This window comes from Cottoperca gobio, chromosome 22, assembly GCF_900634415.1.
Source record: "Cottoperca gobio chromosome 22, fCotGob3.1, whole genome shotgun sequence".
NCBI lineage: Eukaryota > Metazoa > Chordata > Actinopteri > Perciformes > Bovichtidae > Cottoperca > Cottoperca gobio.
The window spans coordinates 14,673,092-14,745,180 of NC_041376.1; the positions used below are offsets into that span (position 1 = coordinate 14,673,092).

The window sequence follows — 72,089 nt, forward strand, 5'->3', positions numbered from 1 at the left end:
CAACTCCAAAGTGCAAAGGGTACATGCAATAAAATGCAGAGGATAAAAACAATAGGCTAACACAGAACAGCCACAACAGTTAACAACAAAAACTATTCAGATCATCCCAGTGAGCATATTGGGAATGCATCTTTCACTGATCCTCTCTTGTTTCTTGGTTACATCAGATGGCTGATATATTAGAGTTTTAGAATGAGAGTTTCGTCAATTCAGAAGTCGCTTCTAGTAACGAGCTGAACGAACACATTTAAATGATAACAATGCAGTATGCTACACTCTGCATTTGAACTTGAACAGCGCCCCCATCTCATTTAACCCCGCCCCTTGTGCACCTTCTTGTATCAACTACCTGATCACGTGCCTGACGAGCTATGGTAATGAGCAGCAAGTAGTGTCTTCACTTTTTGATAAGAAGTAAGTCTATTTATGGTTCTATTACATTTTGTTGCATTAATACAATATTCGGTTGGCTGTCATGAGTTTACCGCTTACAGTTGACTTTTTGTCCGCCAAACTATTATTAATGATAACGATATTAGCTTTCTAGCTAACGGCTACATTGTTGAAAGTTTTACTGCTAGCTAACAAGCGTTAATGCCCGCCCAGTAATATTTCCGTTGGTAATCACCTTCAATGTTAATTAAATTTGTTTAGTTAAATGTTTGAAACTGTAGCCATTATCGAGGTAGCGTGATAAAGTGACGTTTGCAAATTTCCAACTTGACTCAGTGCAACTTATTTGTTTTCTATCACCAACGAAGTTAATGCTGCACCAGAGGGAAACTATTTAACTAACTATGAATTGACAAGTTAATATCTGAAAAGTTTAACTAGCTTTATTCCAGGAAATTACAACACGGTGTCCCTACGATTAACGATCGTAAAGAGAAATACACATTGTGTGTAACTGTTAAGTATAATGTAATGCAGCATTCATGTAAATAGCGTTACGTGTAGCACTCAATGCTATCATGTCTAACCTTAGACATTAACGTTTTCATTTTGAGAAGAACATCAGTCGGCATTTCATATTCGTTCATTTAAATCACCCTCACAAATTTGATGTGTTTGGACATTATTTGCTATTTGTTTATCTTTAAATTGAATTCCTGTGGATTTTGAGCAAAGCTATAGCGAGTATGTGTCGAGCTATTACTATCTTGGATGGGATTAACATTGTGTTTAGGGTTTTGGTTAGTCATGCACTTCTTAATACTTCTACTTATGTAGGATTATGGATTTAATGGAAAAAAACTACTTGACATACTCTATTATGAGCTATTAATAAAGTAAAGATATTTAAGTTAATTATAAAAGTAAAATATTACATTGCTTTAGCTCCAATCATTGATTATTAATGGATTTCTTGCAGTTTTCTAAATGATAATCTGAAGGTTGTTAACTGATTATCTGATGTTTTCTTTTTTCTTTTTTCAACAGACATGGATAAAAAGAAGACAAACACAATTTCCAATGGGCTCCATACAGCCAAGCACTTGAAACCTCTGTCTATTTATTCCAGGATGATCACTTGTGAGCAAAATTCCTATCTCCATCTCCAGAAAGAGTCCTTGAATCACTTTCTAAATTTAAAAATTGAGGTAGTAAAAAATAGTCTCAAAAGAAAATTAGAGGATTGCAGTCCCGATGACGGTTATGAGACTCCAGCAAAAAAAGCCTGTATTCCAAAGGATTTGTCCCCAGACCTCGGCTACTTCAGCCCTCCTGCAAGAGAGAGCTCTGGGTCGTCTTTTGCCTTCACTCTGCCCGCATTTTTAAATGAGACACAAGATATTAGCAGTGAAAGTGTGAGCTCTCAGCTACAGTTGGAGAATGTGAAATGTGGATCCTCAACAGAGCCAGGGGTTGATAATGGGACTGTCCCGCACAGTTTGAGGTGTGAGAAGGTGCTCCTCAATGCACCTGCCTTTGACTGTGATGTTGACGACATATTGTCCGTCAATCCTTTGGGGAAACTGGTGAGCTGTGAAAACAAGCCAGTCTTAAACCCAACTGTGGCACACGGACAAGAATTGGAAAGAGGAGATGGACAAGTGGATGAAGGACGAGAGGAGCTTGAGAGCAATGTAAAAGATGAGGTTTATTTCTCCATGGCCTACATTGAGGACCTTAAAATGGGAAAGAACCCCTCTCAGTCAGTATACTCTCAGCTGCCTCAAGATACCTCTATCCCCCTGCTAGGTGAGGTCGAGGTGTCACAGAAGTGCCATCCTGAATGTATATCTGAGCCAGGTTGTCATGAACAAGCTGCTCTGTCACGACGGCACGTTTCCTTCCCAGTCTGTGATTCGGGTCCTATTGTAAGTGGGCCAGTGTTGGCGTCTGATAACTGTCCTGTAGAGACGTTAGAAGATGATGTTGAAGAGGCGTGGAATATTGGTTCCCCCATTTTGGAATCATCCGTGTTTCAAACCACGCTTCTTGAAGAGGAATCTACTCTAGACACTTCTTATGAGACATCATTACCCCTCCAAGTTCAGGTAAGGTACTGATGTCCTGCACACATTGAGTCATGTTTGTTTATTCATCTTATTTTGTATTATGTGCATACTGTGTGTTCACACATACAACTTGTGTACTTCTTCAAGGTGAAATCGGTTGTGGTGGCTCTTAATCAGCTCATGTCCACTAAAACAGCAGCACCTACTCTGGCAAAACAGACCGCCAAGCCCAGCAAGCCGAGCCCAGACAAGAATAGAGGTTCTGTGTCTGCCAAATGTGTCAGCAGTGCCAGGAGTCAAAGGTATGACAGTAGCCTCTGTCACCTCTAGGGAGAGCAGTATGACCATATAACACTGGAGGTTTTGGCCATAGCTTAACGGTATGTAAGGGAAACTTTCTATGATTGATGATCGTCTCACATTTTTAGCTTTTTTTGTCATCAGTTTCAGTATAGTCCCATATTTATTCAGCATGGTTTAGTTTTCGCTATTCTCATAGATTGCTGTCTGACACAGCAGATGTCTTGTATGGCTAAATGTGGTTAAGTAAGCAAGCAAGCGTGTAGAGCTATTTGGCCTTGTGCATGAATATTTTTCTCTTGTTTGTTCTTGCATGCAGAAATAATGGAAACATAAGAAAATCTTATGTGGGAGTCATGAAGTCCATCTGAGTACGTTGACAAATTGCGTTTGATCGTAAATTGGCTGAGTGTGCCAAGCAATTTCAATTAGCATAAAGAAGTGCCCCAATAAACCCATGTAAAGGCAGCTAAGCAACTGACATTTGACGGGTAACGTTAAATTCAGACAAAAGATTAAAATAGAAACTGGAAAGGAAATTCCACCTTTCAGCAAGAAGAAAAAAACACTTCTGCAGAGATGGAAACGTTACTTAATGAAGTTTTGTCAGGAAACTCCTAGCATAAGTTATCCAGTTTTACAGAATGACACTAAATAAAATCCCTAATAATGCCTTGAGTATAGGCCTAGGTCATTTCGAAATCTAACAAGTGATCTGTTTACATGTTGAAAAAGTGAAGTGAGTCACTGTTGGCACGTCTGCGGGCAGGTCGGACCAGCAATCACCCTCCATGTCTTCAGGTGTTGGTGGGTGGGGCGGGGGCACACCATGGTACATTGCAATTCTTTGCAGAACACATCAAGCCATAGTGTTGCCATGATACCAAAATTATGAATTCAATACGATGCATACCATAAGTATGTCGATACGATACACAAACGATAACATGGCAAAAACCTAAAACATCAGTAAAATGAATGGCATAATAGACGACGGGAGGATGTGAAAAGAAGCCATTTAACATCAGGAGTGAAATGTACCAAAGTGTGTTCATTAATTTTAATATCAAACCAGGACTGCAGCTTCTCTTAATTTAGATCAGCTTCACACGTTCACATCTCTCCACCTTCACATGTCACACTGCTGGTCAGAAGATCTTTGCAGAGAACTCATAAATACAGCTCTCATTAAAACACTGTCACTCTTAAAGTACCAAGGCTAGACCTAATCATATTTAATGATGAGTTGAAGTGTAAGCATTTGAAATTATTAAATGAATAATTATAAAACAAAGTCAGTTGCTTTTCCATTATTATTATTATTTCACTGCAAAAAATACAAGTGGGCTTTTGTGCGTAGTGCATACTGGCTTACATGGACTCAAATTGTTCTCATGCACAATTTAAGATCAATTCTGTTCAGTACGAACGTTTCACGCATGAGATCCATTGTGTTTTTCAGGCCGGTGATCTATGACAGGGAGGTGGACTGGCAGCGTGAGAAACGGCTCTATGTTCATTCGGTCACCAGTCACATGAAGGAGCATCCAGGAGCAAATAAAGGTAGACTGCTCATAATGGAATTTGTTATTGCAATGCTAAGCACCATTAATGTGAAAGTGGGACTGGACGATATTACCTGAAGTCTATATCGCACATTTGTGTTTCCTGAAGATGTCATGAGTGAGCTGATGACCCTGATGACCCATGTGGCTGACCAGACACCAGGCACTGATGGCACACAGTGGCAGCATCCCTCTGATCTCACACGCAGGTACATCATTCTCATTGGGGTTTTTCTAGATATGAAGACGGTCCTAAGGCAGACCTGTTTCAGACCATATGAAATATGCGGTTCTGGATCTGTGCTTTTAGGAACTACCAGAGACGGTTTGGAAACGAGACTCCAAAAATGACCCTCCATGAATGGCAGTCCAAGAATGGTACAACACAGAAGCGCTTTGCCAAGGTCCCAAAAATATTTGAAAGGAGTTCATTTCCATAAATTAGGAGTTGTAGAGATTCCTCTTCTAGACTGTTTGTTCTTAATATCTCATAATAATTCAACAGGCTGGACTCAGTCCTATAAAACAAATAATCTAATGTTATACCAGGTACAACTGGGGCCTCATATTAATGTTTGCACTGTTCTTTGTGGTGTGTATTTGTGGTTTGTCACGATGCTTGTTCCTTAAATTAATGCATGTTTTAAGTGGTTTTGATATTTTGGAAATTATGCTAAGAAACAAGCACTCAAGGGTTTCAAGCAACTTAAATAACTTTTTTACTGTATTTGAAACTGTCTGTTTGTTTTTAATGTGTATTTAAGTACGTTTTGTACTTCTGCTGTTTGAAATATTGGACTTTGTGTTGTGAGTTAAAAGGTATTCCCCAGTCATGTTTACTCTGGATGTGATTAGAACAGTTCAGACCTTTCACTGACAAGTTTCTTATCTATTACTGTTGTTTGGGCAAACAATAGCTTCACATCTGTTTCTGCAAGTGATTCTGAAAAGGCTAGCAGAATGGAAAGTTCTACACATTTGGATTACATTTTATTAAATGTACCTGTTACATTGTCCATCCTTTTCCAGGAAGCCAATACAATTACTGGATTACTTCTTTGTATAACATGACGCTCAACACAGCGTTTCATTTGTGATGTGACTTAATGCATCTAATATGGGGGCAGGCAGAAATTGTTTACGGTTTGTGCCGCACATGCCGTCAGCGAGAAGCAATTGTTTATTAAGGTCAGTTCACCCACATCATATAAACATTTTTCAGCCATACCCTTAATTGTAATGGAGTGTCCATTAATGGGGCCCTGACTAATCTGTCCACAGACCTCCGGACACTTTTAATTACTTTTATTATAACTTTGGGGAAAAAATAGTTTTAAATAAAAACTGTTCATACCAAAGTCTGTGAATTATAACAAGCTCATAAACTCTGCTTTTGAGCTCTTTGAAAGTGAGTTTGTGAGCATCACAAACTCAGTTCCTGTGTTACTCCTTTTTGAGGATTCTCGGTGGTTGATATTTCGAAACCTGAGCAATAAACATGCCCACTGTGTTGCATGGTAAAATATATTTAGTGCTTTGTGTGAACTGACCTTTTTAATTGTAGAGCAACAGTGTACTCAGCTGCTGAAAGGCTTCTCTGCATTGTGGTCTCATTAAACTCGGCCCCTAGAGTGAGAGCAGGGCTGTGTTTGTGTGGAGGCAAGACAGTGCTGCTGATGAAGTACTACTAATAAAACCTAGCCTGTTCAACTTCCACTACTGTTGTCATCCCCTGATAATGTTTGGGGAATAATGCTCCGTCTTTGAGAGCTTTTTTTCGTAGTGCAGTGCACAGGTGCAGGCTGACAGATGTGACCCCAGAGAGCCCAAATACATGGAACTTATCAGCATGGGTCCCATTCGTTGAATAATGCAGGCTGTTAAAGTACTCTCGTCCGTACAGATAGCGGGACAGCCTGTCTCTGGCCAGTCATCCAGAAGGCAGAGGTGTGTCGGTTAGGGACTCGTGACGCATGCCGTGCAGACTGCAGGGCACGTGTGCAGCTGCAGCTCCTCACGACACCTTCCAACAATGTTTTGCCCCTCCAGAGTCCTGAGCAGGATCTCAGCAGTGATTGTGTTTATCTTACATGCCCTACAGTTCTTCTGCGGCTGTGATGGGTTTCGTCAAAACAGTGCACTGAGAAATGGATGTCATGCATGTCGGCTCCTAAACCCCACTGCCTCATATCGGCTGCTCAGCCAAGCAGTCAAGCCAACGATCTGCTCTTGTATTGATGCACATACTCTAATGTAGGACTTGAGTGAGATCCAAGTGATTTGTTGTGTTTTGCTATTTATGTGTCATTGATTTTAATGTCATTACAAATTCAGGCACAAGCTGCTGACTCGACAGTAAATGTAGTAGCCTGAAACCATGTTGGGTGAAGTATCTTTATAGGTGGATTAAGGTCTTTCTGTGGCAAAACTCCATTCCTCCCAACTAACAGTAAGATACCAATCGTAGGTCTGTGCTTTTTTTGCTGGAGGAAACTCTTGACAGCTGAAGCCTCAGGTTCACATGTATTATTCACTAAAGCAGGAGCCTGTCTTCCTTGACTCAGAGTTTTCTTTCGTCATCACCCTGACTTTGGCCAGAAAGGTTTAGACTATCTTTTATTTTTTCAATCACTTAATGTCTTTGTTTACCATTGAGATCAAACTCAGACTTTTGTGGAAAATATTAGATATTTGTATTTTATTGAAGCATACACAAGTAAGCATACACCATATTCTTAATTGAAGTTGTGTAACCGTGTGCATAATAGTTAAACCATGCTAGCCCTCTTTAAGCAATGACTCCTGTACACTTCATACAATGAATATAAACATGATAGCACTAATAAAGCAGTTTTTCTCTAAACCGTGCTTCTTTGTGGATCTCATTTCCTATATGTAAAGAACCCATAATGAAATGGTCCAACTTCTCTGTAATATCCCGATGATGCGTTTCAGTTTCCAGGCCTGTTGGTAGTCTAACACATATTGTGTCATTTTGTTTTGAGTCTCTTGACTGCCCTGCTGTCTCGTCGCAAAGTAGTCCAATACTGCTACCAAGCATACAGTATTATACGTGCAGCAGCATGAGAAGACGTCGCACTGAAATAAGGTCCTCAGTGTTAACGAGTGTTTCGCCACCACAGGGCTCAAGTGGAATGTTCAGTACGTACAGTCGTCACCATTTTTAAATAACTTGAGTCCAGTTTGTTTCTTTAGTGGGAACAGTTGGGTCTATATGACTGACGGAGGAAACTCCACGGCACCACCAGGTATGAAATGTGTCGACCCTAATTAGGTACCCAGATGTCTTTAATTCACCTAACGTGTAAGACCTCTGTGTAGTTGTTTAACATTGTGAAACCCACGCCTGTCAAAGTATATTCCACAGCTGTTAACCATCAAACTGCTGGAGTATCACCTCTGTGTGGGAGAGCTCACTCACACTCTGCTTGTATTAAGAAGCTGCAACACTTAGAAGAATCTGTTGCCTTTTTGTAAAAAATACTTTTGTGCCAAGAGTTGGATGAGAATATCGATCTCACTTATGTTTGTACGCTTAATATGAAGCGCTGTTTGCAGAATGTAAGCTCAACTACGCCATATAGCTGCTGGCGGTAGCTTCATATTTATTGTACAGATAAAGGGAAGTGGTATCAATATTCTCATCTTACTCTGCAAGAACGTGAAAAAACATTTCCCAAAAACGGTAAAGTTGGACAACAACCTGACACAAGTGGATGTTTACTAGGATATAATAAGGAACACAGTTTACAGTGGCAACATAATTTGGAGTTGATGATTCTCAGCTGAAGTAAACCTCTCATGTTGCTCGCTGAAGTTTTACTCATTCAAGCAACAGAAGTGCAAAGTACATTTAACAAAGTGCCCACAGGGATTATGTCGTTTGGAAATGTATTGTTGGCACACTTAAGACATGGCCCGAGTTCAAAGAAACCATCCAGGGAGACTATCATCATTATCCCTAACTGTGTGGATGGCTGTCTATCGATCGGAGAGCTACCGCTGCAGTGTTCTCGGGGAGAAATGGATTCAACCTTCAGCCACAGAAGTTTTTTGGTGAAGTGCAGCAGAACACAGTTTTAAGGTTTCACTAAGTTTGTCATTTAACAACAGCTGAACGTCTTAATCAGTCAGAGGCCACATTCTGTCTCCCGTTTCCCACAATGTGAGTTTACTTTAAACCCGCTCCTGCATCTGACATGAGTCAGTGCTCATTGGAGGAGCACAACCTGGAGCTTTTCCACTCGTATTAAGAGTGGAAATAAAAGGAGAGGGAGTGATAAAAGCCATCATTCTACCCACTCGGCTCAACCTTCATTGCTCTCTTAACCACCTTTTCTGCCTCTCTTCAATCACACTCCACGCTGTGGGAGTTGTGACCTGCTGTGTTTGTTCACACACGTATTTGTCTGAGTTTTACAACCAGTGACCAGCGAGATGGAGAGGGAGTCCGTGCAGAACAAGAGAAGCAGCTGTTCAATACAGATTTCCAGCCGCTGAAAGTCTCAACCGTCGTGTTTGGATGATTATTCCAGCACTTTTCATATTTTTCCTCATCACAAAAGGTATTTCTGTCACATAAACGGCACAATGACATAATAGAAATACATAACAGTGGAGGAGTGCAATGAAAAAGACTTAACAGCAGTGTATTCACAAAAGAAATCACCTACATGTTCACCAGGGTGAAGAAACGTCTTTTCTTCAATTAGGATTTATACATTTTCCACATTAGTCATTTCATTAAAGGCTCTCTAAGCTGACGCCACCAAACAAGAATGAAATATAAAACGTATTTACACATTCAATGTCAACCATCACTTCCAGATTTTCAAACTTACCTCAGCTCGGTATACATGTCATCTGTAATGTTTCCTTTTTACTTTGCACATACATTTAAATATTATGTGAAAGCTAATGAATATGTCACAGATGTGAGATACAGGGCCTTTCCTAGTATTAGATAAATCATAAGATACAATTATTTTTAAGGCAGTACTACTGAGTTTGAATCAGCCCTCAAATACATCATTTGCTTTCTTAAAACAAGTTCCCTTACAGTGTACAGTGCACAGTACCGTATGGCAACAGTGGATCCCTAATTAGTCTCATCAACATGGAGTTTCAACACAAGGGTTGACTTTGATTTGTGAAAAAGTCTTGATAGAAGCCCTTCTGTCTTGGGGACATCTGCTCAGGATGTCATAAGGAAGTCTCTGGGTTGAATGTTGGGCCCATGCTCTCCATCAGAAACTTACGTTTTTTCAACAGCGCTGAAGACTTTTCTCTGAAAGTTGAGTTGAGGGATCACCTGCTAACGAGGCTCAGCATTAAATCCCTCATATTCGATGTTCATCCGTCTGAACAATGCATGCTGGGAGCTCGAGTTTTGAACGAACAGGCTACAGAGTTTGAGTCTTTGCTTCCGCTGTTATTGCTGATATCAGGGATCTCTTCAGTGTCTCTACACTTCTCCATAAAGTCAAGTCCATTAATTCGATGAATGCACTCCATTATGACATAATACTTTGAAATTCATCACCCTCACAGAAAGACACGAGGGAATACTAAAGGGCTCATCCTGGACGTGGAATGTAACATTTTAGAAATCTATAATAAAAGCATGAAAGAATGACAAAAGCAAACGTGACCAAGATGATGCGACACCTGGCCTGTTGCACACTTTACCGTGTACATGTGTTCAGATCAGACGTGCCTTTCAATACGAGCGGATGAGTTTGGTCTTTTGTGACGAGGTGATTCAGCTGAGCTGAGTGATCTCTCTAAGGCTGCTCTGGCGTCATCGCAGCACATCTAAGAAATGGCTCCTAAATTGGCCAGGTGGGGTGTGGATTCCCTGAGGGGGGAAAATGAGCTCGCCAGAATGATAACATTTCCCACAGGAGTTTGTGCCTGAGGGAGGATCTAACAACAAAACAGGATACCAGAACAGGACTGCTCTGGTGGCACCTTGTTTAAAGTAAATGAACTACAATAATACACTTGAATGATCTACAGTGTTTTTCTTCAATTCAGAAAGCGTAGAAAACTGAATATTATGAAGTAAATAAGGTGTAGAAGGTGCATCTCATAGCCACTCAGTAATATGAAATGTCGTATTTGTGTTTGCTGATAATGCACTGAACGACGGTGAGAAGTAAGACGTGACGGAGAGAGAGAATGAAAAGGTCTCTGGCTCGGTTCTTAGACTTTGGCCCCTGGGGTTGGTTTATCTGCAGTCTCTCCACCGCCGGAGCCACTTGGCCCCAATCTGCCCCATGGTACAGTAGTTATTGAGCACGGTGCAGCCTCTGAACTCACTCCGCTGCAGACTCTGCTCTCAGACCAGCTCCGGCCAGGCCGTGCCTGACCCCCGGAGTCGAGCAGCGTTGCTTCAGCGGCAGGCGCCGTGCCAAAGGAGAGTAAAGCGCCGCCGAGGGGCCCTGAGTCCCAGCCTCATCCTGACAAGCAGATGGGCTTAAAAGGGGCCCGCTTGTTTGTGAGAACACAAAGTCTTTTGGATAAAGAGACGACATCCTGGCAGTCAAACCTCGATGATGTTGACAGATGGCATCCTATTGTTGTTGTTCTTGTTCTTGGGGAACTGTGGGAGGAAAGAGGAAGATGACAGGTATGAGAATGCTGGAGCGCTCACAGGAATCATACAATAAGCTTCTTCAATGAGCATGACGATGCTTCTGTGCTCGGATGTTTTATTGATGTTTATAGCAAGAGAGCGAAAGGGATAAAGATTTGTTTTGACTTTCTGCGCTGCTGAATGTTGAAAAGCACATGCTGCCATGTTGAAGCAGTGTTTAGCTTAAGCCTGCAGCTGAGCTTCTGATGACACTATGATTGCGTATGAAGCATCGGTGGAAAAAAAGTCGAGAAGTGGCCGGGACCATTCACCTGCCCGGCGCCGCTGTGGGGGAGGCACCCAGGGGGGGGGGGAGGAGGAAGAGGAGGAGGAGGAGGGGGGTGGTGGGTTATACCTTACTGCGCAACAGCCCCCCCGTCGGATGTTCAGGAGTGCTGCACTCGGAGGAGTTTTTGGCTTTGTCCTTGTTGTTGTTGGGCTCGTTGTCTTTGATTATGTCGTACTGGCGACAGAAGAGAGCGATCACACCTGCGGGGAGAGGAGGAGGGATTTCATGATCAGATCTACAACTGCTTTTGTATTTTGAGTGAGATTATGACACAAACACTGTGTGTGTGTGTGTGTGTGTGTGTGTGTGTGTGTGTGTGAGATCCTGGTTGCATAAACAGTTTTGTCCTCACCTGCCCACATGATGAGTACCACCACGATGATGATGAGCTCCCCCGCCCTCAGCTGGGTGCTCTGGCCCACTTCTTCCATCGTCACCTCGTCTGAAGGAGTCAACATATTTAGTTAGTGGAAGCGGATTATGAGCGAAACTCAAGACGCATATATTCATTAAAATGTCCACATTGCCCAAAAGTAAAAGCAACAAGGTCAGTTTGCTGCTGATCTAATTATCAGCATCTTTTAAAATGTAATTTCTTCCTTGATGTTGCCAACCTTTTTATTTTATTTACACACGCATAGAAATGCATAAATTCCAGATAATGACAAAATCAGAAATGTGAGGTCAAACCACAGATTTATACATTGAACCTCCTCTTGACTTTAGGAGAAAAACAATAACTAAAAAGAAAGAGCTTACATAATTTAGAATAATACAAGAAAAAGATAACTAGCTCTTGATACCGTGTACTCGAGCGTTCCGTACCTGGACACACGATATCTGAGGGAGTACTGACCGTGTTTCAGTTTGTAAATATTATAGTATTATATGAATGAATTTGGAAATTAAATTAGAAGTTGCTAAACGATGATGTTAGAGGACACGTATTTGTATAAGAACACATATCTGATGAATATTTATATCATATACTGAAAGAATGTTTCCTGAATAGTTAAACAGCCCTCGTTACAGTTTGAAAATTACAAATCGTTTTTGTATAAACAACATGACAGTATTGTCTGTTGACCTTTCCTGACCTGAGGTTTAGATCGTTTCCTTTTACACTAAGCGACCTGTCATAAAGCTTTTGCATCCTGTTATATTCTGCATTGAGCTGTTAGTGATTTTGAGTCTTGAGCTGAGTTGTTGTTTGGAGCTAATTGGCTTTGAAAGGCAAAGATTATTCTACACATCAGCAAAAATAGTTTCCTATGAAATCAGGATTTTCAATGAGTCTAATGACTGACACTTCAAGCACGCTGAGCTCGGAGGCAAAGAAGTGAGCGCTCTAAAGAATTGCCTGGTTGCTCCGTCACAGAACGAGCAAAGAATCCTCAGCATGATATAACAGCTTTGCATCAACCCTCTGCTCAGAGGTAAAAGCTGTTGACGGATCAGGGTGCTGTGATCAGAGAAGAGGTTTGTAATTGGAATAACTTTAGAATCTGTGACACGACTAATATAACATTCAGATATCAAACGGAAAACAACTTCTGACATCCATCTCTTCGTCTTATGGTAATTAAGGGACTATACGACAATCATTGAAGGAGGGCGGTCATAGAAGGGGGTAACCCTAACCCTAACCCTTTTTCTCACCACACATTTAGATTTTATTTGAGCCTTGTGAGACTAAATCAAATCAAATCAAATCAAATTTATTTGTATAGCCCAATATCACAAATTATACATTTGTCTCAGTGTGCTTTACAGACTGTACAGGTTACGACACCCTCTGTCCTTAGACCCTCGCATCGCACAAGGAAAAACTTCCTAAAAGAAACCCCAAAATTAAAGGGGAAAAAATGGAAGAAACCTCAGGGAGAGCAACTGAGGAGGGATCCCTCTCCCAGGACGGACAGACGTGCAATAGATGTCGTGTGTACAGGATAAACAACATGGTACAAATACAACATTTGACAGAAATTATGTTGTGTTGAAAAAGAGAAAGTTTGGATGAATCCAGGAAAATGTCAATAAGGCTTCCCGGTGTCCAGCAGGACCAGGTCAGCAGGCGCTGTCACGATTCATGATCCTGACGTAAACTTTATCAGTGGCAACCTGCCACATGAGAGACAGACACTCCGGGGATGATACCCCGGATGGTGAGTTAGTAACATACATTTACATAAATGCATACAGATAGAGAGGGAGAAGAAGAGAGAGGGAGAGAAGGAAGAGAGCAGGGAGGTGTCCCCCGGCAGTCTAAGCCTATAGCAGCATAACTAGGGGCTGATCCAGGGCAAACCTGAGCCAGCCCTAACTATAAGCTTTATCAAAAAGGAAAGTCTTTAGCCTACTCTTAAATGTGGAGAGTGTGTCTGGCTCCCGAACACAAACTGGAAGCTGGTTCCACTGGAGAGGAGCTTGATAGCTGAAGGCTCTGGCTCCCATTGTACTCTTAGAGACTCTAGGAACCACAAGTAACCCTGCAGTCTGGGAGCGTAATGCTCTAGTTGGTTTATAAGGTACTATGAAATCTTTAAGATATGCTGGAGCCTGACCTTTAATTGATTTGTAAGTCAGGAGAAGGATTTTGAATTCTATTCTGTATTTTACTGGGAGCCAGTGCAGAGCAGCTAATACAGGAGTAATATGATCCCGTTTCCTAGTTCTTGTCAATACACGTGCCGCTGCATTTTGGATCAACTGAAGAGACTTAAGCGACTTTTTGGGACAACCTGATAACAATGAGTTGCAGTAATCCAGCCTTGAAGTAACAAATGCATGGACTAGTTTTTCTGCATCATTTTGAGACAGGATGTGTCTTATTTTTGCAATGTTACGTAGATGAAAGAAGGCAGTCCTAGAGATTTGTTTTATGTGGGAGTTAAACGACAGATCTTGATCAAAGATGACGCCAAGATTCCTTACAGTGGTGCTGGAGGCCAAGTTAATGCCATCCAGAGCTTCTATGTCATTAGAAAATGCGTTTCGGAGGCGTTTAGGGCCAAGTATAATAACTTCAGTTTTGTCTGTGTTTAACATCAAAAAGTTGCTAGAAATCCAAGTTTTTATGTCCTTAAGGCATGCTTGAAGTTTAGCCAATTGATTGGTTTCATCTGGTTTAATTGATAGATATAATTGGGTATCATCTGCATAACAATGAATGTTTATAGAGTGGTTCCTTATAATATTGCCCAAAGGAAGCATATATAAGGTGAATAGAATCGGTCCAAGTACAGAACCCTGCGGAACTCCAAGACTGACTTTGGCTGTCATGGAGGATTTATCGTTAACAAGTACAAATTGAGATCGCTCAGATAAATAGGACTTGAACCAGCTTAGTGCGGTTCCTTTTATGCCAACACAATGTTCCAGTCTCTGTAGTAGAATGTCATGATCAACAGTGTCGAAAGCAGCACTGAGGTCTAACAAGACAAGAACAGAGACGAGTCCTTTGTCTGACGCCAATAGAAGGTCATTGGTAACTTTCACCAGTGCCGTCTCTGTGCTATGATGAACTCTAAATCCAGATTGAAAAACCTCAAATAAACTATTATTATGTAAAAAGTCTAAGAAGAAGAATTTAAGAAGTGGTTTTATTACAGCTACTTTAAAGGATTGTGGTACGTAGCCAGATAATAGAGACAGGTTGATCATATTTAATAACGAAGTGTTAATTAAGGGTAAAACTTCTTTAAACAGTTTAGTTGGAATCGGGTCCAAAAGACAGGTTGATGGTTTAGACGATGAGATTGTTGAAGTTAGTTGGTTAAGGTTGATTGGAGTAAAACAGTCTAGATATATTTCAGGAGTTACAGATGTTTTTAAAATTCCGGCGGTTGAGGTTAAGTCATTACCAATTGAGGTCAGGAGGAGATTAATTTTGTCTCTAATAATTATAATTTTATCGTTAAAGAAACTCATAAAGTCGTCACCACTGAGAGATATAGGAACAGAAGGCTCTGTAGAGCTGTGGCTCTCTGTCAGCCTGGCTACAGTGCTGAAAAGAAACCTGGGGTTGTTCTTATTTTCTTCTATTAAGGAAGAGTAATAAGCTGCTCTGGCATTACGGAGAGCCTTCTTATACGTTTTAAGATGATCTAACCAGACTAAACGAGATTCTTCCAATTTAGTGGAACGCCATTTACTTTCAAGATTTCTCGACTTTTGTTTTAGTTTGCGGATTTGTAAATTAAGCCATGGAGCTTTCTTTTTCTGTTTTATGATCTTCTTCTTTAGAGGAGCGACAGAGTCGAGTGTTATTCGCAGTGAGGCTGCAGCGCTATCAACAAGATGATTAATTTGGGAGGGACTAAAGTTAGCATTGGAGTCCTCCATTATATTGATATTGAGTCCTGGTATTGAATTAAGTGCTGATGATTCCTTAAATTTAGTCACAGCACTTTCAGATAAACATCGAGCGTAGGATATTTTGCCTACTGGCTTGTAGTCCAGCAACAGGACTTCAAAAGTTATTAAAAAATGGTCTCATAAAAGAGGATTATGTGGACACACTGATAAACTTTCAATTTCAACACCATATCCCAGAACAAGGTCCAGAGTGTGGTTTAAACAGTGAGTTGGTTCATGTACATTCTGACTGAACCCAATTGAATCTAATATTGAGATAAATGCATTATTAAGGCTATCACTATCAACATCCACATGAATATTAAAGTCACCTACAATAATTACTTTATCTGTTTTAAGGACTAAATTTGATAAAAATTCAGATAGAAATTCAGAATACGGACCAGGAGGGCGGTACACAGTAACAAATACAACTGGCTTTATTGTTTTCCATGTTGGGTTTGAGAGCGTAAGAACAAGGCTTTCAAAAGAGTTATATTTTAGTTTAGGCTTAGGATTGATCAAGAGGTTTGAGTCAAATATGGCCGCAACTCCACCTCCTCGGCCAGTACCTCGAGGAATGTGAGTATTAATATGACCAGGTGGAGTAGATTCCTTTAGACTGACATATTCTTCATGTCTCAGCCAGGTTTCAGTGAGACAAAATAAATCAATCTTATTATCTGATATTAAATCATTTACCAATCCAGCTTTCGTTGATAAAGATCTGATGTTTAAGAGTCCACATTTAATTTTTTGATTTAGTTGCACTTTTGCAGCGGTGGTTTTTATTTTAATTAGGTTTTCATGTATAACTCCTCTTCTGTTAACCATAGACTTGATTAGTTTCAGTGGTCGTGGGGCAGACACAGTCACTATGGGGATTTGAGTGGGTGACTGCTCGGAAGAGAAGCACAGAGAAGTGTGTAAGACTACAACTCTTTGTCCTGGTCTCAACTCTGGGTTGTCATGGATTAGGTCCACTAATAGACTGTGTAATATTATTGGATATGAGATCTGCTCCAGCCAAAGTAGGATGGATGCCGTCACTCCTAATCAGACCAGGCCTTCCCCAGAAAGTCCGCCAATTGTCTACGAAGCCCACATCATTATCTGGACACCACCGTGAGAGCCAGCGACGGAATGATGACATGCGGCTAAACATGTCATCATTCAAAAGATTTGGCAGAGGACCAGAGAAAACTACGGAGTCCGACATTAACGAGCTGATAGTTTTGAGAAACATTGTCATACATTTGACAATTGCTAATTCTACTTCTAATGGACACGTGTAATAATTCCATGGATAAACTGCATTAAGGTTTAAATGAGATGACACCGTCTTACATTCCCTGCACTGTTTATCTTTAGAAATAAATTGTCAAAGTGGAGGGGAAATGTACGGGAGGAAATATGAGATTCAACCCTCCTCCACTCCCCTCCTCACTAAGGTTATTAACGAGGACATTTTTCTATCTTCTCCGCCGCCCCAGTAAACACCTAACCTTCACCAATATGGCCTAAAGTCGTAATTTTCTGGGGTTGCTGAGAACACACCTCTCTCTATCATTGCTTTCCAACTTCTCAGTGCACATGTAAAGCAGGAGCAGACATGAGTGAGCGATTATACCGCTCAATCATTTTACCTTTTAGGGGTTTAAATGACACAATCTATTTCTTTGAGTTGCAGTTCTGGGACTATTTCTTACTTTTGAACTCTTTCTCTTTCTTACTCAGTTTTTGAGGGTCAGTTTTCACCATTTCCCATCTGTCTTATTCCCCCACAGCCTAGACTCTGCACTTCAGTAAGGAGGACTGCCACTTGTCCTCACCTGTTTCCATTCTGCCTTATAATATACAAGAGCAGCAAAGTGAATGGCAGGGATCTGAAGCGGAGTGGGTCGCAGCAGGAAAATAGAGTGATGACTTCATACAGGCAGACATCTTGAACTGTGTAAACACACACACATTAGCAGCTATAGAGATGTGTTTTGCGTGATCGCTAATAGGACTGACTCTGTGAGCGCCCGATGGAGTCAGAAAATTCCAGAGAGGCAGAACAGTAAGAGAATATTTAAGGCTTCATCGCAGCCACTGGGCTCCCTTTGTACTAGGATCGTGATGGAGAGATTAAGTAATTTAAAAAAGTTTATCACAGCACTCAGGATCAATTCTCACCAGCCTCAATTAAATTCCATCCTTTGAAGTATGACCGTCAGGAGAACTATTAAAGACAGGAGTGCACGTTCTTCTCGTTGTTTGCAGCAGACGCCTGCAGCTTCCTATCGAACAAAGCAACCGCAACGTAGCAACTTTTTCCTTGCACTGCTGAGTGTTGTGGAAGTCAGAGGCTTGATGTAAAGTTCACCGCGGCGTGAAGAGCGCTCCTATCCTTTTATTAGATGCAGTGTGTGACATTTGCAGGGCCCAGTGGCAGGAACCCCACGCTCCAGCAGATTTGAGCAACAAGCAATTCTGCTGATCGATTGGCCTTTGTTGCCCAGTATTAACTAATCAAAGCACAAAAGCCCGAGGTTTCCTGACACTGATGCCAGCCGGCCTCACTGTACCGGGGCTAACCGGTCAGCTGTAACAGCCAGACAAGATTTTATGGATTAACAGCTTTTAAAGTCGAATAAACCTTTCAGATTTCAGCACGCAGGAGACTGTGTTGCTGTTGTGTCACTTTTGCTATCTGATGATCAGTTTTCATACTTAACCCTGAAGCTCTTAGAGTTTGATCATTATTATCCCGGCTGGACCGACATTACTACAGGATAGCTCTTTGTAAAACCCATGTCGTGTTACCGGATCAAACATTTGAAGGTGTTTAGTTCCTTGACATAAACTGCATCTTTAAAGGATTAGTTGAACATTTTGGGATGTTTGTGCTTGACTTGTAGTAGGGACAAAGAGTCAGGACACGTCGGCCTCTTGTGAGTCAACAACTTAACGAAAGCCCGATGATAAATCGTTGGAGTGCCACCCATACAGAAATGTAAACATGTGGTTGTGTGCTCTAACAGTTTGCTGTAACGACGGCTGGCTCCCTCCACCTCCTGGTACAATTCTGTAACGCTTTTCTTTAATTTTGCTGTGTTTCATTCAACTATTCTTTTATATTTCATGTTCATTTCTGATTAATTTGAGTCCCAATGTTTCTCTACATTCCAACAGGAGTCAATTGTTAGATTGTTGTAAAATGTATTGAATGTATGTATTAGTTTTATTGTGTTCAAAATGTGCATCTTTGATTAGTTTAAAGATATTAGTATCTGTCTTTTCTCACTATGTACAACTTTAAATTGCTAGATATATACTGCAGTCCTCATGTTCCTAGAAAACAACACTGAGGACGACCAGAGGACATCACCTCTGTGTGTTCAGTGGCAGCTACAGCACGGCTCTGCTGGAACAATGAACTGTTTTAACACGTCCTGACTTAACTTAGAGATTTCTATTCATTTATTAATTATTACATTTTGTTTTATTTTCAACAGCCAAGAAAAGGGAATTACACATGAACAGGGTTCATAGGGGGGGGGGTACAGGTTAACGACATATGGAACATTGAAAGAGATTAACTGGATGTGGACAAGAAGATGGTGAATAATGTTGGAGGGAAGCAGCTTTGTGGAGTCAGTTTGGGCTTAAAAGTATTAATGATATTTGTGACAGCAGAAATAATAGAAACGAAACACCGGCACTCAGAGACATCGAGTCATATTATTTATTATGGGCACAAAACTACTGTGCACCCGGTACATTATTTAACATTTGGAGCTGTGCGCGCTGCGACTTCCCACAACATCAGCTGTAATAATAGAAACAAACAAAACCGTCTTTGGTTGATGAATGAGTAAATAAATGAACAAGTAGAAATTTAATGAGGGGAGAACTTCAATAAATCATTATGTGACTATAATATTATTCTAATCTTATTTTTCAATTGTGTGTGTTCATGTCTGTGAGTGTGTTTGTGTGTTTATGTAAATGTCCATGGGTGATATTTGTCTGGCTTTATTGTGACATTAGCTCATCTCAAGAGGTTTAAGAAGTTTTGAAGACTTTTCATTGAACTGTTCAGATTGTTTGTTTGTCGGGCTGAGTTTTGTTGACCTGTTCTGTAAAAAGATTGTGAGTTGTTCAAGAGTTCTCTTGCCGATAGTTCGGACTACCAGTAAAGGTGATTTTCTGCTTTTGTCACGTGTCAAGTAGCCCCGAGTTGTTGAGCTATTCCTTTACGATGCCGAAGCCATACAGGAGTCTTTTATGCGGCTCCTTCTACTTCAGTGGCCACGAAGTGTAAAAGAAAACTCAGAAGTGGTACTTGTTCATCCTGTGGGTTGCAGCAGAGCTGAGGGACGCTGTCTGGGGAGATATCGCACAGTGTTTTACTGCAGCCCTGTTTTGACATACGTAATCAACACAAGAAAGGAGAAACTTTTGCTCCATCATCCTTGTTTGTGAGAGTTTTTCCTGTGGGCCAGGGAGAGGACGCTCTCAGCTTAACAGATCTGAGGAGGCCCATGAGCCTTGTGTGCAGTACATTTTCTTTTTTTTTTTTGTCCTGCGAGAGTATACATGTGCATCTAGTAGGCTTTAATTGTTACTCACTAAAGATTTCTTATTTTCCCGCGTCCTCCGTGACTACGTCTCCCTTTCTCCTCTCTCTCAGCCACTCTTCTCCCCCCCACCCCTCTCCTCCTCTGATGCATGTTCTCTTCCTCCTGTCTTGTTCACAGGTTGTGCATTTATTTTTTGATCACATCCTTTGCTCTTTCCACTGATATGCGTGATATGGCAGAACAGAAGTGCTGAGCAGTGGAGCGAGGATGTCTATGGATGTTTGCCTGTCATATCGGGACAGTGGACTAACATCTGCACTGATAGACTCTCTCTCCCACACGCTCTGTCCGCTGCAATTAACTGCAGTAAAAAGACTAACTCTATGTTTCTCTTTGTGCCTCATTTTGTGCAGCAGAAGTGAAGTAACAATGATCAGTGTGCAGTTATTTGTCTACCTCGTTTCAAAAAGTCCAAATCATGGAAAATAAATGTTGAGATTTTGGGGGACTAGTGCAAAGAAAACATCCACACTACACATTTAATCCTTTACTAACTTTGATCCTTTTGTGTCTGTAGATTTCTCCTAAATTCACCCAAAACATTTAATAATAATAATTGTCTTAATCAGTAGGGGAGGTTTAATGATGATATCTATTAGTTAAAATATTGTATCCTATTAAGCTGTAGTGTCTTGCAAAATGTATGGAATTTATATATCATATCTTTAATGGACGTTTTCTCAAAATGAGTTTTTCCTCATACTCCACATCCGTAGAATTTACACAGACCGTTTCATTACCATCTATGATCTGAAGGTTTGTAAAGAGGTTCATATATCATCCATAGCTTGATATGTTATCCCTAAACAATTTTGTAATGGCTGTTGACAATTATTTAATAATTTATGGAGGGATACTAAGAGATTTTCAAAATCTCCTCTGTAAAAGCCTTTGACTCTGATATGTCAAGAGAATGAAACATTTTGAATTTAATTTCCCCAATGTTCAGATTTCTGTTCCAGAAATGTATTAAAATCAGCACATATTTAATAAGATAATGCCTAATTAGCATATTTAAACATAACATTTCAGAAAACTTCTAAGACAAAACAGGATTGCCTTAATATAAGTAATCAACTGGAAGTTTATTAGTTAAATTGTTTTACCCTATCACCTCTAGTGTCTCCCCTTAAATAAATCACTGTCTCGCTCTCATGGAAACGTAACACTTATTTTGACGCTCTTGTGGCTCCTGAATGCTAAACACGCCACTGAATTACAAAATGTTGACTTGAAGAACATCTGCTCATCTGTCATCCAAAGGTTTCATTGTTCCAACGTAGCTCAGCTAATTAAACAGACATCCTTGAGTAGGCGGTGCAAATTAAGCGGAGAAGGATGATCGGCGTTGAGCTGAACTGTGAAGTTGTTGTTGTGCGAGTGAAGGATGAGGAATCACAGACCTGCTCTCTGTGGAGACTTGTTCTGTGAAACCTGCATGGTGGGAAATGTGAGGACGAGCGGAGAAATCTCTTTCGCTTTGCAGCAGATAGGGACTCCTACCTGCTGCATGCTTGTATGCAGAGCCTGCTAATATGTGGAAATCATACATTTTTGTAAGTAAGTCATTTTTGAGTAAATTGAAGCAGAGTCTGTTTTTCTCTAACAGCCTCATCCAGGCATTAACTTCATTTGACTCAACAACCTCAAAAAACTGAAATGTTCCATATGTCGTTAACCTGTACCCCCCCTATGAACCCTGTTCATGTGTAATTCCCTTGTCTTTGCTGTTGAAAAAAAAGAAAAGAAAGTATAATAAATAAATGAATAGAAATCTCTAAGTTAAGTCAGGACGTGTTTAGCCTTTAAACAGTTCATTGTTCCAGCAGAGCCGTGCTGTAGCTGCCACTGAACACACAGAGGTGATGTCCTCTGGTTGTCCTCAGTATTGTTTTCTAGGAACATGAGGATCTGGACTGCAGTATATATCTAGCAATTTAAAGTTGCACATAGTGAGTTATTAAAATACAGATACTACAGGTTCCTCAGGCTGGGAAACAGCGATGACCTGCTACATTTAGAAGGAATAATTCAACATTTCAACTAGGCTTATTTTCATTGATACTACTCTCACATTTGGAGGGTAATTACGAGGCAAACTTAGCTTAGCATAAAGACTGGAAGCAGCTAAGGTAACAACTCTCTAACTAACTCTGCAAGGACGTAAATGTCCAACTGATTCTTTAAGGAGTGCATCAGTTTCCTGTTGCCACTCTCCCTCATAACGTTTTTATTGCACTCTCAATAGAACTATATATGCGTCTCTTTGCTCGCCTGGGTTTTGTGGTGGTTATGAGACACTTCTCTGTGTTTCTCTGCACCGTGCATGTGTTGGACTCTAACAATGTTCTGTCTTCATGGCTTTAGAAAACAGCAGGAGGGGAAAAGGAAACAAGCATGTACACAATAAAGGATGAAATCTGAAGAAAAAAGTATTTTGGATGCTGTGCAGCTATTGATTTGTGTGAAATCTTCCTCTCGCAGAAACAACACTTTCTGTGCTAATTAGGCCTGGTGAGCAGAGCATGTCTTCAGTGCTCTGCAATGATAGTATTTATATTCTACATGTCTCTGCCTGTCCACTACCCGCAGAGCAGAAGTGCAGACTGTTTCTGGGAAGTATCTAAGTATGGCTCACATGAGACATGAGTGTAAATGAGAGGAGGAATAGATGGAGCTGGACTTCAGCCAAAAGCACATCGATTCGCTCTCCCTCGCAGCTCTGACTGCCTCCTCTCTGTGTCTGATAAATGCCTCTCCTTATTTTAGTTTACTGTGCAGTTGTGCTGGGTGCATGCAGGGTGAGGCCCGCAGGAGGCACGTCAATACACAGTGAAGTATGGACCCCCCTCTGCACTTTTATTCCTGAGTTGTGGTCAGCGTGTGCGAGTTTCGTGAGCACTCTGTTGTGAAATTGAATTTCATGCTTTGCGTGTTTATCGATTTTTATTGCTCTTTAGACAAAATCAGTGAAGATCTTGTCAAAAGGCCAAGTCCCCTCTGCATTCCCTGTCTTGAAGAGGGACAGAAACAGAGTGAGGAAGTGTTAGATGACTGAGCAAGTGTTGTATTGTATTTGTATGTGTGTGTGTTTTGTCTCGGTGCCACTTTACCTTTACTCTTAGAGGCCTGAGTCTCGGCCTCCTTCGGCGTTCGGAAGCGCAGGGGTTCGCTCAGCGGGCTCGTCCCAGACATGCTGATGGACTGGACATGCACAATGTAGTCTGTCTCTTCCTCCAAGTCCCATAATGCACAGGAGCGTGTGGTGGTGTTGACTTCCTGGATGAATCGCAGCATGCGCACGTCTTTCTTCTGTTGGAGTATGACACGGGAGACGGATGGTGAACGTTGTTTACAGCAGGAGGACGGATGCTTTGTGTTCCGTCATCGTGCTCTACAACAGTGGGGCTCACTGAGGGGCAGTGGGGAAAACAAAAAAGGGCACCACCCACCATGTACAGGGGTGTGGTTAGGCTAATTGGAGGCCTGCTTCGGCCACTCAATTTATGGGCACTTGGGCTACTCAAGAGGCCTTCTTGTGTGAAATTGTGGCAAAAGTGATGATTAGGAGTGTCCTATTAGGGCAGAGAGAAGTCCTGGTTGAATAAAAATGACATTTAACAGGAGTATTTTGACACTGAGAGCAATGCTATTGTTGTACATTTCAACATTTTGGGTAATAAATCTGCTCTCTTAGCGACAGTCGATGCCCCTCATGTCTGTACGTAAAATATGAAGCTGGAGCCAGGAGTTTGTTACATTAGCTTAGCATAAAGGCCGGGGGGGAAGCTAGCCTGGCTCTGTTTAAATGTTTTTGTATGGATTAAACAAACAAGACATAACATTTAACGTGGGCTTTTGGTGCTGGTTGGTGGATTTGACCTTTTGAATAGAGCCAATGCCATCTGTTTCCCCCTGAGGTGAAGCTAACGTGTCCTGGCTACATCTTCATGTTCAGCAGACAGATGCAGGAGTGGCATCGATCTTCTCATCGTTTACTGTTTGCAAGAAAGCATATTTCCCAAAATGTATCTAATCAATTAAATGTCATCTACTGCTGTGAAAACACAGACAATAAAGCATGTAAGTATTGTAACAGCTACAGTAAGGTTCCAAGGGGAACACAAAAGAGAAAATGTATAATATATCAACAACTATCACAATATATGCAGATGTATGTTTCTGCTACTACCTTTTGTCTTTTTGTCTTGTGTCATGTGCTATTTGTACCTTCAGAAAATGCTACTCCCTTCCTCTGCACACACACCTCTGTACCACGGTGACACACACTGACCCTGCTGCTGTCAATCATGTCCCTCCCAACTCCTGTGAATGCGTGTGTGTTCATAGAGCTACGCTTGTAAAGTAGTGCGTGTAATGTCTGTGTGTGTGTGTGAACCTGAGTAATGTGTGTGTTAGTTTGTATGTTTGTGTGTGCTCGATTGCAGCAAATAATATCATTTTTACCCACGTCACAGAGCTGTCAGTCTGCTGTTGTCAGAGAGCAGACAGGCAGTCCGACAGGATCCAGCCTCCTGTGATAACTCCCATAATGCACACTGACTCCGAGCAAGGAAACGACACGGTAAAGAGAACTGCACATGGCAGCAAACAACCAGCAATTCAATTAGCCTCTGTGCGTGTGTTTGCATTGTTTATCCACCCTGTTGGTACATTTACATACAGTATATTCAGTGTGAGTCGTGTCTGTACTTGATGTGCGTTGCTCACCTGCTGTGTGATGGCAAAGCCAATAACGGGATCTCCCTCGGGAATGTCCCATGTCACCACAGCAGAGTTTGCTTTCACCGCTCTGATGGTCACATTGACAGGAGGCGACAAGCTATCTGCAAACACAGAGAGAGAGAGAGAAACAAAAGCTTGTTTTATCTTCTGCCGTATGAAGCAAATAAGAGTATCTGCCGTTTGGCCACCAGTGTGGCAGGAAGCCAAATTCAGTGGTGTGAATAAAAGGCTCAGCTGAATCCATTATGTTTGGTGGAATCAATGAGTATAGAAACACAAAACAATTCGTCAGAGTATTACAGTGGTTCGGCCCAAGGCTGAGCAGACACTGCAGTATGTATGAAGTGACGGGATCGATGCAGTCAGTGAGGTAAAATCATTCTCACCATTCATGAAGATTACAATTTTGAAATGAAGTTTTGAAAGTTAAATCTGATGGATTGCCGTTAACATTTTGTGCAGACATTCATGGTGCCCAGAGGATGAATCCCACTGACTGTTGATCCCAGACAACAACCTCCGGTTCTGAAAAGTGAAGCCAATGTGGAAGTGCCTTGAACTTGCATTCTTTCCAATGGCCAGCAGGGGGCGACTCCACTGGTTGATTGTATAGAAGTCGATGAGAAAATAACCCTACCCTTAGTAAACAATTTCCTGATGAGTTTATGGTCTTAATTACTAGTTTCAAGTCTTCTTCAATACAACATGATGTTTATTTAGTAAATTATGTTACGATGACATAAAGCAGGTTATGCTTTAGGGAGCGGCTACCTTGTGCTTGACATGTCGCTTCCACGACGTTATCCAGTGTCTGAGTGTCTGACGTGTTTTTGTCTTAGAAACCCTTTCATTACATTTTTTACATTACAGTTCATTTAGCTGACTGCTTTTGTCCAAAGCGACGTACAAAAAGTACAAACAATCATGGAGATACAACTCAAGAACAGTAAGAATCTTGTAAGTACAATAGCTTCAAATAGGTACAATCATATAAGTGAACACTGTCTTCAAATAAGCCAGTTTGAAGTGCAACATACAGAAACAATAGAATACAAATTCAACTATTAGCTATAAATAAGCCAAACCAATATAAGTGCAACAGTACAAAGAACAGTTATTTAGTTTTATTCATTCGCCGAGTGCAGTCGAAACAGGTGAGTTTTCAGTCTGCGCCGGAAGGTGTGAAGACTGTCTGCTGTCCTCACATCTATGGGGAGGTCGTTCCACCATGTTGGAGCCAGGATAGCAAACAGGCGGGTTTTGTTTGAAGGGAATCTGGGTTCCACTCGTAGTGAGGGAGTGGCGAGCCTATTGGTCGACGCAGAGTGAAGTGAGCGGGCTGGGGTGTCTGGTGATGTAGGAAGGGGCTGATCCATTCACAGCATGGTAGGCCAGCACCAGAGTCTTGAAGCAGATTTGGGCCGCCACTGGTAGCCAGTGAAGGGAGCGGAGAAGCGGTGTAGTGTGGGAGAACTTGGGTAGATTGAAGACCAGTCGGGCTGCTGCATTCTGGATGAGCTGTAGAGGTCGGATGGCACATGCAGGCAGTCCAGCGAGGAGGGAGTTGCAGTAGTCAAGGCGTGAGATGACTAAAGCCTGAACAAGAACCTGCGTCGCCTTCTGAGTCAGTAAGGGACGTATCCTCCTGATGTTGTACAGAGTGTGTCTACAGGAGCGGGTTGTTGCAGCGATGTTGGCACCGAAGGACAGTTGGTTGTCCAGCGTCACACCCAGATTCCTTGCAGTCGGAGTCGGGGAAACAACAGAGGTGCCGATATTGATGGTAAGGTTTTGGATGAGACAACCCTTACCCGGAAGGAAAAGGATCTCGGTCTTGTCAAGGTTGAGTTTCAAGTGATGTGCGGCCATCCACCGAGAGATATCAGCCAGACAAGCCAAGATCCGTGCCTCCACTTGGGTTTCAGATCTGGGAAAAGACAGTTACCTGGCTCCACTTTAATCAAAGTGAAACATAATGCGTGTATCCGCCCCTGTGATTTGGTTCGGCTCCAAAATGTAATGGGTTCTTCCTTGGCCCGTGCTAAACCCTTCCACCAAGTTTTTCGAAAATCGGCCCAGTAGACAAACAATCAAACGGACCTGGAAACATAACCTCCTTGGCGGAGGTAACAACAAAAATGATGCCAGAATACATTATAAATAGAAAATAAATCAACTAAAAACTCTCCACACGTACCAAAATCTTTCTCTCATTAAAACAATGTGTTCATCGCTGAACAGAATGAAAGTCTTTCCATTGACAACAGGAAGTCCTCATTAAATTCTGAAGCGTCCACTGACCTGTTTCAATATTTTGAAAGAGTTTGTGAAGTTCTGTAACTGAATTAAATAAAAGTATGATGAAATGAAAACAGGAGGCAGGGTCATGGACTACAAGGTTTGACAATAATGACTTGGATTCATTAAATTATTATGTGTGAGATGGTGTGTGTCTGTGTGTGGTGGCCTGAGCGGCTGCCGAATAAGACTCTAATTACTGTACGTGTTGCTCCAACCACACACACACACACACACACACACACACACACACACACACACACACACACACACACACACACACACACACACACACAACACACACACACACACACACACACACACACACACACACACACACACACTGCCTGGAAGGAAATGCTGATTTTCTAAAAGAAAGGCCAGAAAATAATCAATAAAATCAGTTTATCTGAAGATGCTGTATGTAGTCAATTTGTGGCCAATTAGGTGCCCAACTAAGTTCATTTGTTTTTTATCTTATTGTCTAATTCACAACATTCTCAAGTAGACATTCATTATTATTCAGTTCATATATTTTAACGTTATGTACAGTGCTTATTTTATGTATGCGCTTTGCTTTCCTGCAGAGAGTTAGATGAGAAGCTAGCTCTGTCCTTAGCTCAATAGTTTTTTGTATGGATTAAACAAAGAAGACATTACACGTAATGCAAGCACAAACATATATCTTTTATAAACGTCTTCCTAATGACTAATGGAAGGAAAACATCTAAAATACACATCTATATTCTGAAGGTTTTTACAGAGGGTTTGTTCACATATCATTCATAGCGTGGTTTACATAACATTTGATTTTTCTTATGACCGTATTTTTAGATTTATGCAGTAATACAAAGAGATATTATAGATTTGACTCCTACTGTGTCAATACAATAAAACAAGAATTTTCAACCTGAAATGAATGCAAATGAGCACATCTAAGATATAAGATCATTTTCATATTTAAACATACATTTCAGAAAACTTGTAATACAAAAAAGTGTCTTAATGTAAAGAATCAAGTGGAGCAGTTTCATGGTCATATCTATTCAAATGTTTACTGTTTATTCATCTGTAGAGTCCTCTCTTAGCGAGGTGCTGGTCGGGAGATGGTGTTACCTTTTTGAAAGAGCCAGGCTCGCTGACATCATTGCTTATGAATCACTGAGGCCTTTTGGGATTGATTGATATTTGTCATGTAAAGCAGAACTGAGAGAGATGAATTGGGAGGAGGAGAAGTGGTCACTCAGTGACACCGCTCTTCTGTTTTTAATGGGATATAAATCTAATTCTACCCATCAAATGCAGTCAATGAGTTATTGAACAGGTTAACACTCACTTGCCCTTGGATGGGTACAAATCACACAGCTGGTAATTACAGGATGATCAGCTGCTGCAGCACTTGTATACACACTGACATATTGTACATTCAGACACAGAGCAAGTCTCTGTTTCTACCCGCCTGCCGCTGACATTTTGACGAATGGCTAGATTAACAGTAGATGACAGGATGGAGACCCGCGGCATCTCTTTATCAGCGGGGACTCTATTGTTTACGGATTCCTGAGAAGCCTGAGGGACGGGTGTCTTGGGAGGAGGGGGCTGATGGGACTGAAGAATGCACAAATCAAACTCATTATCTCTCGACTAGTCCTCTCTCACTGTCTGTGTGTCTCTCATGCGCCGCTCTCAAAACACACACTGATAGTTAACATTTAGCTCCTCATGCCCCTCAGGGAATACATTAGTTTCTGTGGCTGACACAGGCTGTTGCTCTGTTACACGTGCGAAAACACTCTTCAAAATGAGCAAATACCTTTGTTGTCTTTCTCCTCTTTCAGTTTAAGAAAGAAGGCAATGGGTACTCCACTGATTTACTTTTGCACTTCCATAAGGTTGGGACACTTGTGAGTGCCAGACAAAAATAAATAAATAAAACTAATCCCAAATCTGTGCAGCAGAAGCTGAAATGTCCCAGCTTTATGTTGCTTTCACCTCTGTAGTTTGGTTTACTGGTTCCAGACCAAGGAACAAACATTATACAATGAACCAAGAGGAGTAAACATTCATATGGACTGGCAGGTGACTCAATAATTTGGTAGTTTTGCTGATGTCATCCTTCATTATCCATCCTGCATGAACCCATGTGAGGAAATCTAACAGATGTGAAGAATACCGACCAGGTAGAGCCAGAACAATCAGGGGCTTTAAACCTGATAGTCAATTACTCATTCCACTTTACTAATTGAAAAGGTAATGTGTTACATTACTTTAATTTGATTACTCAGCTGCATTCCTGACCCACACTACCTTTTGTATTTAAGTGTAGAAATATAGAACAAGATTTTGTGGTTTAAGAAGCAGGCGGCCTATGTTTTGAAAAGAGCAACTGGTGGTGACGGTCACACACACACACACACACACACACACACACACACACACACACACACACACACACACACACACACACACGCACACACACACACAAATGTTAGCAAGCCATCTAAAAACACTCAACATTTTAAACTAGAGGGTCACTCGGAGAATGTCAGGGTAACAGAGCGTTACTGGGATTAGTAACTGTAGTTTACTGCAATACTGCATTTCAAATTGTAATCACCTACAATTCTCATTGTTCTGTCTGCGCCACAGTTCCACTAAAAGCTTTCACGCCAGCCTCAAAGAATTGGACCAAATGGGCAAACACACCAGAAGTGCACCATGCAGGTTCCCTGTGAAAGCACCATTGGTTATGGGTCAAGCTCAATATACACAGGATCCCACACTCCCCATAATTCAACTCAATAGGTAAATGCTAATGTCTTTAAACTCTATGCCCCCATTTTGTAACACAGCCTGTCTGGTATCCAATCTGAGATTGGGCCTGGAGGCTCGCCAAAGCTCCTGCAGAGCTACAGAAGACTTTATACAACAGTTTTTATAAGCTTAGAAGTACTCCTAGTGACGTCTTTGCGAAGGCAACACTCAAGAAAACGAAGTAAGACTTGAAAAAAATGAAAGATGATTTTGACTTTTATCATGACTTCTGGTAACTACGTGAATAAATCAGGAACTTGTATCTTCCAGACGTGGTGTCGCTCTACTCCTCTACCCTGCTCAATAATCGCCTGACAACAGTCTGACCTATACGACTCTGTACCTCACACCTCATGTCTTTTCAATCCCATACTTTTGCACAGAGCTGGTTAGCCTTCAATAAATCCTCCAAACTTCTGATATTAGTAAGTACTTTCTCTCTGCCCCTTAAAATGGAGCAGCCTGCCGCAAAGCCCTTTGAAATATAAGCTTCCTTTTCAGCTGGATGATCTTAAAATAATGATAGCTCACATTTTTATTGATGTTTGTAACTTTGAACAATGAAGTAGAGTGGAGCATTACTGTATTGTATATACTGCTGACTGCCTGCTGGCATTTGTGAGTGAATTATTGTGTCTTCAGGTCTCTTCTGGAAAATAGACCTTGATCTGTCAGAGACGCTGAGATTACATAAGAGACAAATGATAAAGAAAACATTATAGATATAGAATGCAAAAAGGTAGGCAGTAAAAAAAGTATTGTGTATATGCCCTTGTTATCCTCCTGAGCTTTCTGCTAAACAAAGTATCATCTGTCTGAGTGTCCTTACGTCCCACAGCTTCTGGTCTCTTTTTGTCTGTCTTTGTCTGTCTCCTCTCCCCCCCGTCAGGCTACACTGAGGGACAACGAGTGCGTACGTTGGCCTTGAATATCCACATGACATGAGAGTCAGCTCTAATGAAACACCAGACAGATGTCTCCATAAACTCTCGCTCATCACGGTGGCACACAGTCTTCCTCACCCTGAGAGATGGGGGTGACTTTGAGCCATGACGGATGCCCCAGGTGTGTGACTGTGTGTGTGTGTGTGTGTGTGTGTGTGTGTGTGTGTGTGTCTGTGACTTTGTTAGCACAATGATGATCAGAGTGACAACTAATTGTCCATCCCATGCTGAGGGAATGTGAAGGGTGACAGCTCCTTAATATCCCGGTTCATTAGAGAACACACCAGGAGTGACTGTATACAGTCAAGGAGAGGAAGACGACTGCTGTTCCAACACGCACGCACGCACGCACGCACGCACACACACACACACACACACACACACACACACACACACACACACACACACACATGCCTATCATTATTTAATGAGCGTTCCCTTCATCTCTCTGACCTCAGAAAGACAGGATCATGACTCCCATCCTCCTGCAGGCATGCTGCCATCCCACCCTTCTGTCTATCTCTATCTGCAGGACGTCCCATGTTTGTTGACAGCCAGCTCTGATTACATACTTTGCGCATTTATATTTAATCAGAATCTGGGCAGAATTAAGTTAACAAGATCACTTATCAGTATGAGGTGTTAATGCAAACAACTGTCCACATATCTGGAAACAGATCGTACGTTGGTGTAATTGGGGTAAAGGCAGGGACGCTGTGGATCCCCATCTCTTTACATTGTGAATGTATTATTTTCCCTTTAATACAACAAGGCTACACATGGCAGCTTCATTTAGCCAGAGAAAGCAACCACAAGTTTGTGGTACTTTGATTAAAATGAGATACATTTAGGATTATACAATATGTAAGTGAGACAACTAAATAACTTGTGAATCTGCCCAATGATTCGGATCTGCTCCAAGATCGAATAGAATCATTTTAATTGATTATGCACCACTGAAGGACACTTTAAACTGAAAGGAAAGGGGCCTAAAGGTAAGTTCTGCATTTTCACCTTACCTTTAGGCCTAAAGGGTAGGAAAAAGCTGAAGAACTCGGAACTTGAATGTCGAATCAAAACAGCAATCTTCTGGTGCAATCGATATATTTATTTAACGTGATAAGTCAAACAAAGAAAATATTCTCAGCTGAGGACACTTTTCACTTCGCCGTTTCCACAGACTGAACGCTCTAAAAACCCCAGTTAACTGTCTGACGGTCCCGCTCCAAGTGTGCCCAAACATTTGAAAACATCGCATCTAATACATGGAGTAGGCGTTGACCTTCTCCTCATTGGTCCCAGTTTGGCGCCTACACGCTCCTCCGTCAGCAGTCAGGAAGTGATGGTTTGTTGACCTGTTACTCTTAAAGGGGAAGTGCCCCTATTATGTTTGTAATACATTCAGTGCAGAAAATACATAATTGTGCAGAAAATACATAATTGTGCAGAAAATACATAATAGTGCAGAAACATATTCGTAGTGTCGTAATACATATTGATTGAGGTAGACAAATACATGTGATAGTCTTTCCAGTGTGGATTAATACAAATCAGGATTAATTTACCTGACAGGCCCCTATCTTTTCGGTTGTAATGTTATTAGTAACACCTGTCTGCTACAAGTGCAACCTGTGCAGCTGCACTACACGTTGTGAACCCAGCCAGCTGCAGCGGTCGGATCCAGTGTGACACCTGAGCAGACAGCCGGGGCTTTGTGAATGAGTAGATCGTATAAGCTAGCAGGGTGGTGTTCCATCCTCCACCCGCTCCTGTGGGGACATACACTTATTTGTACAACCTTATTACAGTTCTGCAATACTAAGAAATGTATTTCTCAGAGTCAGGCCTCTGGACCGGCTCTGCTCCCTGAGATGGGCTGTAGGCTTGTGAACTAACATGAAAACGGCCTGTTAGCTTCATCCTACTCCACTGTTATCTGGCATTTCAGAAGCAGCCACAGGTCTCGGGTGATTGTTGCTTCCTGCTCCTTTATTTGAATCCCATTGGTGATCGCTGTGCAGCTACTAATTCAGGTTTAGCATCGGAAATCACTTTAGCTCATTTCACGGCTAATAGTAAGTAAACAGTCACTTTGTATGGAAGGTGTAATAACCAGCAGGTGGGGGTGAATATCCTGCACTTGGTAGGGGGAAGACATAAAACTTTGTGCTGCAGCTGTAATGGCTAGAAAGCGCGAGGCCGCGGGGGAATTAGCGGCTATAAATTAGCACATGTTGATTAACGTGGCATTGTGTCGAGCCGCAGCGAACGACAACGCTGGGGGAATAACAATTGATTGCTGCTTGTTTCACACGCTAGCATGCCATTGAGTATTAGAGCTTGTGTGAGCCGTGGTCGCACTGTGCTCTGGGGTTAGCGCGCATACAGCTGCCAGGAACGCAAGTGCCCCCCCATTCATAGTTAATGTGCCATGATAGGGATTTTGTGCTGATTTGAAGTTTGCCCTTGCATGTTTCGGCAGAGACCTTGGCACGTGGTGTCGTCCTTGTGTATACACATAGACACAGAAGTTAGGAGGATCACAGTGTGACACAAACACGAGGCGTTAACGTGTCTCATTTCTAAGCGAAAACATCCGGTGAATCACACAGAAGTGCTATCTGACGCATGTGTATCGGAGCCACACTGTAACGCTGTGTTATGTTTTTATAATTGCCTTTTAATGCCTATTTCACTAGAGACTGCTGTTTAATACCGGCTCCATCTCTTTTCCATACTTGAAATGTTATGTAACCACAAAAGGGGGAGCTCATCTATGGATATCCTCTTTTCTTCTTCTTCTCGTTCTTTGTCCCGACATTTAGCTTTCGGATCTGTATCACCGCCTCCTTATCACAGGAAATCCACCTTTCCTGTATCTCATGCTCTGTTCACTTTTGCTTCCAACGCCTATTTTTCCTGACTGTAATGGCCGTTTGGTGCTAAACCTCACACACACACTCGCACCGTCTAACTGTTTTTGTCTCTCTTTCTTTTCATCTCTGTCTGTTTCTCAAACGCTCCGCACTATATATCTGTGCAGCTACGACACCGGGGCTTTTTGGCAGCTCCTCCATAGCCTGGCGTGTAAAGCTCTCTGCCTGTAACTGACACTTCAATGGGAATCTGGGAGGAGAGGGTGAAAAGGGAAGACGGTCGCCATGCTGTGACTCACTCATGTACTATTCTGCCTCATACTCACACATTGGCTACTGATCGGCTGCTTTACACACACAGATGTGCAGTTTTTACATTTAATTGTTTTGAAGCTGGATTATTGTCAGCCTTTAGATGAACATTTTAGATTAATTTAAGATGTCTTCATTTTACGGCCTGTTGGTGAGTGTGTAGGAGGACTGCATGTGCGTGTCTTCTGTGTTCTGTAGCCTACACAGCAGTGGCCCGGCACAATCAAATAATCACACCTAAGGGGCTTTTTGTCCCTTTGTAGAATACAATGAGTTATTTACTCATAGGACATTCATTTTCCAACCCCATTAGCCACGAGTATACTGAGGTGACTCTTTCTCCCTCTCTTTCCATCAGACGGCACGCACGCACACGCACACTTTTCCCTAATTAAATGTCAAAAGGCAGTGTATGAAAATCAATGCAGCATTGTGTGCTGAGAGAATGCGTACCAGCTAATTCAAAAGGTGCTGTGAGGTTGATTATTTGACAAACCCACTGCTGATGAAATCTCAAATCAGTTGGGATGGGGCTGATGACGCCAAAGGAGCCCACAGCTTGATATAAGGCTATGAATATGATATTAGCGTTTGATACATAACTGTCCTCTTTTCTCTGTCTTTTCACTCCAGACTTACAGTAGCTTCTCTCTCTCTGTGAATGTGTGCACAGCTGGTGAAGTAACGCCAGCTGTAACTGCCTGGGTGGATTGGTGTCACAGGCAGGTGGAGGGGGAGAATGTGAATAATACTCTCTCTCTGGCTCCTCCATGTTTTATGTTCTCTGTCTCTCTCAGGGTTTTTCTTCCTCTCCTGTGGTTTTAACGCTTTTGCTCGCTCTAGCATACACTCATGTTTCTCTCAATCCATCTGTGTCTCTCTCTGGAAAGTATTCCCCCAAGAAAAACACATGCTGTGTGAGTGACTACCCCCCCCACCTAAAACCAGACTTGCCATCTCCAGTCACAAAGGTTGATCACGGGAAACTGACTGACATACACGCTGAAAAGCACAAAAGTTTCATTTACACAACACTAATTCTGACTCTGTCTCAGACACGACTTCTGGAACAGGAGACAAATGAGCAAAAGTGTGTGTGTGTGCGTTGGTTGTGCAGGTAAACTCTGGAACTCCCGCGTGTGCTGCAGACTTTAAACGCACCATCTGGGCACCAGAACCCCCGTCAGGATTTGATTTGCCTAGTGGTTAGTAAAGAGTTTTTTAGGCTCTGCCCTGCTGCTGAGGAGAACACATAGGAGGAGGAATCCAGGGGCCTCACATATCTACGCTTTGAATCTGATTCATCAATTTCTTCTTGTGCTTTAGAATGTGTACAGTTAGAGCTACTTCTGACCACGCATACCAACAAACCCCCAGTGGTACACAGGTGTCATCAATTACTTCCCAAACTAGAAGGGCATCTGAAAGCGCAGACTTCTGCCAAGGCTCTCCCTATCGCACAATGTTAAGGACAGTGAAAAATTATTTCTGTATCCGCTCCGTGATTCAAATCGGAATCCAATTGAATTGTTTTTTTCCTTGGCCCATGCTACACCCTTCCACCGAGTTTCATTAAAAACCAGGACAGCAGACGAACGAACCGAACTGAAAACATAACCTCCTTGTCCGAGGTATTAATTACAGACACGCAAACCAACTCTACGGTCAACCATGTAAGCATATTAGATCTGCATTAATAATGACATTCAGCCATATTAATATTAATTGATTGAACTAAAATAGGTATATTTTCCATTAAACCGTTAAAGCAAATGCAACAATTAAGAAACAAATCAAAATCAGTCAAATTCATAATCTATGAATTGCACAGAATGTTATTTATTACCTCATATTGTATCTTTACAGTATTTATTTTAGTATACATCTCTTGACAAGTCACACGTGAAGTGTCGAATGATACATAACATTTTCAGCTGCGAATCAATGAGTGTGTAAGTTTGCAGTTATACAGTATATTTACCACTGAAACTAATCAAGTCTATGGTTAACAGAAGAGGAGTTATACATGAAAACCTAATTAAAATAAAAACCACCGCTGCAAAAATGCAACTAAATCAAAAAATTAAATGTGGACTCTTAAACATCAGATCTTTATCAACGAAAGCTGGATTGGTAAATGATTTAATATCAGATAATAAGATTGATTTATTTTGTCTCACTGAAACCTGGCTGAGACATGAAGAATATGTCAGTCTAAATGAATCCACTCCACCTGGTCATATTAATACTCACATTCCTCGAGGTACTGGCCGAGGAGGTGGAGTTGTGGCCATATTTGACTCAAACCTCTTGATCAATCCTAAGCCTAAACTAAACTATAACTCTTTTGAAAGCCTTGTTCTTACGCTCTCAAACCCAACATGGAAAACAATAAAGCCAGTTGTATTTGTTACTGTGTACCGCCCTCCTGGTCCGTATTCTGAATTTCTATCTGAATTCTCAGAATTTTATCGAGTTTAGTCCTTAAAACAGATAAAGTAATTATTGTAGGTGACTTTAATATTCATGTGGATGTTGATAGTGATAGCCTTAATAATGCATTTATCTCAATATTAGATTCAATTGGGTTCAGTCAGAATGTACATGAACCAACTCACTGTTTAAACCACACTCTGGACCTTGTTCTGGGATATGGTGTTGAAATTGAAAGTTTATCAGTGTGTCCACATAATCCTCTTTTATGAGACCATTTTTTAATAACTTTTGAAGTCCTGTTACTGGACTACAAGCCAGTAGGCAAAATATCCTACGCTCGATGTTTATCTGAAAGTGCTGTGACTAAATTTAAGGAATCATCAGCACTTAATTCAATACCAGGACTCAATATCAATATAATGGAGGACTCCAATGCTAACTTTAGTCCCTCCCAAATTAATCATCTTGTTGATAGCGCTGCAGCCTCACTGCGAATAACACTCGACTCTGTCGCTCCTCTAAAGAAGAAGATCATAAAACAGAAAAAGAAAGCTCCATGGCTTAATTTACAAATCCGCAAACTAAAACAAAAGTCGAGAAATCTTGAAAGTAAATGGCGTTCCACTAAATTGGAAGAATCTCGTTTAGTCTGGTTAGCATCATCTTAAAACGTATAAGAAGGCTCTCCGTAATGCCAGAGCAGCTTATTACTCTTCCTTAATAGAAGAAAATAAGAACAACCCCAGGTTTCTTTTCAGCACTGTAGCCAGGCTGACAGAGAGTCACAGCTCTACAGAGCCTTCTATTCCTATATCTCTCAGTAGTGACGACTTCATGAGCTTCTTTAACCATAAAATTATAATTATTAGAGACAAAATTAATCTCTTAATTGGTAATGACTTAACTTCAACCTCCGGAATTTCAAAAACATCTGTAACTCCTGAAATATATCTAGACTGTTTTACTCCAATCAACCTTAACCAACTAACTTCAACAATCTCATCGTCTAAGCCATCAACCTGTCTTTTAGACCCGATTCCAACTAAACTGTTTAAAGAAGTTTTACCCTTAATTAACACCTCGTTATTAAATATGATCAACCTGTCTCTATTATCTGGCTACGTACCACAATCCTTTAAAGTAGCTGTAATAAAACCACTTCTTAAAAAGCCTAGTCTTGATCCAGAGGTTTTAGCCAACTATAGGCCGATATCTAACCTTCCCTTTCTCGCTAAAATCCTTGAGAAAGCAGTTGCAAAACAGTTGTGTGATTTTTTACATAATAATAGTTTATTTGAGGTTTTTCAATCTGGATTTAGAGTTCATCATAGCACAGAGACGGCACTGGTGAAAGTTACCAATGACCTTCTATTGGCATCAGACAAAGGACTTGTCTCTGTTCTTGTCTTGTTAGACCTCAGTGCTGCTTTCGACACTGTTGATCATGACATTCTACTACAGAGACTGGAACATTGTGTTGGCATAAAAGGAACCGCACTAAGCTGGTTCAAGTCCTATTTATCTGAGCGATCTCAATTTGTACTTGTTAACGATAAATCCTCCATGACAGCCAAAGTCAGTCTTGGAGTTCCGCAGGGTTCTGTACTTGGACCGATTCTATTCACCTTATATATGCTTCCTTTAGGCAATATTATAAGGAACCACTCTATAAACTTTCATTGCTATGCGGATGATACCCAATTATATCTATCAATTAAACCAGATGAAACCAATCAATTGGCTAAACTTCAAGCATGCCTTAAGGACATAAAAACTTGGATGTCTAGCAACTTTTTGATGTTAAACACAAAACTGAAGTTATTATACTTGGCCCTAAACGCCTCCGAAACGCATTTTCTAATTACATAGAAGCTCTGGATGGCATTAATTTGGCCTCCAGCACCACTGTAAGGAATCTTGGCGTCATCTTTGATCAGGATCTGTCTTTTAACTCCCACATAAAACAAATCTCAAGGACTGCCTTCTTTCATCTACGTAACATTGCAAAAGTAAGACACATCCTCAAAATGATGCAGAAAAACTAGTCCATGCATTTGTTACTTCAAGGCTGGATTACTGCAACTCATTGTTATCAAGTTATCCCAAAAGGTCGCTTAAGTCTCTTCAGTTGATCCAAAATGCAGCGGCACATGTATTGACAAGAACAAGGAAACGGGATCATATTACTCCTGTATTAGCTGCTCTGCACTGGCTCCCGGAAAAATACAGAATATAATTCAAAATCCTTCTCCTGATTTACAAATAAATTAATGGTCAGGCTCCAGCATATCTTAAAGATCTCATAGTACCTTATAAACCAACTAGAGCATTACGCTCCCAGACTGCAGGGTTACTTGTGGTTCCTAGAGTCTCTAAGAGTACAATGGGAGCCAGAGCCTTCAGCTATCAAGCTCCTCTCCAGTGGAACCAGCTTCCAGTTTGTGTTCGGGAGGCAGACACACTCTCCACATTTAAGAGCAGGCTTAAGACTTTCCTTTTTGATAAAGCTTATAGTTAGGGCTGGCTCAGGTTTGCCTTGGATCAGCCCCTAGTTATGCTGCTATAGGCTTAGACTGCCGGGGGACACCTCCCTGCTCTCTTCCTTCTCTTCCTCTCTCCTCCCCTCCCTCTCTTCTTCTCCCTCTCTATCTGTATGCATTTATGTAAATGTATGTTACTAACTCATCATCCGGGGTATCATCCCCAGAGTTTCTGTGTCTCTCATGTGGCAGGTTGCAACTGATAAAGTTTACGTCAGGATCAGGAATCGTGGCTGCGCCTGCTGCCCTGGTCCTGCTGGACACCAGGAAGCCTTTCATCCAAACTTTCTCTTTTTCACATCATTTCTGTCAAATGTTGTATTTGTACTATGTTGTTTATCCTGTACACACGACATCTATTGCACGTCTGTCCGTCCTGGGAGAGGGATCCCTCCTCAGTTGCTCTCCCTGAGGTTTCTTCCATTTTTCCCCCTTTAATTATGGGGTTTCTTTTAGGAAGTTTTTCCTTGTGCGATGCGAGGGTCTAAGGACAGAGGGTGTCGTAACCTGTACAGTCTGTAAAGCACACTGGGACAAATGTATAATTTGTGATATTGGGCTATACAAATAAATTTGATTTGATTTGATTTGATTTGATTTAGAGAACTAAGAGCCAGAACTGCATTTCAACCGAATAATAACCGAAATGTGAAAACAGTGGAATTGTTGTAGAACACAATGTAAAATACAATAACACCAGCACAAATGCAGGAACACACATACATCAGACTTATGTCGATAAATCCTTTGCTCCAGTGCATGCTGGGAATATTTCATTCATGTCTGCTTTTGAGACGCCACATTATCTTTTCCTAACTGTCTGTGATGCTTTTCGTCACTCTCCCTCTTTCTCTGTTGCGAGTTTTGTCCCCAACAAGTAACAAGTAACACTACATTCACGCTGCTATGATTTAAAAGAAAAGATGTTGACGATGTATTGCATTCTGGGAGCGTCTCTGTATGTTCATGATCCTGTACGTGCGCAAGCATGTTTTTTATTACATAAAAGTACTCATATTTGATAAATACCAATTTTCATGCAGACATTTAGAACATATATTAATGCCATCGATTCCCTCCAAACGGCAGCTCAGACCCCCCTCCACCTGCACGCACTCAGACGTAGCACTGGACAGACGGCAGACTGCGTCATTGAGCTGCCGCTGTCACGTCAGTTTTTTGGCACTGCCATCTTTATCTCCCACAGGCCCGGTGTCCAGATGATCACACCGATCTGTCCTCTTACGCCTGTTTCTTTCCAATTTCAGAATGAAAAGAGCTATGGTTACATGTCGAAAGAAAAGCTTCCAGGTAAAATTACATTCACAACATTTTCCAAGGAGAAAAAGATTACAATGTGAATCATTTTCTTTGTGTTTCTAGCTCCTGCTGTTTCGTCTTAATCTTATTGTTGCCACCAGATTGGAAAGCTTACAAACATATGAGCCCTCACTATCAAACACAAGGCCGTCGCTCTATTCATCTGTGTCTCTAAATCAGTGGCGAGCTCTTTAAGAGGAACTCAAAAAGGGCTTTTTAAAACGAAGAAGAGGAGGAAGAGGTACCAGAGAAAAGAGCAGCAGCACCGTGTTGATACAAACATACAGCAGTGCTAGCACTTATGTGACAGGATATTATTAAAATGTTATCTCGTCTCAGTTCTTTTAATTCAGCCTGTCAGGTAACTATTGAAAAAGAAAAGATAAAGGAAGATTATCGAGGCAGCTTTGACGCAGCATAAAAAAGCAGCAAAGCTGTGGGGAGGACGCACCTCTCAAACATTTGTTTTTCTTTCTTGTCCTCCATCCTCGATTCATTATTCTAGAAATACAGCATCTCTGTCACATCAAGCTTATGAATTAGTTCTGGCTTCATCCTTGTCTTTTAAAGCTTGTCCTGTATTAACACACAGATATACGTGTGCACACCAGAAATACCTCGTCTGTGTGCATGCAGCACAAAATCAAACCAAACCAAACAAACCATACTCAAGTTTGAAGAAAGATATCAAGTCAAAAACGAAATTAAGGACATATAAAAAAATGGCCACTTGAGGCTGGCTCCAAAAGGGAGTCAATCTCCACAGTCCCCCGTGTCAAAATGCCCAAATTTACAGCGGAATTAATTGTGTTTACATTCTGGTACAAAAAACGTTTTTAGTTTCTATAGTCTCTATATAATTTCCTTGGTAATGACAACTGTACGGGGGTGAATTTGTATATAACGCCCCAGTTGTATTTATATTCAGACTTAAAGTTACACATTATTAGGGTCGGTGCTGTCTCAGGTCGCTAGCTGCTAACTGCAACACCTGGCCGGGCCATGATTAATAGGTGAAAAGCTGTTAAATCTGCTGTGGTTGTATCCGACTCCATGCACTTTGTCAGCTCATTTAGTCCATTAAAAGGTGTGTGACAGCGACCCCACAGTAATAAGCCCTGAATCATTACTGTCTCTATACTTACAGTCATTATTCATAACGTGCGGTCTAATAATATCATCTTCATGAGCTCTTTGCGACACCAAAGAATAATAAATATACACATCAGAAGCATTAATGGTTGAACGTGTAGTTCTGAGCCACCTGCTCCAAAGAAAGGCGGAAATGTATTTTCGTTCACCCCTCTCCTTTCCTCCACTCTGTCTCTGACTGTAGGTGTGCGTCGCAGCCCTTCGCGAAGTACAGCAGAGGAGGGAATGTGAGTGGCAAAGCAAACACTTTTTTGTAATAAAACAAAACAAAACAAAAGCTTAAATGTTTTTTTATTTCTTTTTTATTGCTTAGAAGAGGCTTGAAGAGGTTTTTAATTGCTTTATTTACAAACAATTTTGCGACCCCCCCTGCAGTACCTGGGTCCGCGGACTCCAACGTTGAATACCGTGTTGTTCCGCGGAGGTACTGCAGGGGGGGTCGCAAAATAGTTTGTAGATAAAGCAATTAAAAACCTCTTCAAGCCTCTTCTATACCATATATATAGTAGGGGGTCCCTGCACCACGCTACACCAGTTTGGGGGTCCTTGGACTTTGGATTTATTCAAAACAATTTATTCAAAACAAATTATCCAAACGTACAGGAAAATATCCTCTTCACATTGTGTTTATAGTGTTAGTTCATCGTTTTAATGTTTAAATAAAGATTCTGGCATATGTTTCACATTGCACCTTCAAAATGTTGCTTAAACTTCTGTCAATTTAATTTCACCACGTGGGTCCTGATGGTGCAGGATGACAATCGCCAAAACTGTCCAATAAAGCCATGTTTACCAGAACCATGAGGCAACACTGTGTACAGACGAGCACAAATCTGATTGGTCGTTCAACTTTGATGTTTTAGTTTGCTGACTTTGTCTCAACAGCCTGGATAGATCCACGATGGACTGCTACACCAGCAGTTTGTGCGGGATTTATGAATTTTGTTATAGACGTGAAGGTCAGAAGATCTGACCTTTGAAAATGATTCAACTTTGGGTTTAGTTAGGTTTTAAATGCATAAGCAGCTTAAATGATTTTGTGCTTTCTTGGGATGACACGATAATAAAATGTTCCATAATTTATTCATACATTTTGAAAAACAAACCTGCCCACTGCGTAGTAAACTAGTAACAAAGAGCTGCCATAACTACATGAAAATGAGAGTGGATGAGATGTACGGTTGAAAAGCCTGGAAACTCAAGTTAACTCCGGTGACAGCTCGCCAGTGTGTATTTATGTCTTCTTGAAAAGAATATGGTAAAAATAAAACTGCAAAATAAAGTCACTAAACATTCTGGAGTTCTCGCATTGTTGCATACAATTACAACATAAAAAGACATTTCCCACCAATGCCCCCAAAGATCTGACGCAACACATTAGTAAGACGAACATGCAGGGACCAAGTGGAACACTGCGATGAGATAAAAGTTGTAGTAGACTGCTTTAAAAAAAAAAAAAACATCAAACAAGATTGCAAACATCTAATAATTACAAACAGCTAATTGTGCTCTCACACTTGACTACAGGGAAATGAATGAGCAGATAATCACATGCACACACACAATTTCCCCCGCTTCTATTACATGCACACACACACACACACACACACACACACACACACACACACACACACACACACACACACACCTCACGTTCTTTCTGTGCCCTGTTAAAGTGTCTATCCAATTAGGAGTCTCACCCCGTCACCCAGTAGGCCTAAAGGACACACATAATAAAATCAGTGCTGCAGTCGTGCATTAGGATTAAAATTATGTAACGTGTGCGGTTACGCTAACGACATCATTGTTTCGGACCATGAACACGAGCCCTGCACACTGTCGGCGTATCCTCCGACACTGATGGGAAGGTTTTTTAATTTATGAATAATGTGTGTAGAAGATGGGTAGTTTCTTTTATTACAAACTTTGGCACTCTCAGTTGAGGCCTATAACTTATCTCTATGGATGCTACATTGCTTAACACTTGACACATACTACACTGGTACTCAAAGAATTTATCACCGGGCGGGTGATTGCCAAAGTTTTCCTAGCTTATTTTAGTTTACAGCATAAAAGATGACCTCTGAGCTCTTGAAAGATTTCTTCAGTCATAAGTGTCTCTCAGCCCGGAGCCTTGCCACCGCTTGCTTCACTACAATTTGTTGATGGATTCATTGATTTTCTGCCTCTTTTCTTTCTTTCTCTAAACTCAGAACTGTTAGGGACCGGGGGAAATTGCCCTCGACGATTTATGGCCTCATTTAGATGAATGTGTTATACAGTCGATTAACATTTTAAATTGAAACATTACCTTTCCTCTCCCGGGATCCACTGACTGTTTATGAGTCACTATAAACACAGACGCAGTAAAGACGTCATCATAGTGTACATTTATACGGTGCTGTGGCGCGCACCCACTCACTCTTGCCAGTCCACCTCTCCGCCTCCACATTGTTTAGGTCCGCTGCAGGGGTCTGACTGAGTCCGAAAATAAACTACAAGACACAAACTTGCAGCGACTTGACCGTGAATCCAAAAGTAACTCAGTTACACTTCAGTCTGCAAGTTTCTGAAGCAGTCACATAAACATTTGGGTTTAATTGATTTATCCTTGACCTTGAAAGAAGCACCTCAAGGTTAATTTAGTAACAGTTCTGGAGCTTTTGATCATTTCACATGCTCTTCATCATGGAATGACAGAGGGTTTTAAGATATATATCTTTTTTTTTCTTAGCACTTTTTGTGATCATGCTTTGCCTTTGTTAGACACGGACGCAAGATGAAAGGAAGCAAAGGACCTTCTGAGCACTTAAAGGACTTTGATCGTAAATAAAGAACTGGAACACACTGATCTGTTAGATTAACAGCCTTTGATATTGCAAGCAGACCAACGTTTCAAGCACTAGTGTGTCTTCATCAGAGTCAAATGAACAAAGACACAAGGTCAACACATATACTCAACCTAGAGGAGGTGTACAATTGTCATTGGACAGTCGGTTGAACAGGATTTAAAATAAGGCCCCTTTTTTATCCAGACTTCTCGTCCAGATTTGCTTAAAGGTTGAGGCTCAAAGTGGCAGCAGCTAAATGAAGCTGATAAATAATCAAACGCTGTCTTCTGGTTTCAACTGGCAAACGGACGCTGACCTCTTGGGTAAAAGTCCTGTTTTCAAGCCCAACCCTACACTGCCTGTGTCAGCTCATATACCACATCACCTGTCCTGGCTCACGATTGTGTAGATTACATAAATTGTAAGATGACATAATGACATTTAAAGTTTTTATTAATGTATACACTTATAAAGCATCTGTAAGTGGAGCGTAAAACAGATAATAAATGCTTGATAATATAATATAACATTGTTGGAATTATATGATACGATCCCCTTGAATGATTTATATATGTTTATATTAATATTTATTATGCAATGTAAGGATTGGTTCATATGTCCAATCGTCTATCATTGTTTATGATCATAGCTATGTTACTGTGTTGTAAAGCAATAACTAACTGTGTATTAATCAGTTATCAGTTAGGATATTTCACAAGAGGAGTCACAAATAGATTAATAAACACTTACAAATGAATAAAACAAAGCAATCTAATCCAAGTGTGCTACCAACCATTATGAAGTGTTCAATATAGGCAGTTAAAATAAAGTGTTAGCGATGAAAAACTAATACATGAAGACTACCTTGCATTTAAAAAAAAAAAATAGTATTTTCTTCAGTGCTGCTTAATAGCACATACAATCAAAACATATCAACATGCCAGTGCCAGAGTCCATTACAGACATCCCACATCCTGCCAGTAGACATGCTAAAGGGCTGAGGTGTGTGAGTGTGTGTGTGTGTGTGTGTGTGTGCGAGAGAGAAGAGCAGCACTGTTAGTGATCCATTGTCAGTGGGAAGGTTGAGGAGTGGGAGGATGCCGAAGCAAACCAGAGGTGCATTTTGATGGCTGGAGCGAAGCGTGGCACTCCATCGCAGTGGTCAGAGTGTGTGTGTAGTTTGTTCTGCAAAAAGCATGTTTTATAGATGTATATGTTGGATGCTCACACTCACTCACTCACACACACACTCACTCACACACACAAAGAGAGGCACAGCTGCACGCATCAGTGGCGTTTCCATGGATCTATGTGAGAGGACGACTGTCGCTCCTCACTAATCCAATCACGTGTTCCCAATCTCCAGTGGCCGCTCATTACACTCACATTTTGGACTCTGGAGAAAAGTGCCTAGTAACGATCAGGAGTCAACAAATGTTCTATGATACAATATTAAAATGTTCACATAACAGTGACAGTGTTAATACACAGATCAACATTGAACTTGGAAATGTGTGTGTACAATAGGGCTGTCGATTAGTCATTTTGGTCCTTTTTGGTTTTGGTTGACAAAGATTTATTTCGTCAATTATTCATATTTTAATGCTTTTTTAATGCTGAATGACTTTCAGAAAAAAGTATGAGCTCATCTCTGGTAAACACAAGATTTAAAGTGATGCTTAAATCGCATAAATACTAGTCGACTAAAAATGTCTTTAATTGAAAACCGCCTTGGTGCGTGCAGCAATTTATAGTACCTGCCTAAAATTATATTCAAAGGTCAGCTTGGCTGACATCACACACACACACACACACACACACACACACACACACACACACACACACACACACACACACACACACACACACACACACACACACACACACACATACACACACACACACAGCTTTGTTTGAGACAGACAATCACATGGTTTGTTGCAGATTCAGCCGCTCTAATCTGAATCAATGCACATGACAACTGTCTGATTGTCATTCCATGTAGCTCTCCCAGATGTGAATTGTTCAAATTTGTTTCCTTAGATGACAACACGGAAATGCCTGCATACACAGCCAGCCTTTACACAAACACAGACTACGCAACGTCTCCCAAAAATACCAGCTACAATCTAATACAGCTCCATGTACAGACAGCAGCATCTCTCACACACATGCCTCTGCAATCCCTCCACGGTTCCTTCTTTTAAAAAACACCACTGTGTGAGCTGCTGCTGCTCCAAAAATAAATAAATGCATGGAAACATCACCTCTCATAATTGCACATAAACAGAAACTTACCCGCTGTGACTCGAGAGACGCAGAGACAGCTGAGGACGAGCAGGAACACAAATCTCTCCATCTTTCTAACGCTCCCATTTACTCTGGCCGGGGGTGCTGCTGTGTTAACCGCCGAACTGGTGCGCCGTTGTTGTTGCTGCTCGGCATTCACGTCAGTTCATGCGTATCGTCTCGACTGGGGGAAAAAAAGGGGACAGCAACCGGTTTGCCGGTCGGCGGCTTTTTTTCAGCACCTCGGACAGCAACACCTCCGCTCATTCAACAGTCTCGCCTGTCCCCAGAGCCACCGGGAACCAGCCAGCGAGCCATTATCATCGACTGCTCTCGAGCCTGCCGCCGTTCATATGCGTCGTTGGAGCTCCAATTGTGCTCCAAAAAACCCCTCCCCGGTCTGCTGCCACTGCTGGTGGTGGTGATGCTGGAGGTGGTGCTCAGCGCAGCGCCGCTCGGCTGCACACACAGTGAAACGTGCTGGTTTTGTATATGAACGTCTGGACTGTCCCTGCCTGTCTGCCTACACGGACTCCTGCGGACGTATAAGTAGGGAGGCTGCAGGACAGTCAGGACTACCTGGTTAATAATTCATAAAGTGACGTTTAATAAAAAAAAGTAATGTACAATAAAACTTTAAGGATTTTCTATACTTGTAACTCTGATCCCAATGTTTTCTCAGCACTTCTTTGTCCATCATATTTCACATAATAAACGCAGAGGGCGACCAAATTATACCAGCTGTAATCTTTTAGTATGCAGACTTCTTCCACGCCTCCACCAGTGAGTCCAGTTGATCAAATGCAAACGTGTCACCAAAAAAGCCCTCTCTTTGATCGGCTACTTCCTCACTCAGCCTCATGCTTTTCTTCCCCACTTGATGAGCCACTACTCTGAATTATTGCTGCCCACTCAGCAATTAAATATGCATAAACTGGCCCACGCAAACACACAGTCTCTGTGGCGCTGCTTTCAATCGCTTCTTCCACTTCAGAAACAAACACGTGCCTCTTGACTTCACCACTGAGTTGACCCCCTCTTCATGCTCACATTGTTTTAGAAGAGCGCACGATGAAGTGGATACAGTCTGCATACAGTACCTGGTGGTTTCCCTGCAGCGCGCTGTGCACTTCAAGCTGTCCCAGGATAACTGTGCCCGTGTGAGGGAGTGTCAGTCCCGAGTCTGGAGAGATCTGCACTGTCCCCTAGCTGTGTCCCCAAGAAGTGTTTTCTCCACCCCGCTGTGCACCTCGATACACAGCCTGCTGCCTCTGTGGTGGTGGAGGGGTTATTGTGCTGTTTTTGTGTGCATGCTTCACTCTCCTGTTGGCTACTGCTGCTCTACCCCTCCATTGTGTGTGTGTGTGTGTGTGTGTGTGTGTGTGTGTGTGTGTGTGTGTGTGTGTGTGTGTGTGTGTGTGTGTGTGTGTCAGAAGGAGTGTGTTTGTACTGTACCACCCAATGTATCCACGAGCAGCAGGAAGTATTTACATCCATTACATGAGTTAAAGTAGTAATCATGTACAAATACTAATTTACAGTTAAAAGTCCTAAACTGAAAAAGTATGTATTAGCTAAATATAGCCTACTACCAAAAGTAAATGTGGACTTAAAGGTATAATATGTAACATTCCATATTTTATATTTGTAAATTTTCAAATCTGTAATTTCTTAAATGTGGTCGTCTATAATGACGACGTGTCCCCTTTGCACATGCGTCATCGTTGTGGTTGTCTGCCAGATGTTGTCATAAATTGACTTTTTATCCAGTTTTAAGCCACTTTTTTACAATGCACTTTTTAGATCTTGGTCGTTTTTAACTATATATTTTAACTAGAGGAAGCATTTTAGTCATCAGACATTTGGATCTTTAGCTGAGCAAACGCTAGCGGTAACTCTTTGTCCACCGAACAGCGTCGGCGAAACGCTGATTTTTCATGTAAAACTGTTTTATTCAGTCTTATTATTATTATTATTATTATTATTATATTATTATTATTATTATTATTATTATTATTATTATTATTAATTACTGCTGGTTTGTTTTGGCGAGGAGGAGACCTCTGTGGATAATCCGACTGCTAGTAAAAACCTCCTGCATGATGAACTTGAACATGAACAAACTCCCAGGATCCCACGCTGCATCACAACATCTTTTGTTATTGCTTTGATTAAAACCTTTCAGAGTGTGCGGGCCCGCCTGCGGGCCCAGCAGGAGTTTTATTGCGCCTGTACGTGTACATTTTTCTTTTTTATATTTTTGGAAAGCTCAGAATCTCGTCTATTTTAATATGGAGATGAAAATCACAACAGCGATACAATCAGCTCCTCAAACTAGCAAGTACACTCAAAATCAAAATCATAACTTTGAGCCCACTTACCTATAAAGCCTCATAAATATCCTCTTTTCAGCAATATTTTGAAAAAGACGCTCCTAAGGCATTGCCAGAGGTCCACACGTTAGTCCATGAGCAGGTGTTGCAATCTGTGAAATCAGCTGATCGATTTTTACATTGTGTGATCATCAACAGTCATAACTTAATATCTCGTGCGCTCATCACGGTTCAGACACATCCTAGTTTTAGCGCGGGCTCTCAGCATTAGATTGACACTTCATTTGAGCCAATCGGAGCTTCGATGGGTTTTTTTGCAACCTTCATGAGCCAATGAGTGTCAACTTGATAAGAAAGTGCCCACCCTCTTTTGTTACAGACTGACCCTGGACCAGCTCATCGTCCTGGTGGCGCGCGCATCGTAAAGGAAACGTGCCCCTCTTTCGTTAGATGCGTCACTTCCCTTAGTTTGTTTTTTCAAAATAAAATGTATTTCCAAAATAATATTTATTATTTATTGTACAAAAAAGAAACACAAAAAATACATACAAATATTAGAAAAAAAAGTCTTTATACTTCACTTACTCTGTGTGATTACTACTAACAGGGAATATGGGTATATAATAGTTATTTATAAATAGATAAAAATAACATTAATTAATAAATATTATAATATGTACAGTACATGTACATATTGCACTATTGGTGTACGCCTGGTGTTACTCTTAGACAAATCTGTCTAATAAATTAAGTTTTTATCCTTTTTATCTGAAATTTGGTGGTGAACTTAATAACACTTGGTTCTATGTTTCTATTGTGTATTTCAGCTCGGGACTACCAGCTATACCCATCTTCAGACATCTTTTTCAACAAAGAAATTCTGGCGGAGTGTATTTTCTTCAAATTCAGTATATTCAGACCACTATTACTCAGTGCCAGAAGCACTTGGAGTGATTCTTAAAATAAGAGAGTTATATTTTGAATGAGACCAAAATCATGCAGCTGGTGCAAATGGTTGAAGAGCAGCTTTCAATTTACTTTGGGTATGTCGTTTGTAGGTATTTTCGGGTAAATTCGCCCACCTTCTAAGAGGTTTTAAGAGACCCCTCTTGGCAGAAAGTTACATATTGTGCGTTTAATGCTACCATATATTTTATAATTACGTTACTATTGGTTATATATTTATGTGTTATTGATGTAGTTGGTCAAATATAGCTGCTTTTAAAAGTTTCTCATAGTCCCAGGCAATTTAATCAGATATTGTGTGTAAAATCTTTTCACAATTACAACAAGTACAATCTTTTCGCCTGAAATGTGAAAGTATAAAGTCAGGAAAAATAGAACTAGGCTGCTCAAGTAAAGCACAACCTCATCTTTTCCCTAAAGTACAGTACAGCATATGGACCATTTTCATGCTAGTCATGTTTTTGTCTTTTGAACACGTTTTGTGTGATCGACAGTAGTGTAGCCAAAGGTTTCCCTTCAATGAGGCTTGCTGTGTTATAGCCAGACTAGCATATAATTGCTGGACATTTTGGTAATAACTAACATTGCTTTCCATATTGTAAATTATCTAGAACTATTTGGAGAAAAAAAAGCTCCCAGTAGATTTAAATTAAGAGGTATTCATCTAATGCAACAAGCAACATATAAAGACACAAACACACTTAACCTCCAGGTGTTTGGGATCTGCATCATAAAGCTGATAACACTGTTTCTGGATGATACTCCCTCATCTTTAATGTAAATTAGTAGCATCAATAATGATGCTTTTAGGAAAACCGCTTTGCTACGACGTACAAGATATGTCCAAATTTGACTAAAGGAACATCTGTTAAAAGAGGTGTAACATTAGTGTTTGTGCCAAGACTCCCCTGGTCGCTGCTCCTTTAGCCAATAATATAACTACTTTAGACATCTTTTGTCCACTCTCTTCCTCTTTTGTGCTCAGAACTCTTGGCTTCATGCTATGCTGCCTTTTGTACTGAACTGAACTGAAAACTGGAGATGGAGTGAAACAGCAAAGACTTGCTGTAGCTTTTCAAACCTGTGCCGTGTTGGACCCCAGGTTTGTCATGTCAAAGGAACCAGGCCGCCCTACATTGAAACATCTACACAAGAGACCCACAGTCTCTCCTCACCTCTTCAGGTAGCAGCGTGCCTAAACCGTCACGCATCATGAAATCTAGCTATCATGTATATCTTGAATCTTATTTGAATCCTTCTGTGGGGAGGCTTTTCTCACACATTTCCACCTGATATATTATATGTATATCACATTTTTGCCTTCACTACACAATAGAAAGGTGATTTGGTGACAAAAGAAGTACCATTACTCATCAACTGGAAGAAGTAACAGCAGCAGCTTTTAGTCCACATCTTCACAAAGAAAGCAGAAGTCTGTTAGCTGATCTCCAGCATCTTTATGATCCTTAGGGCATCAGCCAAGAGTATTAAAGTGATATTCAGACAGGGGAAAGATGAGGAACCAGAATCATGCATCCGTGATTAATAATTTTTATTTCTGTATATGTTTTAAAGAAACAGAAAGGGAGTAATATCTGAGATCTTTGGGGTAGAAAATTGAACTAAAATGCAGAAAATGACTTGTTGTAGGACACAACATCCCGTGTGTGAATAGAAACATGATTCACGTCAAGCGTGTGGGCATGTTGAAAACGTTTTTATTGCAGCTGGTTTAAAAGCGGAAAAAAAACAAACATCCGAGAGTGAAGAAGAAGGGTCACTTACACGAAGATGCTAACAAAAATGACAAACCGGAGAGACGACAAGATTTCTGTTTGTAAGGTTGAAATCGTCAGACAAATTTAAGGAATGGCAAGAGACTTGATTGTTTATGACCAAATTACGAGCCGGCTTGTTCTTCTTTCAGTTTACTGTCGGTCAATAGATGCAACTCTGGTGTTAATACACAGCATTGAGGATCATGACAGAGTGCTGCTGTGTATGAGTATATATAGCAGGGATGGGCAACTTTGAGGATAGGGAGGGCCACAAAAAGTGTGTCCTCACTGCCAGAGGGCCACTTTGCACCCCCCCACCGCGAAGCTCCGACAGATTGATTTCTGAAAATTGACCGCGGGCCGTCAGTTGCCCATCCTTGATATAGAGTATGAATTTGGCTCGAGGGCAGGAGAGGTGAGGTGAGTACTGAACACCTTATTTGTTGAGAAGGCAGCAGTGTGAGTGGACAGCTGATGGATGGATCAGTGGATGGTTGGATGAAAGAAATACTGAGTGACAGAAAAATGGTAATTGTTTTATTATTCCCACTTGACTGACTTTGTCTTCCTCTGGGGGATTTCATTTGATTGATGGAAGTAGACGGATGCGATCTGACAACTGGTTATTCAAGGAACACTGTATCGAGATGAACTATATGAGTACATTATGGGGCAGGAGGAGCGTTTACATGAAGGATGAAGAACATTATTTAAGTGGCTTATTTGTACACAAACAAAACCTCTGCCCTTACATAAAGTGTTGTTTCTGTAGGCAGCCTGCTAATTAAGAAGGTTATAAAGTCAGAAAGCTGGAATCATGTTTAATAAACCACTGGAGGACTCAGTCAGAGTCTATGTTTTATTTTATATAGCTCATAATGACACAGCTGATGTTTCCTTTGGGTTACACTGGAGAAACACTAACAAATGTGATCATCATCAATGATGTTTGCTTGATCAAATGTGCTGCAGTTGTGTCTGTCTCATGGTAACCACTGCAAACATGCAACAAAGCAAAAATACAAAGATTAAAAGGTGCAATGTGCAATAACAGGGGGGCAGTAGTTCACATCTACTACCGGGTCCATAGAATCTAAATTTACAGTCATCAGTTATATAAAAGTAATCAAACTACTCACTCACAGCAAGAATAAGCTAAATTCAACCAAACTGCTGAAACTCTGAGAGCCGGTCAAAATAACACTGCTATAATTATAATCTTCACCGGTCTATAGTTTACATTATAGTTTAGCAAGAACATAGTAGCAAGAAAACAGCCACATCCAAACCGTATAATGACGCCATTTTGAATGTTTTTTGCTACAGACTGGACGCTTCAGTGACCCTCTATCGCCTCGCAAGGCACATGTGGCACATTACAAGACAGGACAGGGCTAGCTGCTCAGCATGCTCATTTCACTAGATACTGTATCTCTGCAACACAATACATAGACGTCTTTACATAACGGCAAAACTGTTACTTTTTCACACTCACACATGCACCCCCTTCCTTACTTTTTGGATTTTCAATTATTTTGCTCCTCTTCAATCATTGCCCACGGCAAACTCAAGCTTTTAAATGAATAAAAGTTTAGTATCATTAAACACATCTATGGTTTTTGTCCATCACATAAATACATAACACAAACCACTAAAACATGACCCTATTAAAGCTGGAGTAGGCAATATATTTTTTGTGTCATTGGGCAAACATCCCATAATAACCTCTCAGCCTTTTGTAATTCAAGTGGTCTAAGAGAAAACTAGACTTTTGCACCTCAATTTGCCTCAGTTTCCAGGCTTCAGATAATCCAGCCTGTGACGGGAGACTTTCACAGTTTATTTCAGAGAGAGATCGTTCCTATTCGCTGTTCTGCAACTGAAGGTACGCGTGCAAGACCCTTCAGTGAAAGCCTGATACAACCGCAGAATATCCTGCAGGAAAAGTTCCTTTTACAATATTTGCAATAACTGCCTACACTGCAAAGCAACCCAAAAAAGGAAGACGGATTTAAAATAAATGAGAGTCGGACCATATCGACAAAGCGTTTCAGAGATGTAGAGAAAATGTTGCTTTTTAGTTTTTCTCACGGTGGTTGTTAACGTTGTGAGCTAGCGTTAGCCTCACGGCTAAACTACGGCTTAGTGCGGTGAACAGAAGGCTAAACTATTTGCAACATTTCTTTCCATCTCTATATTCTTGCCCAATAATGCCAAACATAAACTACCTCCCTAAAGTTTATAGACACAAAAGTGAAGAGTGTTGACGGGTTTTCTGTGTGGACTATTTCCTAAATAGTAAATAGTTTCCGGCTGTCCATTCATGAATTTGCATTCATGAATATGTTTCTAACTGCTGATTTAAAATGTAAAACCCTTTGGTGATGGGGTGTTAATCTGCACAAATTCAGAAATGCTTATGAAGCACAGCAACATGATATCCTGACTGAAAATCATAGACAATGTGTTGAAGAGTAACCCAAAAAAGAATTTATTATTTACTTCATTCATATTAAGCCCAAAAACAACCCGCTGTATTTTCAGCAGTCAAGAATCTCTCAAAGTCCTGGACCAACAGAACGTTAGTGCTCTTTAAATTCAGCACTCAGAAAACACATAAAGGGCTCAGCCCAAGCGAGTAATTTGCTTCCAGAAATTGGCCTCACTGATACTTTACAGTCTTCTACATTAAACGCAGATCAAGCAGAAAATCTGCAATAAATGTGATGTCTTTATGAACATTCTAGTTCATCCATGTTCTTGTGAGCTTCAACTCAGTGGAGAGAGACATTGTTTATCACAGTGCCGGCTTACATAATGGCAGAGGCCTGGCTCACACCTGACAGGTTAGTGATATGTTGGGAGACACTGAAGGCAACAGCAAAGGGTGAGAATTTATTTGGTGAAGCATTCATGGTAATTAAATGTTTCCAACCATCTGTTAGCCAGCGTTTAGCCTGCTCATTAGCTTGGAAAGCTTTTTCACTCCTCAATAAAACTCTTTGTGGATTAAAGGGTTGTACAATCTTGTGAACAAAATGGTCCAGTACAGATAAAAGAGAAATAAGCTTTGGGAGCTATTGTGACTGACCAGGATTTAGGACTATACTTTGGATTTATCAGTCTTGACTTGGGACTTGAGATGTACACGTTCATTGCAAAACAATGATTTGGTCCCACGTCTGACTACTAGCTAGATTTAAACTAGTAATTTACTTAAATAAGTTGCATCATTAAAACTAAAGAAATGTCTTAGCGAGTAAAGACTTAAGTAATGCGTAAATATGTTGCAAAGAAACATCTATAATGCTGTCCAATCAAGAGCAATGAACTATGTAAACAGGAAGTCACTGTAGCATCACAAGCTGGCATGACTTTAAAAAATTTAGGTGCAAAAGATATATCTTTGTAAATGTACATATTACTTTGTTTTATTTATGGCTGCATACATGGAGCAATACAATATGTTGTATCTTAAGTTTGTTAGGTGCAATGTGCTTTAATTTAGTGATGTGTAAAACTCCATGTAGCCTAGTTCTAACAGAAAATACACCAACACCCTCAGATTAAAAGAAAATCTCTATTTGTTTCACTATTTGGATTTCGAACATGTAAATAATGAATGAATTGTTGAATTATGTGTTGTGTGAATTGTAATGGCTTTCTCACACCACCAGGAATAAACAGCTGGAGAAGTAAACAATCCCTTATGAATTTATTGACCTGATCGGAATCTAATTTATTCTAAATCCCGCAGTCCCAGTTTAAATACAGCGGACTAACTACATGCCAGCTGCAGTCCTGTCTGCGCCGCAATAATAGAAGCATTTATACATTCCTGTATTTTTTATGTAATTATAAGCAATGAAAAATGCAGAATATGTAATAGGTGAAAAAACAGGTTGGATCTAAAATTGTATATCTTGTAGTGTTCCCATCCAGCCTGAGAATGATATCAGGATTAGGAGGATGGGGAAAACAAGATACCTGGATATCTTGCTTAGTCTGCTGCTACCATGACAAAAGGAAGAGGTGTTTGTTCAAAGGTCAGCAAATCATTCCTGAACCTCTGTTATGGTCCATATATTCATTTTTAGTTGATATAAAATGTAAAATCCTATGTACAGTACATTTAATCCTGTGGGCATTAGTCAGTGGTTGTTTGAGACAATTCAGACATTTTGTTATGCATTTAATTTGAAATTGCTGAGGCATGAAGCTCAGCCATTATCACTTATAGTCACAAAGTAAGAACTCCATCTGACCAAGCACTACGGCCAGAGGATTATAAAAATGCCTAGACTCCAAAACAGTTGCTAAAATCCACAACGTGATATCGCATTTTTCTTTCTCAAACACATAATGAAACAGCCACTCAGGACACCCTGGCATGAATATTTTACACACACCAATATTTCCTGACGCGACATTGGAGCTTACCGGGATTTTTCTGCATTTCAAAATGAGTTTGGATTATGAGCTCTGGCAGGTCGCTCAGAGGTGAGGACCAGGACCAAGAGGGGATTTTTTAGAGATTGGTGTGGGGAGGAAGCGGAGATGGAGGGAGTAGGAAGCGAGGGACTGCGCTCTTTGTTCCTGTTTCTGCTTGATAGGATTGGGACTCGCACAGAGAGGAGACACAACACATACTGAGCTGTGACGGCAGGGGAAGGTGTGATTAAACCTTTGAGAGGATGAGAAGTTTAAAAAAAAACTTAATTTCCCCCATTTTAGTCTTAGTTTGAAGATTTTGATTGGCAGACACTGTTGACACATTCCCAGGAGCGAATGCGTTGGTACTGCTCACACATGAAGCAACTGTGGCTCTTGGATGATTGAGTTCCTGCTCATAATCCCAGCACAGCGCTGCAGATTCAGAGTTCATTTGTAGCTTTGTGGGATGGCACATTTTAAACTGACCGAAAATTAAACAGTGAATTTTAACGGTAGTAGAAAGCACAGGCATCTTTGAGAAGCAAAGCGTAAGCGCCTTTCTCTGTCAATGTGCTGTCTCCTGAGGAAAATTACTCTTGTGTGTTGCTTTAGTAACTCCGGCTATTTTTATCTGTCTACTTGTTCTGTTGAAACGTGGGACAGCACAAGCCTGTTGGATAATACACGAGCAGAAGCCGGCAGTGTTAGGTTGCAGTTTGTCAGTTCTTTTTTTCTTATTTTGGACTTTGTCAGATTGTTTCAATGGCAAGTTATTTGGCTGTATTTATGGGTTGTGAGTCCTGTGTCTAGTACACTATGTGAATGTTTGTGTGTGTGTGCGTGTGTGATTCTTCAACTGACCATTCGTTTAACCCCCTCCCCTCAACTGTGACTGTCCAATCAGAGCTTAGCAACAGTAACTAGGCATGGCTGGTCTGTCAAACTCAGGATTTCTCCAAATGTTAAAGAGTGAAAGAGTGGTGCACGGGGCTGTCCCCCCTCCTACAGCTGCAACCCCCTGCATTACTTGCTTTTTGTTCTGCCCCTTCAACACCTCCCCAGCATCCATGCACTGCTGACATTGCGGATTTACCCACCCCATTGTTTGTTTTGCTTTAACCTTAGTTTAATAATTTATATTTGTTTTGAGTATAACCATGTCATATTCCCTTAGCCAGTTTGTGACAAACGGGGTGTCGTCCAGAATCTTCAAACCTGTTCAATCTCGCCTGATCATTGTCATGTTATCTTAAATGTTGTGTCTGCAACTTGGCAGCATGACCAAGTGCGACAACTCATGCTTTGTTTGATTTGCTTTGTATGAGCTTTGTTGATGTAACTAGATTTACTCTTCAAACGTGTGTTTTGGGATGATCTGGTTTGCTAGTGAGCCTTGTTAGTTTGGTTTAGCACTTATTTGGTAATTCCAGCTTTGTGAATTTGGTAGTTGGTTGTCTATGAAGACGGAGCACTGTGAGTGTGTGGTGTCTATCTGTAAGCCATGTGTTGTAGTTGTACTGCACTTTGGTGCTCATTTTGGGATTAACATCTTGATTTGTACTTTGGGCCAGGGGTTGAACCTCATTTCTTGCTGACCTTATTTCTCACTGTTCTACATTCGTCACTTTCCTGTGTTCCTGCAAAACCATGTGCATTTTGAGGTGGGTGCTGTTTTATAGTGTGTGTTAAGGCTGTTTAATAAGAAAATACTATGTAACTATACACTAGTTCTGTCATGTGACTGTTTACTTGCCAATTCACTGTTTTCTCATAGCTAGTAGTTTCTCATCCTTAAATTGTTCCTCTGGATCCAAGGTTGCTTGGTTGCGGACTGGAACTGATAAGATGGATGGTGCTGGTTCGAGTTTGAGTATGTTGTCCCTGTGCTAACTCCGTCTCTCCCTTCCTGTAGCTGGCATCCACTCCGCCTTACTTGCTGAAGCCATGAGCCACGAGAGGCTGTATGTTACAGTGATTTTACAGCTAAGGGCCGTTGCTAGGCCCGATGCGGAGCCCCACAGCTGTTGTAAAACCTCTGTAATTTAAGGCCTCTCGTGGCTTAATACTTTTTATAAAACGGTTACTACATATACCTGGCAAGGTTTCCTAAAATAAACACACAGCGTCAATTAAAAAAAAATATTTATTCATATTAAATAATCATTCTTCCGCCAAGTGATGTAGTTATTCTGCAACATAGCAGAATGGTTGCCAAGGAACACACAGACACTGTGGAGCGTGATTAAAGATTGGGCTGATTATCAACATTTATCTGGATATCTTCATACATGTGCAATTGTTGAAGTATATTGTTCAATCCAGTGAGCACTCTCAGTTGCTGGTACAGGGGTGTGTGTGTCTGCACAGGTGTGGGCTCTCTAGTATAACGTTACCCATACCTGTCAACCCTCCCGTTTTTCCCGGGCTTATTCCGTATTTTTACTTCCATCCCGTTTTTTTCCCGTTTAAATATTTTCCTGTAATTATCCCGTATTTTTAACCTTTCAACAAAAAAAAAATAGGCCTAATTAAAAAAGTGTACAGTGACCTCCAGTAGAGCAGGTGGCAGTATTATGTTTAACTTTAGCTGAAAAACGTTATCCGCCAGTAAACACACAGAGGAAGAAAACAGGAACAATAACACAGAAGAAGACGACAACATGATGAGAGTCACAGTGAACGGGAGATAGATGGAGACACAGCGGTACCTGCCAAACAAGTTAAAACTTTATGCAAGTACCAAATGAGAGGACACCTTCTCTTATTTATTAAAAGCAGAGTCGGGCAAACTCGTGCTTTTTGTAAAGTGTGCCATTCAGATGTTAGCATCGCACACGGCGGAATAAGCGATGTTCGCCAGCAAGAAAAATCGTCCAAGCACAAGCACGCCAAGAGGCACAAAACACACACTGTCAATGACTTCATGTGTGACAAGAACTGTGTCGGAGGCAGATCAAGTGACCAGAGCTGAGGGAAAGATGTCGATGCTTTGCTCTAAAAATAATGTAGCCTTCAGCTTCTGCGATGATTTCAGTCGCAGTGTAGCGACATGTTTCCCGCCATCACAAGGAAGTCCTCGTGGGGGAAACAAAAGCCACACAACTCATCCATCATCAAATAAATTGATGATAATAACTAATAAATAAAATACATAAATCTTATAAACATGTCTGTACAAGTAATACACACTTTAAATAAACATGTATTTCCTGAATGTATATACCCGTCCCTTATGTGTTTACGTTTACATTGGTGGCTGAGAGCTGTTAAGATATGGGCGGAGTCCGGCAAAACAATTCCCTTATTTTGAAATTCCAATGTTGACAGGTATGACGTTACCTGACGGAGAAACAAGTTCTCATCATGCCGCAGTTATAATAACCACATATGTGTCTACCATCAGCAACTATTATGGACACTAAAACTAGAGAAAAGTGGGAAAAGGCTACAAATAAAAACATGCAAGCTAGCAAGTTATATGCTTAACTTGATAAAGATTGTCGGTGTAGTTAGTCCGCTTTGGATGGAGACTAGTGGAGTGGGAGTAATGCAAGTGTTATTCCTCCTGCTGCTTTAACATAAATCCCTGTAGCTGTAGGTTATCTTTGTTTCTTTCGCCTGCATTTGTGTTCTTTTATTTTGGGTGACTAAGTGGAGCAGTGATACTACAGAAATGTGGTCACAGCTGTATGTTTACAGAATATTTTGCAACAGGTTGAAAGCGGCTTAGCCAATCATGATCAAGAACCATCCGTTTTATAATTTTGGTTTTGCACCTTCAACACTTCCACAGCACACAGGAAATGCTTCCCTGCACTGCATTCATTGCTGACATTGCTGATTTACCCGCTTCATTGTTTTCGTGTTTACCTTCGTTTATTGAATCGTTTCCAGTACGTGAAAAGTGCGTGACCTCTTCCTTGTCACATTCCCTTAGCAAGTTTGTAACAAGAACCCAAGAACCCACGTCTTCTACATGGATCAACTGTTGAGAGTGCTGACTTTTTACCTCAGACCGGTTAGCTTTAGTTTAGTTAGTTTCAGTCTTCAGCTCAACCTATACCTATTGTTGACACCGATATCAATAATTGAAAATAATAATCTATTTATCTTATGTGAAAATCATACAGTAGAATTGTAAATTGTGGTAAATTTCTCTAGGTATTTAACCAAACAATACATTTTATTTGAGGATGACAATAAAATTGAGTAAGTAATTACATTTTTAATCAATAAATGTCGTAATATTCTAATTGTTGTAAGTGTGAAGTATGACTCGATAACAAATACAATATTGTAATGTTGCATAGCTGCCAAAATACATACCGATGCCAATATTGTCCTGCCAATGCATGGATATGAATCTCATTGTGCTGAAAGTGTGCATGCACTTGCTATTGTTTACATGCAGTAGTAGAGTATACTGTATATCTGTAACTGTGCTTGTGTTAGCTTTCTTGCACCAGCTGCTGTGTGAACAGCTGAACGAGGGTGAAGGCCAGAAGACTGTAAATCACAGAAGGCAGACCTGACTTCTCTCTTAAGCAAAGAGACTACATCCAGCTCTCTCTGGAACAGATAAAAGAAGTCGGGTCAGGGATGCAATTACAGTGATCTGCTTCCTCCCTCCATCCTCCCCCTGTCTACTGTCTTGCCAACCTCTACAACCTCTGTGCTTTACTGAGTCTGAGCAATTACAGGCTCATTAATGGCATTCAGTCTCTCCCCTTGACCAGAAGAACATCTTATCTCTCTGACTTTTGTTTGGGTTTAGTTTTCTCTCACTATTGTCTTCCCTCCTTTATATTCTCTTCCTTCGACCTTTGGCTCTGCTTTATCTATTCATTTCCAGCCTATTTTCACTTTTTGTTTTATCTTAAATCTTTTTTAAATGGCTTTCTGATACCATCTTGCAGTGTTTAAGCGTTTGCCTATATGAGACAATGAGATTTAGGGCAGGTCTGCGGGTCAGAGCTGTTCAGCCTGTTCGTGTAGGCAATCAGGCCGTCTACCCAAATAATGACCGCCATGAATCAACACATGAATGAGACAGCCATTGGATTCAGCACCACAGTCAGCACTTCTGCTTTTAACTAACCCTACGAGTGGACAATAAAAGTATAGTGGAGGCTGTTTGTGTTGAAATGAGTGTCACAGGCGCCTGCTCTCAAGTTAGCCCGAGTTGAGAGATTTGATTTGGTGGAATAGTTACAGTGGAGAGGGAGAAGTCCATTTAATTGGCAGCGTTTTGCATCACAGAGCACAATTGCAAAGCAGTTTTTACGAGAGGCTGTTGCAGGCCTCATTGGGATAAAGCTATCTGACTCCTGCTGCAGCACCGATTCTTCAACACTGTAATCTTTACTTTAATGGAGAAGAGTTGATGTTTACTTTGTGAAGTGAAGGAAATGAGCTGCCTGCTGTGCATTAGAAAGAAAAATGGTAAACCATTACTCTTTATGTGTCGTCTGTGGAATGGGTGTGCTCTGAACTTTTTATTGATTTTAACTGCACCATAAGCCCACATGAGTGGAAGTACTGTCTGTACGCAGAGATGCTTTTAGTCACCCTTCATTTTTTAAGTTTTTATTTATTTTTTACCCCTTTTAGGAGTAGAACTTTGTGCTCAAATTAACGTGATAGAAGTCCTCTTAAATTATCTTTAGAAGAGCAGAAAAAAAGCAGCTTAGGTAACACTCTGTGGGCGTGCAAGCTCTCTGAATTCTCTGATTCATAGCCCAATAAGTAAAACCTCTCCCTTTCTACAGCGCTCAGTTGGCCAAACGATGTTCTGCTTACACCCAGCGCTGATGTTGATCTAACGGCCAAACAAAAATCGGCATTTGCCAATTCCCCCCTCGTGTTCATCAAAGCTACGTCGAGCACTTCTAAAAGCTCAAAGTGTGCACAGATCATCTGAGATGAAACATCAGCGATTGATAGAGAGAAATCCCCTAAGCTGCTTCTGCATCTGGTTTCTGCCACTCCGACTCTTGATCTGTAATGTCTAGTCCCAGCGCTCCAAGAAAGCACTCAAGAAAACTACTGCGGCTGCTGCAAAGAAGAAAAGGCTGACATCACCTTCCGCTGTTTGATGAATATTTATAAAGCAGGTCGAATGGTGACGGTGTTATATGTGTGTGTGCGCATGGGAGTGTCTGTGTGTACACGTAAAAGAGGAAGACGTGATGAAAGTGCACATTTGACAAGCTTCTTACCGCTTTGTGACAGGAGAGAGATCACCGTATCCTCCGTGGCACGGATGGGACTTCACATATACTGACGTTTGCTACAACTTGGTACCCAACTGCCACAAAATACATAAACATGTATGTTATGTGAAATGGAAATGCTAATCTTATATAATTTATATGTTCATAGTTCATATAATCATGACATTATACTCATAAAGTTAAACGATGATATCACCAAAAATACGCCTTATGGAGCAAGAAACATTGGGAGGCAGACGATTACACAACATTTTGAAAAAATCTCAAAATATTGCAAGAACTTGGCTGCGGTGGAAAAGTTGATGTGTCACTAAAAGAAAAATACGACAAAGCGCAATGTAAACAGATTTAGCGAATAAATGATGATGCACATGAAGCATGTGTCCACCGAAGCTTCTGCTCCGCTGAAGAGGCAAAAAATAACGGCAGATTAAAACACACTTTAGTACACGAGACTGGCGCTCTTTTAATTACGTCATCTTCTCCAACTGAAGAATTTTCCGCCACCAACTGCTTATATTGATGAACCAAATCCTAATTATCAAATAAGGGTCATGGATGAAAACAAGCATTCATTTGCATTTTCTTTTGCTGAATCTTTCCAAATTCGGTTAAAATGTGTGATACATTTGGTTGATAACCTGCCTATAGACAAACCACAGTAAGAGAAAATTCAAATAATCATCTGAATTCAAAACAGAACAGTGCTTAAATGCAAAAGGCTGTGCCCCTCTCTCCATTAAGGCGGGCACACAAAAAGTGCAGAAGTACAATCTTTAGTTCAAACAACAACCCTCAAAACCTTTGCTGGCGAATGAGCAACATGGAGGGAAGTTAAACACTGTTCACTTGCGAATACTATTCATATTGTAATCATACAAAGCAGGTTGAACATCGGCAACATTTCCGTTTAAGTGGTTTAGATAATCAAGTGAAACTGTTGGTTTGTTAACAACAATTTTACCAGTTGAGCTTCATCTGACTAAGTTGTAGCGATGTCCTTGTGTTCCCCTCAATTAACTTGGTGAGTAAAATACAATACACACACACACACATTTACACACATACTCATTAGAAGCTGAGGATTAGCGAAGAACACTGGCGGGCTCACACAGGAGGGATAAATACAAATGATATCAACAGGAGAATAGAAATGTGGCCTCCATGCTGCACACTGTGAGCAGTCACTGAGCTTGTGTGGGCGGACCCACTGGCCTGAGGAACACAATTACTGACACACCATGGCACTCATTTGCCTCCTGAAATAATGCATTGTCTGCTGTTTTCTGTAGTTTCATTATCAAAATCATGCTTTGTCTTCCAGCTGATCTGATGTGCTTCCCAAAAAAAACAACAGCCCTCGATGTGTGCGTGTCTTGCTCTCTTTGCCCTGTTGTTGTAAGACGCTGCAATGATGCTGCTACAGCTGTGTCATGACACTAGATTTGCGTTTCCTGTTTTATTTTGAAATGTTCTCTTCCCCTTGTGTCATGTCTTGTATTACTTCCTGCCCTTGTGTTTTTGCCTTTCTCCCCCAGGTGTGTCTCGTTAACCTCCTTTAGTGTCTGTGTATATATCCCTGTCTGTCTCAGTGTTCTTTGTCGGTTCGTCATTCTTGTTACACCCATGTTGTCTTGTGTTACTCGTGCTTCCCTTGTGTATCATTGTGCCTCTTCGTGCTATCTCTTCTCAACCCTGGTTCATGTTTTTGACTTTAATTGTTGCCTTGTTTTTGTATTTTATTAGCTTTTTAGAATAAAGCTCTTTTTTTGTTAAACCTCATCTTGCTTGCTGCATTTGGGTCCTCCTCTTCACCTAGTCATAACAGAACTAACCAACCAGAAATGGACCCAGCATTGCTTGAAGATGAGGATTTTTTTGGTCTGTTTGGTCTGGTATGTTGAGTAAATATGTCTTATGCGTGAATGGAAGGAAGCCACCTGTAGAAAGGACCAACAGGTCCTTCTTCGACAGGCCCGCGGGGAGGTGACTGAAAAGCCTTGGTTGAGGAGTATTCTGCCTGACGAAATCAGGGATTTCCTCAACCTAGCAGATCGGTCTGCCTTCCAGTCAGCTCGCCAGCTCACCGTTCCTCCTGCTCCAGCACCTGACCCACGCAACAGCCTCCTGTTTCCGCTGTTGGGCCGCGACAGCCTCCAGTTCCCGCTGCCGGACCTCCGCAGACTTCAGTTCCCGCTGCCCGAGGGTCTCGGGAGTCAAGGGGGAACACGTGTTCCGCAGACTTCAGTTCCCGCTGCCGGACCTCCGCAGACTTCAGTTCCCGCTGCCGAACCTCCGCAGACTTCAGTTCACGCTGCCGGACCTCCGCAGACTTCAGTTCCCGCTGCCGGATCTCCGCGGACTCCCGGACCTCCGCGGACTCCCGCCCCTGCTGCCGGACCTCCGCAGACCCCCGTCCCCACTGCCGGACCACTGCAGACATCCGCTCCGGCTGCTGCCGGACCACTGCAGACCCCAGCTGTTCCCCAGCTGCCCCTCGAGGCCCCAGCTGTTCCCCCAGCTGCCCCTCGAGACCCCAGCCCCTGTGCTCCCTCTGTCCCTCGAGACCCTAGCCCCTGTGCTCCCTCTGTCCCTCGAGACCCCAGCCCCTGTGCTCCCTCTGTCCCTCGAGAAACCAGCCCCTGTGCTCCCTCTGTCCCTCGAGACCCCAGCCCCTGCGTTCTCCTGGCCCCTCGAGACCCTAGTCCCTGCGATTCCCTCGCCTCTCGAGATCCTAGTCCCTGCGATTCCTTTGCCCGTCGAGACCCCAGTCCCTGCGATTCCTTTGCCCGTCGAGACCCCAGTCCCTGCGATTCCTTCGCCCCTCGAGACCCCAGTCCCTGCGATTCCTTCGCCCCTCGAGACCCCAGTTTCTGTGCTCCCATCGTTTCTCAGGACCCACGTGTTCCCCTTGACTCCCGAGACCCACGTGTTTCCCGAGACCCCCGTCTCCCCGTTGACGCTCGAGATCCCCGTGACTCCGGCCCGGTCTCCTGAGCGACTACTCCGTCGTCCTCCAGCCCGGCCTCCCGAGCAACTACTCCAGCTACCAGCTCGGCCTCTCTGCCTGCCTCCAGCTCGGCCTTTCCACCGGCCTACTGAGCCATGTTTGCCCCTGATTTTCAGGGCCTGAGATTTCGCGGGGCTGAACACCAGTGCGGAGAGACATATATGTTTGTGCTTGTCGGGCTGTTTGGATCATATGTTTTTGTATTTGTCTACATCTGTACTCACACAGGGACAGCAAACCTGGCTTACAAGCCTTTGTGACACTGATCTTTTCACGGCTGTCTAACCATGGAGCAATCTGATCCTGTGTGGGCTCACCCTGTTTAGGCAGACATGAAGAAAATAAAATCAGATTTGTGGCATCAGGACTTTGAGTCTGTGTGAAATCAACCAAACAGCTGAGCTGTGGCACGTTGTTGAAGTCTTGTGTCTGATGATATGTCTTGGATGGCTTCCTCAGAGTGAATGAACATGATGTGTCTTGATGAAACTGTCTGTCTATCATCTTTTTTTCCTCTCCTTGCTTTTCTCTTTCTGTCTGTTGCATACACCGGCATGTGTTTGTCTATGTGTGTGTGCGTGTGTGTATAGTAGAGAGGAGCATTCGGGCACTCAAGGAAGCCGGCCCACTGGGGAGCTGCAGAGGGTGAATCCGCGATGCTCACTTCAGAGTGTGAGCTGAACGCTGGCCTCTAATCGAAAGGCACTGTGCCTCCAAACGCCCCCTCGGTCCAGCCACTGATGTAACGGGTCACTTTCACACACCTACACTCTTTAACACCCTGTTGTTCATCCTTCATTGAACTTGAGATCACAATAAAACAGTAGTACTAGTAGTAGTATGAGCTATTCATATGGAAATGTTTTGGCGACAGTCTGATTTCAGAAAGAACGTTTAAGAAAGATATACCTGAACATATTGGACTTTGAATAGATTTTTGAAATGACCGCCTGCAGCAGCACTCAGTCATTTCAAACCAACTTTGATTTGATAAACCGTATTTTCTGTGTTCAAAGCCTGATACAGCCTATTTATATGTGCCATAGATCTCTATTGTTGTAAAATGATTAAAAACACATTAGTGGGCCGCACCGGGTGACATATTCTTTCTTGACAATAAACATGGGCATTGCTACCGTAAATATTCACTTGCACACCAACTCTACAGTTTAAAATAGTCCCAAACAACATATCTATTCACCCTCATTTGTAACATTTGCTTAAAACTACAGCTGTTATAGGAAATAATTTAGCATCATATGAAAAAATTATAAAAATAAACAATATTTGTGACCATTAAAATTTGCATCTTCAGAAGGAAGGAACGGGATTGTGGCTGAGAGCCGCAGACAGGGCAGGGAAATCAGAAAGTAAGAGAAACACTTATTATGGCATTTGTTGATGAAAACAACAAGCGCTGGCACAGCGTTGCTTTCAAATGTGTTGTGTGTTGTGTGTTGTGTTACGGTATATGTTATGTTATGTGTTATGGACCAGTTAATAATGCACGGTGGAGGGACCGCTGGCAAGTTGCTGCCGCGCCTCCACCGTGTTCTGTTTGTTTGTTCTGTTTGTTTGTTCTGTTTGTTTTTTCTTTGTTGTCTGCTGCTGAAGCATCTCTACATGCTGCTTGTTTGTTTTGTAAAAACATCAGAGTGAATTACGGCAGTCGTCGTCATTTTGGTGCCAACACCTGGTAACCTGGAGCTAACCTCGCAGGTCAGGGGCTCAACTGTGTGGGACTGACAGGTGTCCTCTGTGCTCTCTGCGGCTGGATACTCAGATCTGGCATGCCTTGCTACACACGCCTGACCGAGGCTATCTTGCAGACTATCCTGCCTATTCTCTGTGGCTCAACGTTGTTCCTATGATTTATCACTAACACGGAGGCTGCCCAGACACTGTGTCCCTGCCCATCGTCTAACCGGCTGACCTCCTCGACATCACCTGGACTGAAACTGCTGGATCATATCGTTTCTGACCCTCTACACCACCATGGGGATCATCAAACTTTTCATATGGATTGCTCTTTGTTTTGTGTCTACACTATATGTCTGGTTTTGTTTGTCTGCTCTCCCTCTCATTGTTTTTGCTGTTTTTATCTCCTGTATTTTGTAAGGTGTCCTTGGGTGTCTTGAAAGGCGCCTCCAAATAAAATGTAATATTATTATTATGTTGACAGATGTTTTTACCTTCAATTGCCCTGATACACCATGTACCCAGGGAGCAAACAAAGACATTTTATTAAGGGGTGTTAAACAAATGCAATGGTAAGAAGATTCAATAAACGAGCACAAAGGAACAAGTCTGAGGCGCTGCCCCCCCCCCCCCAACAGAACCCTGTGTTTTATTTTATATAAATATATAGCGCCAAATGTGCTCTTTTATTAAATAAACCAAACACTTATGTTATTTATCTAATTTATGTGCACGTTTCCGTGTTTACGGCGTTGCTTTGCGCATTCACATTCTCTCCGTTTCGCGAACAAACGAGAGGAAAAGAGAGGAGAGAACTACAAAGTGCAAAAAAGTCAAAAATCCAACACATTAATTATAAATGGAGCGACATCGACCCCAACGTTCAGAAACTCAGGCGAACATATCCGCATTTTTTAAACACACACAGCCTGAATCAGCAGCAGTGATGCTGGTGTTAGCTCTGCTATAACGTTAGCTCTGCTGGTGTTAGCTCTGTTGGTGTTAGCTCTGCTGATGTTAGCTCTGCAGGTGTTAGCTCTGCTATAACGTTAGCTCTGTTGGTGTTAGCTCTGCAAGTGTTAGCTCTGCTGGTGTTAGCTCTGCTACTACGAGCAGCCAGAGTGCAGCTCGTCTGCTGCTGATCCAAGTCCCGACCAGTGTTAGTGTTTTAACATTAATTCAGATGAGTTTTTATTCATGGTGTATCTTTGGAATAATATTAATGCTTCTGAACAGTGGTGGCTGAGGGGGACGGCGCTTGTTTTTGTTTTTCAAGCAGCACTTTATCGCTCAGGAAAATAAAAATAAAAGTCTTAAAAACACACAATGTTAACTTTATTCAAACGCACTCCACTCGTCCTTTCAGCTTGTGCAGTTTGGCATGTTTCGTGCTGTAATGCATCACCTTTTCCATGACCGCAAGTGTGTCCACACAAACACTGGCCTTTTACTTCCACAAAGAAATAATCGTTCGTCCATTTCTCCTGGAACATTCCGCATCCACCTTTCTCTTTGTTACACTCGCCATGCTGCGTTCGCTGATGTCAATGACCGTCTCGTTTAATATTGAAGTTTTTGACATGACGTGACCACGTGATGACACGTTCCGCGGAAAAACTTCCTAAAAGAAACCCCATAATTAAAGGAGGAAAAATGGAAGAAACCTCAGGGAGAGCAACTGAGGAGGGATCCCTCTCCCAGGACGGACAGACATGCAATAGATGTCGTGTGTACAGGATAAACAACATAGTACAAATACAACATTTGACAGAAATGATGTTGTGTTGAAAAAGAGAAAGTATGGATGAATCCAGGAAAATGTCAAAAAGGCTTCCTGGTGTCCAGCAGGACCAGGGCAGCAGGACCAGGGCAGCAGGCGCAGCCACGATTCCTGATCCTGACGTAAACTTTATCAGTGGCAACCGGCCATATGAGAGACACAGAAACTCTGGGGATGATACCCCGGATGATGTGTTAGTAACATACATTTACATAAATGCATACATATATAGAGGGAGAAGAAGAGAGAGGGAGGGGAGGAGAGAGGAAGAGGAGGAGAGCAAGGAGGTGTCCCCCGGCAGTCTAAGCCTATAGCAGCATAACTAGGGGCTGATCCAAGGCAAACCTGAGCCAGCTCTAACTATAAGCTTTATCAAAAAGGAAAGTCTTTAGCCTGCTCTTAAATGTGGAGAGGGTGTCTGTTTCCCAAACACAAACTGGGAGCTTGATAGCTGAAGGCTCTGGCTCCCATTGTACTCTTAGAGACTCTAGGAACCACAAGTAACCCTGCAGTCTGGGAGCGCAATGCTCTAGTTGGTTTATAAGGTATTATGAGATCTTTAAGATATGCTGGAGCCTGACCATTTTGACAGGACAGGATTTTGAATTATATTCTGTATTTTACCGGGAGCCAGTGCAGAGCAGCTAATACAGAAGTAATATGATCCCGTTTCCTAGTTCTTGTCAATACACGTGCCGCTGCATTTTGGATCAACTGAAGAGTCTTAAGCGACTTTTTGGGACAACCTGATAATAATGAGTTGCAGTTATCCAGCTTTGAAGTAACAAATGCATGGATTAGTTTTTCTGCATCATTTTGAGGATGTGTCTTACTTTTGCAATGTTACGTAGAGGAAAAAAGGCAGTGCTTGAGATTTGTTTTATGTGGGAGTTAAAAGACAGATCCTGATCAAAGATGACACCAAGATTCCTTACGGTGGTGCTGGAGGCCAAATTAATGCCATCCAGAGCTTCTATGTGATTAGAAAATGCGTTTCGGAGGCGTTTAGAGCCAAGTATAATAATTTCAGTGTTGTTTGTGTTTAACATCAAAAAGTTGCTAGACGTCCAAGTTTTTATGCTTGAAGTTTAACCAATTTATTGGTTTCGTCTGGTTTAATTGATAGATATAATTGGGTATCATCCGCATAACAATGAAAGTTTAAAGAGTGGTTCCTTATAATATTGCCCAAAGGAAGCATATATAAGGTGAATAGAATCGGTCCAAGTAAAAGAACCCTGCGGAATTCTAAGACTGACTTTGGCTGTCATGGAGGATTTATCGTTAACACATACAAATTGAGATCGCTCAGATAAATAGGACTTGAACCAGCTTAGTGCAGTTCCTTTTATGCCAACACAATGTTCCAGTCTCCGTAGTAGAATGTCATGATCAACAGTGTCGAAAGCAGCACTGAGGTCTAACAAGACAAGAACAGAGACAAGTCCTTTGTCTGATGCCAATAGAAGGTCATTGGTAATTGATCATTGGTATGTTGCCATTCATCATAATGACTCATTTGATTATGCACTAGAAGTCCTACTTTTAATGTTAATCAAAAGGAAATACTTCCAGGTCCAATCAGTCATTATGCAATCACAGAATTAATTGCCATTTTGCATAATCTTCTATTATGTATTTGTCAGTTTTTCTCCTTTACACTTTTTTTCTACTAAAAAACCCTGTTTGCGTTCAATGATGAAGGACCTGATCTTTATGCAAAAAATAAAGCCATGAAATTATGTTTTGCTGGTTCACTGTGAGGCCAAATATGTAAACACTTTCTCCTGCTGCACTGTAAACTCAACTCCTCCTCTCTTTGAATCTCTCTCTCCCTCTGTCAGTCTCTTTCTGTCCTTTTCCTTCTCCCTCATTGTCTCTGTGTCTCCCAGGTTATTCCTATTAGACATTATTCAGCATGGGGCTGACAAAGACCTGCCTGCTGTGTGCTGATACAGCCACAGAGCACTGCTCCAGCCTCTTCTCTCTGATGTTACGCCATGCACACACACACACACGTACACAATCACACAATTCTCTTTATATTTAGAATGGTGAAGTGTGTGTGTGTGTGTGTGTGTGTGTGTGTGTGTGTGTGTGTGTGTGTGTGTGTGTGTGTGTGTGTGTGTGTGTGTGTGTGTAGAAACTGTGAGAGACAGAAATGACTGAAGCATAAACAACTGAAGAATTTTCTTTGTTTGGCCAGAGAACAAAAGGAGTGAAATAATTTCAGTGCACAATGAACATGGCACACAGATTTTGATTTTCCAAAAGGAGGATAGCTGTGCATTCGGAGACAGACGAAGGGCCGCAGACAGTGATGGATGCACACAGACAATGGGCGACAGTGAAAAATGAGAGGGTGGTAATAGTTCTTGAATCGACACATAGGCTACTGATGATGGCGGCCACGAAGCTAGGGAAGAACAAAAAAGAGAGATAGAGGTGGGGTGAGTAAGATGAACCAGACTTATCGGGTCAGTGAAGTGAGTTTCACACTTCGCAGCCTAGCCATAAGTGTAGTGACATATGTGAACACAAACAACAAACAACCTGATAATATACACAGTATATATATATATATATATATATATATATATATATATATATATATTATATACACTTATATGTATAATATAATATAATATGATATAGTATAAATAGATATCTCTCTCAATATATATATTAATATCTACTACAATATAAATCCTATACTATCACTAGCTCTCTTTCTCTCTCTCAACCCTCTCTCTGCTCATATCCTATGGTACCCCTCTCTGATCTCTTCTATCTTCTCTCTCTGCTCTCTCTCCTCTCTCTCTCTTCAGATCTCCTCTGCTCACATACTCAATATATAATATAAATCATAGTTATAGTATATATAATATATAATAATATATATATATATATAGTATCTATATATTATATTAGATATATATATATAATTATAATATAGTATTAATATCTATATTATTATATATATATTATATTATATATATTATATATATATATAATCTATAATTATATAATATATATAATAT

The 72,089-nt window shown here is 41.4% G+C and overlaps 2 protein-coding genes across 3 annotated transcripts; one reads left to right on the forward strand and one right to left on the reverse strand.

The window, feature by feature from the left end:
* The first annotated feature begins 283 nt into the window (after positions 1 to 283).
* Positions 284 to 8,968, forward strand: kop (askopos). The gene is made up of 6 exons (XM_029460961.1): positions 284 to 414; positions 1,441 to 2,501; positions 2,610 to 2,764; positions 4,225 to 4,325; positions 4,437 to 4,536; positions 4,638 to 8,968. Exons 2-6 carry the CDS (start codon positions 1,443 to 1,445, stop codon positions 4,765 to 4,767), a joined length of 1,545 nt encoding a protein of 514 aa, XP_029316821.1. The 5' UTR covers positions 284 to 414; positions 1,441 to 1,442; the 3' UTR covers positions 4,768 to 8,968.
* A 676-nt stretch (positions 8,969 to 9,644) lies between these two features.
* On the reverse strand, positions 9,645 to 48,010 carry fndc5a (fibronectin type III domain containing 5a). Of its 2 annotated transcripts, none has more exons than XM_029460963.1 (6): positions 47,917 to 48,010; positions 24,990 to 25,105; positions 23,372 to 23,570; positions 11,627 to 11,716; positions 11,341 to 11,474; positions 9,645 to 10,952 (listed from the first exon to the last, which is right to left on the reverse strand). In XM_029460963.1, exons 3-6 carry the CDS (start codon positions 23,553 to 23,555, stop codon positions 10,893 to 10,895), a joined length of 468 nt encoding a protein of 155 aa, XP_029316823.1. In that variant the 5' UTR covers positions 23,556 to 23,570; positions 24,990 to 25,105; positions 47,917 to 48,010; the 3' UTR covers positions 9,645 to 10,892. The 2 variants fall into 2 exon arrangements, with proteins under 2 accessions (XP_029316823.1, XP_029316822.1); XM_029460962.1 differs by lacking the exon at positions 47,917 to 48,010 and adding an exon at positions 46,826 to 47,303.
* Positions 48,011 to 72,089: the final 24,079 nt, after the last annotated feature.

Bases quoted from the DNA above. Each gene is read 5' to 3' on its own strand.
- fndc5a (XM_029460962.1), bottom strand. From the start codon at position 46,886: ATGGAGAGATTTGTGTTCCTGCTCGTCCTCAGCTGTCTCTGCGTCTCT. The intron at 23,571-24,989 runs GTGAGCAACGCA...ATACTCCAACAG, and splicing joins GCTTTGCCATCACACAGCAG to AAGAAAGACGTGCGCATGCT. The intron at 10,953-11,340 runs GTATAACCCACC...TTCCTCCCACAG, and splicing joins GGGGGCTGTTGCGCAGTAAG to TTCCCCAAGAACAAGAACAA.
- kop (XM_029460961.1), top strand. From the start codon at position 1,443: ATGGATAAAAAGAAGACAAACACAATTTCCAATGGGCTCCATACAGCC. The intron at 2,502-2,609 runs GTAAGGTACTGA...TACTTCTTCAAG, and splicing joins CATTACCCCTCCAAGTTCAG to GTGAAATCGGTTGTGGTGGC. The intron at 4,537-4,637 runs GTACATCATTCT...CTGTGCTTTTAG, and splicing joins CCCTCTGATCTCACACGCAG to GAACTACCAGAGACGGTTTG.